A 71,763-nucleotide genomic window follows, 5' to 3' on the forward strand; every position below is an offset into this window, starting at 1 on the left:
CTACTCAGGTGACTGTCTCAGAGATCTAGGTAACCCTCTTTGTCGAACAGAAAACCCAGTCGCCCCGATCTTTCACTAAGTCTCTTGTTTAAAAAAAATAATATTTTTATTAAATTGTTGGTAATCAGGTAACAAAGAAAATAATAAATTTAACAGTTACATATCAAAAACAATCACACTTTTAAAGAGTCGATTGTGCCGTTCGAAATATAGAATTAGGGTAGAGTTAGGGTTACAATTGTCACCTATGATGGCTCAAACCCCAAAAGTTAAAAAAAAAAAGTCTAAAATTAGATCACAGTAAAATTCATTAACAAATAAGGAAATTTACTTTTTCATTTATTTGTTGAGGAAAATTACCCACTAGTGAGTGACAAAGGTTTGTAAATCTCTCTCTATATATATTTTAAAAAGTTCTCGCCACTCGCCATGCAGGTGGTCTTTATCCTTTAAGCCTGGATCTTCTACCAAAGGCTTGGGAGCTTGAGGGTCCTGCACAGGATCTTTGCTGTTCCTAGGACTGCGCTCTTTGGGACAGAGATCTTGGACGTTGTTCCTGCGATCTTTTGGAGCAACTCGCCCAGCCATGGGTCACTGTCCCAAGTGCTCTGACTACCAGGGATCACTGTTGCCCCACTGTTGCCTTCACCCTCCACCACGTTGTTTCATCCTGGATAGTGGTTCTGACACTCACTAGTTCTCAGTCACCTTCCTTAGCATACAATCTCAGGGTACTGGATTTGAGGTAAAAACTTCCATGCACGGTAAAAAGCTTTCTTATTTTGATGATAGTGGCTTCTACCTCTTTCTTTGGTCATCTTATTATCTAAGCAGGGTATCTGATAACCGGCAGGACGTAGGTGTTAATTGTATTCTTTCCATTCAGCTGACTCCTCAGGACTTGCCGGACCCTCTGCAGGTATGTTGCAGCTTTCCTAGCAGCCTTTTCATGATTTGCCTTTGTGATTGGATTTGCCTTCCAATAGCACAATGCCCTTTGTTGTGACTACTTTCCCTCTCATTGATACCATACAATTACACTCCGATATCATTGCTATAAGTGCTCGTGGTTGTGTATCACTTGTTTGATATCACATTCACTCCTTAATGTCATGAGGTTAGCTTCTAGAATGAAAATTTTCATCAAACAAATTGAATGACAAATAATGATTAAAAAACAAAACAAAACTGCATGACATCTGAAGCAAATATCACAAATTTTAAAAAATGAAGCAAATATGTTTCTGGATCCAGGAGCTAAATGCATGCATATTATGAATTTAGTTCCTGACAGCCCTGTTTGTTTTTCTGTTTGTTTTTGGATGCCTCATTTCATGAGCTGTCTAAAAGAATAGTGTACTTTGTAAACATATGTTATCAGCCAATTTGTAAATAACAGATTAGATCGTGTTACAGTATTAGCTAAGGTGAGAGCACAGATTGAGCTCAGATAAAAGCACTAGACATAAAGACATAAAGTGAGTAAAAAAACGTCCTAAATGCATTTAGAATTTATTTAGAACTACAAATTAAATTTCTTTTAGCGATTATTGTTTTTTTTAATGTCCCAATTCTAACCCTGCTCCTTTATCTGGGCTTGGACCGGCAAAAGTGACCCGAAATAGGCACTCTGGTGGAGTTACTTTGTGTATGTGTGTGTGTGTGTGTGTGTGTGTGTGTGTGTGTGTGTGTGTGTGTGTGTGTGTGTGTGTGTGTGTTTAAGTAGTTTTAAACCTTGTGAGCCACAAAACAACATAACAGTAAAAGAAGAATTGATTGCGTTACAGTCATTGCGGGAGCAGAGGTTTCACTCATGCACGATCATTTGCAGTTTGGACGCATAGGTGGGAACATTTCCTGCCCTGATAGCAGCTGGGGGAGGACTATCCTCTGCCCGTGAGCGCTTTGGCACGGGCGAGGTGCCCACGGCAGCACCCGCTGCTTGTTGAGAAGAGCAATACATACTTTCACGTCAAAAGTTGTCATAAATAAGTCTCCAATAACACCAGAAAAAGTCACCAGATTTGATTTCATTTTGTAATTTTGCAAACAGGTTTTAATCAGGTTCGTACAGTTTTTGGGTTCGGGGACCTTAGTTTTACTGCAACTTAGTGTAGTATGGTACTGTAACATGTAGCTGACTTCACTAATGAACTGAATGAATCAAAACATGTAATAATCACAACCTACAGTTTTGAGATTTTCTTTTTTTTATTATTTTCTTGTAATATTACATTTTTGCTTCATTTCTATTTTTTCCTAAAATTATTATAAATAACAGCACTAGTAATATACAACATGATTTAAAATAAATAGTTTAATATGTGATATCGCAAATGCAAACTCATGTGTTAATTATGTCTCAAAAGCCTTCAATTAAAGGTGTGATTATATAGTGTGAGTGTTGCTGGGCCCTGAGTTAATATGTTACCAAACAACAAAACACAAATATATTCTCCTTCCCCAGATCATCTGAGGTGTTCAACATGGGGCCTCACTCTTTTCCAGCAATAAGAAAACTAAAAAAACAAACCAATTAATGGCCATTTAATGATCTGAATAAAGTGAGATTATACCCACAGAGTCCAATTAACATGAAAAAAGGAAAACAGACAAGGGAATACATTCTGTGTATTTACAGGAACACATCAGAAGTTCACTTCATCCACTTTATGATGTTAGTTACACAGATATCTAAACAAATAACTATCAGATGAGTACCACAACTTTGGAACTTTTATAGCACTGGTAATATGTATAATAATACATAATACATAATAATTCACATAAACTTACCACAAAACATAAACCATGTTTGGCTCATTGTTTCTTTTCTGCAACAATGGTTCTTGGCAATAAATTTTATACAACTGGAAAGCCCATTTATTTGCTTTTTACCAATGAACAATAAAATGTGAAATTTTTCATCAAACAAATTGAATGACAAATAATGATTAAAAAAAAAAACCTGCATGACATCCTAAGAAAATATCACAAACTAATAAAATAAAGCAGATATGTTTCTGGATCCAGGAGCTAAATTCATGCATATTATGGGAGAAATTTTCAGATTTGGCACCCCTGTTTGGTTTTCTGTTTGTAAACACCAGTCAGCCAATTTGAGGTACTGAACGAAGACCATGAAGCACTGTCTGCCTCAACAAGGACAATCATCAACACATTGAAGTTTATCAAGTGTATGATCTACATTTCTCTCAAAGAAACCAGACAGACAGGTTTGTGACTCAGAAAAAGCAATCAAGGAAGTTGGTTTCTCATTTGATACTGTAGTCTGTATGTGAAGGTGTGCTGCAAAATGATTATGCTCTCCTGACAAGAGGCTTTACAGACGGCAACAACGGCAAAAGGTAATCAACTTAATGTAGAATTTCCATTACTCAGTGTCTTTTATATTGTATTATTATTCCTCATATCTTCAGACCAATTTTAAAAAAGTATCCTAGAATGTTTACCGACATATCTAATATCTAGCTATTTTGCATTTACTGCTATTCAATAAGCAGTATTGAATAGCATACTGCTATTCAATACTGCTAAAAACAAACAAATAATTAACTTTGCAAGCAAACAGCAATAAATTAAATATTTTGAATGTTTGCTATCTGTTATCGTATGACTGTCACGATCCTGGGTCCTAGGACCCAGTGTTTTGAGTTTTAGTTCATTTTGATGTTTATAGTATGTTTAGGTCATTAGGCCTCCTATGTTGATTTGCTTATTAGTTCCCCCTTGTGTTTCAACCCATGTTAAGTCTCCCCTGCCCTTCATGTCTCTCTGTGCCCCCTCTGTTCTGTTTATGGTGTGTCTTTGCATGTTTGAGTTTCTTGTTTTCTGTCACCCTGCATTGTGCATTATGTTCTCATGGTTGGTCTTTTGTTACTCCCTCTAGTCTAGTCTCTTGTGTTCAAAGCTGAGTATTTCCCTCTGTGTATTTTGGTTCTTAGACCTCTGCCTTGTGGTTTGTCTCTGTTTCTTAGTTGCTGTCTCCACTGTGTCTAGTTCGCGTCTCTGTGTGATACTTCCTGTTTTACTTTGAAGGTCCATGCCTCATGTGAGTGTTTCTAGTTTTGCGTCTCTGTCTCGTCCAGTCCTGATTTCTCCCAGCTGTGCCCTCCTTCTGTGTCTCATTCCCTCGTTATCTCTCTGTGTATTTAAGCCCTGTGTTTCTCTTTGTCAGTGTCGTAGTCTCCACCATAGCTGTGTGATTTTTCCCTGTGGCTCCTTGTGCTTTAGTTTTCCCAGTTTAGTCTATTTTGTATTGTTTTTTGTGTCCCACTCCACGCCAGCAATAAAGCTGTGTTTTTTGAGTTTACCTTTTGTCTCTGTGAGTTTGCGTTTGGGTCCTACTTTTGCCTGCACACAGCCGTACTGTGACAATGACAGCTGAGACAAGCTTACAACTCCTGCTACCCCGAATAGGGTATGTTGAGGAAGACGGATGGATTAATGGATGGATGACTGGAGATAATACACTTTTCAATTCAGGAACAAACATCAATAACATCAATAACAGATCTGAGACAGTCTCAGGGGTACACATGCGCATTAACTTATTAGTTTCCTTTTAAAATAAATTATAAGACAAAAATCTTATTAGTAAGGTTGAACTCTTGGGGTATAATGCTGCTAAGAACTGTGAAACATTTATCGAGTTCATGATCCAGAACAACTAATAAACATGGGCACATTTCAGCAAACCAAACGCCATCTTCACCTAAACTTAGACTAATCTCATTGTTACGTTTTTATGTCTGTGTCATTTCTCTAACTTAACGAAATTCTACTCACACTGTGCTGCTAAAGTCAAAAGTGAGTGTTTAAATTCTTTACCACTGCTGTACATATAAACTTTATTTTAATGCACTTAGTATGTATTGCACAACACAGTGTCTTTGTTTCAAAGTCTGACATAATTAGGGATGGGTATCGAAACCCGGTTCTTGTTGAGAACCGGTTCCCACTGTTTCAATTCCTTGAAATTGTTTGCCATTTTTGCAAATGATTCCCTTATCGATTCCAGTTACCGCGAATGATGTCACCACGTTGCGGAGCGTCATTTACCTGTCAGGAAACACGGCGCCTAAGCAGCTCAAACGCTCAAATGTTTTGTTATACTTTATGAGAACAGGGCAACTTGCAATACTTGCAAAGTAGATATTTCATTTAAGGGAGGAAACACTATGAATATGCAAAAGCATTTGCTCGCGATGACCTTAAATGAATGTCATGTTTTTAACCCTTTCAGGCTCAAATTAAGTTTTTTGTTGCTAATGCACAACCAAGTCCTGCAGTGGTACTTCTGAGTAAAACAAACTCATAAAATATGTATGTGGGGTAATCAGATTGTTAGTTTTTAACTGTTGCAAATCGGCAACGCCTGCCTCGAGACGGTTAATTCCGCCCCGGACTCGTGAATCACAACCCAGCAGCAGCGGTGACGTTGCACGTCCTCTCCCGTTAATGCAGCAGGTAAATAATCAACTAACAGTGCATATTATGTTAGCGCGATCTGCCTTATTACAAAACCTGCCATTACTGTGTGTTGCATTTAGGTGACCATGATGAGAGAGAGCCTCTCTCATCATGGTCAGAGTCTGGCTGGCTCAGATGCTGGCAGTTCTCGCTGCAGTCTACGGGTAGTGTCTCCTTTCAGGCCAGGATAGACGAATGTCACCGAGCAGTGACTAAGTTTGAGGTAAAAGGCTTGCACTGTTAGGAGTTGGGTTCTGGTTATGTGGTGTTTTTGTCTGTATGTGTTTTTTGGTGCCTCCCTTTTTGTATAGGTAGGCGGGGCAGTGAGTCACTGAACCTGGCACACCTGTTAATCATCAGATGCAGTAGCGGTTTTTGATACGGGCAACACAGGCGGTTGCCTCCCAGTCAACACACATATGTGGGGCCTAAATAGGGAGCAGCAGGTCTAATATTTGGGGCCCACTTGGGAAACCCAACTAGGGTCCAGCTAATTTTGTCCTCAGTTTCCATGGTGGCCCCAAATGTGTTTTCCTAGATGGGTTTATGCTGGGTCCGAGATAAGCCCCAAATCAGGCCCAGCCAACAAATGAGTATGGGGCCCAGATGGGTAGAAGCGGGTCTGATGGTTGGGGCCCACTTGGGCTACCCACCTGGCACCCAGCTACTTTTGTCCTCAGTTTCCATGATGTCCCCAAATGTGTTTTCCCAGATGGGTTAATGATGGGTCCCAAATCAGCCCCAGACAACAAATGAGTATGGGGCCCAGATGGATAGAAGCAGGTCTGATACTTGGGGCCCACTTGGGTTACCAACCTGGGACACAGCTATTTTTGTCTTCAGTTTCCATGGTGGCCCCAAGTGTTTTTGTCCAGATGGATAATGAAAGTAAGCTATAATTTAAATCACCTGTACAACAAAGCCAGTTTATCTTTTTTTCCCCTACAGTTTATAGGAAAAACAAATGCAGCAAACCACAGCTTCTCACTCATTCACCAATCCATTGGTCCTGAAAGAAATAAAATAAAATAAAAAATTAGTGCATTTTTACAAACAAAATCAGATTTGCGATAGTACTGGAGTTGTTTTGGAGGTTGTGCTGTTCAAGTTGTTTGACCTCCTACATTGAACTCTTTGAAGACCATGAGTATTCATGGAAACAGAAAAGCTATTTACAAAAGGATTTACCAAGTAGGCACTCAAAAATACATACATGAGGTGATCAGGGGAAGTGGAGACACATGAGGACACAGCTGACTAGAATGAAACATAATGACATTAAAGGGGAGGGGAGAGTAAGACTAAACACGTAGTACAAAGAAACACAAGACCTTTCAAAGTAAAATAGGAGCCATGGGGACACGAGCCAACAGGGAATACTTAACACAGGGATGACTACATAAATGGATCTACTAAAATGGCCTGTATTTATATAGCGCTTTACTAGTCCCTAAGGACCCCAAAGCGCTTTACATATCCAGTCATCCACCCATTCACACACACATTCACACACTGGTGATGGCAAGCTACATTGTAGCCACAGCCACCCTGGGGCGCACTGACAGAGGCGAGGCTGCCGGACACTGGCGCCACCGGGCCCTCTGAACAATGGAACAATGGAATTTTTGACCAGCTAGCAAAAATCTACTCTATGATATCAGATGGTAAGCACTTGTCTACATTTGTGATTTTATTCAATTTTACATATATGTTTAATGTCATATCAAAAAACACATGAGATCAGATGATTGTTTAATCATTTTTTTATATTTATGTTCATTTTTATAGAGCCACGTTTTCTGGATTTTAAAATTGAAGGTAGTGGATTTTGGGAGGATAAAGTCATTGTAACATGTGGCCATCCACCATTGGATCTCTTTGGTACTGACTGGAGAGCAGAGTGGAGACGTGATGGCAATGTCATAGTTGCAGATGGAGTACATACCATTTCAAAAAACAACAGTCACTCAGTCTTATCTGTGTCACAGTTCATTCGTGCTGACAGTGGTAAGAAGCAAACAACTGCATTCCATGGGGAAATTCACAAATCATATACATTTAAAATGCGAGTGTAGTCTCAGCATTTTTTAGTGATTCAGCAAGTGCAATTACAACATTCTGATTGGCTTAAGGGTAAAACTTGTTTGGTTCAGAAAAAAACATCACATGTATCTTTTATCATAACTCTTTTACGTGGCCTATCGACACAATTTAAAATCTGGTATATAGTTTGAAGTCCGCACTTCTGACCCAAGTTGAAATGGAGTCGCTGGGTCGCTGCAACCCCAGAGGGTTAAGGAAAACGTTGTTACTGCAATGGAGCAATCAATATTAGTGCAGAAGGACTGAAATCATTTGATTTAAATAGTTAAACCATTGCTGTTGCACAAGCCTTTCTCAAGAGAAAGAAATACCAAATTACAAGTGCCAGTGTAAATGTGTACTTGTGTGAACACAGATGTCAACTAATTCATATTAGAAATCCTATTTAAATTTGGAAATAAGTGGTTGCTGAGCTCTTAATAATATAACAGTAAAATAAAATGTTGCTAGACAGAGAATGGTATTCTTGAAACAAAATGGAGCAAAAACTCGTTATCAGCTACATTATTGCTTTTTTGTAGGAAACACTGAATCTGCATAGGAGAACCAGCCATATTACAACTGTATAATACAGAAATAAGTGACACTGTCAACCCATATATTATTATTTTTGTTTGGCAACACTATTTTATTTATGTATATAATAATTTACTTTCATTCCAGGAAATTATGAATGCAGGCTCATACGGGAAAAGGATGAATCATTTTATCGACAACGATCCAATGGAGCCTTCACACTCAAAGAGAAACCCTTGATCAGAGTGGACCCAATTCAAAAATTTTTGAATTGTAGTGGTCAAAATGTGCCACTAAGCTGCACTGTCAACAATGACTACAATATTAATTTCACAAACGTGAATATTAGCGGTAAATCTGAAACAAAGAATCAACAAAATGCAAATCAGCTATTGGGAAATAATTTCTCTGCTCATCTTGCAATACTTACGTTATTTACTAATATGAGACAAAACTTTTTAAAAACTAGTCTGATTAATATTACATCAGATCTGAATGTTTAGCTTGTATTGCTATTCATATTGACTTTGTTGTTTCTGCGATTTATCCAAAGGTAAAAAAAGCATTACCTATCAATATAAAACTGATAGCTGTACAGACAAAGAGCAGGATACAATTACCTGTCAATCAACTACCTATCCTGAATTCAAAGAAACAATAACACTCAGATTTTACAAAGGAAGTGAGTATTAACACATTATAAAGCAATTTATTAAATTCAGGTTAAAAATTATCTACATTTAATAAGGTCTTTTTTTTTGTTTTTGTTTTATTAGATCCTCAAATGTGTGATGATAAAGAATTTGGAAAGGCAGTTAGTGGTTCCAGAGCCAGAATACCCTGTGCAAACAATGAGGTAGGAGAAAAGAGTGCATTGTGCAACATCACAACATATACTGAAATACGAGACACCTGCATACTGCAACCCATTAAGGAGCTGCTTGACCAATCTGAGGTGACTTATATAAACTGCCATGTTCTTTTTAGTTCTTTGTATTGTGGAAAATGTACCTTAGAGATAAATCACAATATTACATATTTTAAAGAGTTTAGAAAGTTCACCTAAGTGAAGCCACAAAAATATTACACAAACCTCTCTTTAAGTTACTCTTTTAATTAAAGTTAATTTGCTATGTGTTTTACTTGACAACTGTGACTATAAATTTCAAAACTAGATTATATCAAATGATAAGATAGGCTCTTAAATGACTAATTTTTTCTACTCTACATTTCAATTTTGCTGATGATGGAAATGACCATGTAATGTAATGTAAAATATAAATGGTTCTCAACACAATCCTGTTGATTCTATTCTGGGCTATAATGGAAGATGAATCCACCTCTCAAATTATTACAGCTCCTTCAACCAGTTTCCAAATGGATGGTATCCTGTTAGACAGCAAAACGATCATGGTCTTAGGATTAAGTGGTGTTTTTATTTCTTGGTGAACATACTTGAGTTTTAGTTGACTTTAGTTTTCTAGTGTTAGTTTCAAGTTCCAGGGCTCTATGTACTACAAAGTAAGTTAAATATATACAGGGATTCTTTCCATTATTTGGATTCAATTGCCCTAACGTCAAACATCACAACTACTAAGTTAACTAAGTTTCAGCTATAAAATTAGAGATATAATTCTCCTCTTTCAAGGAACATTTGAATTCTCTCTCTAGCCCAAAATGGTTAAAGCATTACAGTGATGTGAACTGCACATGTTAACTAGTATCTAGTAGAAGCTGATTTTTCTGTCTGTGTTCAGACAACAGTACCTTCTGAATGCGTTGTGCTAACATGATACTTAAAATATCACCATAAAGCTTGTCTTCTCTTCCTTCCGAAAGCATCAGAGCTGGGGCAGGTGCTGTGCCAATGGTGAAAAAAAAGAGTTAAATAAATGTTTAAATTTGCATAACGCAGTTTTAGTTATTATTCTTTCAGCTGGAACCTTGATGTTGTTTAATAGTCTGAGAATAAGTAAAATACAAATACAAAATGTAGGAAATGTAATATTCCCTAATTTAAAGTAACCAATTTATATTGTCCACAAGTACAAATAGATGCCCCTAAATTGTACGTGCTTTGGAGTTTGTAAGTGCTTTTTGAGTTTTGGGAGCTGAAAGAGCCGGTTCTCTAAAAGGAGCCGGAAATCCCATCACTACAGAAAACCCTGGTTCACCCCAAAGTTACCCGGATAAGACAAAGTTCTGCTTCATAGTACAAACCTCAGAAAGTTAAAAAGAAAAAAAAAGATAAAAAAGGATAACCACTGCACCAAAAAACCCCGCACAACAGAAATTAAAGTAAGCTGCAATGAGTCAATGCTTATCAAGTCCTTTAACTTTGTGCAATACATGTTTTACAGTTTTATACCATTTGTGATGACAGACAAACTGTTAATACAATTTGTGATGACAGACAAACTGTTAATACAAAATAAACTTGTCACCCATTTAATAAAAATAAAACTTGTCAAATAAATAACCACAAAGTAAGCAGGTAGTTTAAGTTTATAAAGTATGCACAAAAAAACACTTTTTCAATAAATAACCACAAAGTAAGTAAGTAGTGTTTCTTTGTTTTGCCACTACAGCACTATTTACAATTTGTGATCAGAAGACATGGAAAGCACAAATGAAACACGGTATTAGCGATGGTAAATTCGATTCTTTTTACTGAATCGAGTTTTAATGAGTCACTTACCAAAGTGAATCGATTTTTTAGTCATTTGATTCACTGTGTCAGTTGACCAGAGAGTGCAAAAAATGTACATTTTCAATCAAACTTAATTTGTTTCCCTTTTCATGTAAATCCTACTGCTAAGATGAATGATTCTAAAAGAAAACAACTATTTTATAGAGCAAAAAAGAGCAAAAACATTTCTAAAATTAAGCAATTTCCTATCAAAGTTGCTTAATAAACATTTATTTTATTTTATTTTATTAGTATTTTCCTTAAATGTGTTAAATATATATTTTCTCATCTAAATGTCCACTGAGCTGTGAGCCAGGGGGCGGTAATGCGCCTTAACATTGGTTGCCAACCAAGAAGAAGAAGAAGCTGTGAGCCAGGAGGGAGGGGGTGAGCGAGTCCTAAGTGATTCGCTTAGGCAGAGCGATGCTACTGTGAACCGAGGAGCTATTTTCTTGATGTGAGCTTCTACTCAGGGTTTTTTCTTCCAGTTCAGAGCAGAAGTTTTTTTGTTACGATACTGGATGTTGTGTTTTTCTCCACAATTTTAATTATAAGCTAGATACATTGCTGCTAACAGCAACAGGGATGAGTCAGTGAGTCAGTTGGGCTTGTGAATCATGATTCATGAGTCAGTAAAGTGATTCTCGAGTATTGAACGATTCGTTCATGATTCGCGCATCACTACACGGTATTCACTGTTCGGTTTATAACTGCAGGCAGATTAAGGTTAAAAGACTGTAATAAACGTAAGCCAGATTCTGTGAGGATTTCTACAAACAAAAACCTTTGAGATAGGAATTAGTAAATAGGAAGCCCAAGTTTGTCATTCTAACTTAAACATTGAGTTAAATTGTGAAACTAAATACTTTTTCTCTTCAACTCTTGCAGGTCTTGACTGCCACTACACTGCCAGCATTTTTGCAACAGCTCAGCAATGTTACTAATGGGAATTCTGAGCAAGTGGTTAACTCACCTAAAAATATTGATGCTGTTGTTCAAATCCTCAGAAATGTAGCCAACAGAATAGAATTATTCAATATCTCAATCAATGAAAACTCAATGAAGGTACATGCTAGTTTACTGAAGTTTGAGTATTCTAAATAATACATGCTTTTTTTTAATTTTGTATTTGTTTATTCAATCTAATACTTTTTTTTTTTTACTGTAGGATATCCTGATAACTGCAGGTGTTCTCACCACAGATCAGGCAAGGGACTCATGGAACTTTCTGAACAAAAACAATGAAAGTATCTCGTATAGCATCTCTAACCCTGACGGTGTTAGTTCATCATTATTGCAGTCTCTTGAAATAATAACAAAACACCTTGCCAGTTTCAATAATTCTGGTATTGACACGCCTTTTATCATCTTGAACAGAACTATATACACAAACCCTATCATTGGTGATTTTAATTCTTCAGTGGTGATAGAAATACCACAGAATGAGGGTAAAAATAAGTCAATCACAGTGATAACATTTGCCTCGCTGAATAATGTACTCCCTGCAAGAGAAATAGACAATTCATCGATTAAGGTCATCGGTGGCAGGGTTGTACTTGTTCAGTCCAGTGGCCAAATCAATAATATCTCTTTGACATTTGATATTTTAAATGATACACTGAGAGATCCAAAATGTGTCTTCTGGAACTTCAATCTCCTTAATGGTCTCGGAGGATGGGACGATGAGGGCTGTGAAGTGGTAAATACAAATGAAACTGGAACTGTCACCTGCAACTGCAACCACCTGACCTCATTCTCTATCCTGATGTCACCAAACAGTCCAATTAGCCCAATTTTGGACTATATAACCTACATCGGAGTTGGCATTTCCATGGGTTCCTTGGTCATATGTCTCATCATTGAAGTTAACATTGCTGTGTCCCTCCTGATTGCAGATATTTGGTTTATAATTGGAGCAGCCATTTCAGATGCAAATCATAAAAACCACTCAGCATGCACTGCAACTACCTTTTTTATCCATTTGTTCTACCTAGCTCTGTTCTTCTGGATGTTTGCCTCAGCTTTGTTGCTGCTCTACCGTACAACTAATGTCTTTGGTGGGGGTTTGTCTAAAGCATCTATGCTGGCCATTGGATTTTCTCTAGGCTACGGAGCTCCTCTAATCATAGCAACAGTAACTATAGCTGCAACTGCACCAGACAACAAATATATCAGAGAAAATGTAATCTGCTGGCTCAACTGGGATGAGTCCAAAGCTCTACTGGCGTTTGTGATTCCTGCACTTTCAATAGTGCTGATAAATCTCATTATCCTGGTTGTGGTTTTGTACAAAATTATAAGGAGAAGGGTTGGAACAACTGCTGCACAAGCAGGTGAAAAGAGCGTTTTACTGGTTATTGTCAAGAGCTTGGCTGTGCTTACACCATTTTTTGGAATAACTTGGGGTTTGGGAGCTGGACTTCTGGTGCATCCAAGAGACATAGGAATCAATATTGCATTCGCACTCTTCAATTCGCTACAGGTACAAATAAACTTTTTACCTTTTTATACCATAATAGCAGAATCTTTAATCACTGAATCCTTGATAACGGACATTACTCTGTCTTTTAAAAAAGGGCTTCTTTATTTTGGTGTTTGGAACACTGCTGGATGGTAAGGTATGTACAGCTCAATTTTAAGTCAAGTTAATGAATAAGTGCTTATTGTTGAATTACTTTAAATTAATGTTAAATGATATAATTTGGTTTAACCAACAAAGTGCTTAATGTCTACAAACCTTTACTGACGAAGGAATATGAATTGTAATAATACTACACTAAAATCCTCTTGTCAAGTCAAACTTCTGCCTTTTAGTGCCATTTCATGGTTTCTCTGTAAATCCATATAAATGACTAATTCAGACTTGATGGTGAAAGTAGCAAACAGCAGGTGGGCCCACACTTCAATAAATAACAGTTATATGTATGTGTTCGTATCCCACACAAGCACACAAAAAAGCAAGATAAACATCACCATAGACTTACAAAAAGATTCCTTTTAGTGTTTGGCTGGGCATCATGAATTAATTTACTTTTACAGCTAACTTGTGCAACTTCCATTGTAGTGTAACATTTGAGATTTCACTTACCAGGTGCGGTCAGCAATATCATCATATGCACGACCGTCCAGAAGTGGGACAGGGGTAAGAACAGTTTTCGTGTTCCTTTTTTCTTTCCTTATTTTTGGATCTCAGCCAACTTGTTTTTTGTTTTGTTTTGTTTTTTCAAATATTGCATGATTTGTTTTTTGTATTGTATTTTAGAGCACAAGTGCTGGAAACTCATCGTCAAGTGGACTTCGATTTTTAAGGAACTGGAGACGTGGAAGAGGTAAATAACAATTAAAAAATTAACATAAAGATGCAGGAAAAGCTGTGTGTTGTTAGGTGTGCTTGTACCTTAATCAGGCAGTCCAACACAGAAAACAATTGGATGGGTTGCACATTAACACAAATTAATTTTTTTAATTTTATTTATTCATACAATTATTTTACTTCTTACTTCAGTGTCTACTGTGTATTATTTTTTGCCACAGATTAACTATACTGCTCTGTTTTTTTTAGATGGCTACAACATGACATCCAGTGCATCCAGTGATTTACATTCAGCTAGCAACACATAATGAATGCAGAAATCTGTGGTTATTCAGATAACCAACAAGAAGTCAGGCTTTTCTTTGTTCCTTTTTTCCATAGTATCAGTGAGTTAATCTGTTGTGTTTTTATTAATAGCTTATATAATATTTAATCCCAGAAGAATTTGGCTTGGTTTTTAAGGAAAACAAATAAAGAAAAATATGTGTGCTCACCAAAATATTTTTGAATGGCATAATAAATTTTGGAATTGTAATCAAACTTTAAAAAAAATTATGTCATCGTTTTCATCTTTGATTTTGATTTGCATGCATGATTATCAACACAGCACAGAGCATAGATTTGTAGTTATACTAATAGATTTTTATCAATCTATAGATGTTTTTAAAGAAAAGAGTTGAGTGTTCTTATATTCTAAAGAGTGAGTAGATTTGATGTCTGATGTAAACATAAGTAAAACATTGTACTCGCAATATACACAGAAATACAAACTACCTTTGTTTAAAAAAACGTTTTTGTGTTGGGGACATCTACTCAAAATCTTGCCGTTTCATTCTGTGTCAGTATGTATCATGGCACACAGTCCCACAAAGATCCACATGAAAACTGTTAATTGAGCTGTAACAATTTCATTCATTTGTAATTCAATAATTTCTGGTAATCTTTTATTTTGTGCATTTTGTGAAGTAGCCATGTGTTGTAAAGATGAAACAGATGTCAGGGAACTGTTGCACATTAGGTAGATCTTAATGCTGAAATTTCTCATACTCATGTTAATTTTACCCATATTTATTTTTTTCTTTGCAGAACAGATAACTGTTATTCTAATTAGCACCTTCATAATCTTTACTGGCTACTCAAAGATTAACTAAGTATGCTTTCTGTGCGCCTTTTGTGCATTTAATGTGGTATGTTTTTGGATAGCTTTGACATGCCTTAATTTTGATCCTGATTAATAATGTATACAACTAGCTTTCTATTACTTTCTATTACTAATTATGTCCTGAATTTGTTAAACTTTTATTCAGAATTTGGTGATTTAAATCTTTTAAAAATACCAATCTTGTGTCAAACTCCAGCTTCACACACCCTGTTAATCTGGCAGATTTGTTTGAAGTATCCTAAAATCCAAATTCCTAAAACAAATAAATAAATAAATAAATAAAATAAAATAATAAAAACCTGAATTGGAATGACACACAGACGAAGTTCCTAATAGTGGTGTGCGGATCGATATTGAAATATCGATTCTTCCGATACCAGTAATTTATGTTCTAGAATCGATTCTCATATTAAAATATCGATATTTTAGTACTTTGGGGTAAATTTGTAGTGTTTCATTAACAGGAACAGTGGAAATAAACTATATCATTCGGATCGTCTAAATTGGAAGGAACTACTTCCTCTTACGCCTTAGTCATTTGTGAAATACGGCTGGATAAATGTGTAGCAGCCTCTGGCATGCACACTCACAGCAATGGCTGAGCATAAACGGAGTCATGTGTGGATGTATTTTACCTCCACAAACAGCTAAGACGCGGTTTGCGATACATGTGGCAAGACAGTAAGGTGTTGTGACAGCACCATTAACCTCGTCAAACACCTGAGAGTAAATCATAGAATATGATGAGCTTATGTTGAGGCGAACTGAAGAGGAGTAGAGGGACAGACTCAAGCGCAGACCACAAACTCCTTTCGAACAAGAGTGAATTTATTTACAGTGATCTGCCACAGTGCAATATATATACAAAGGTGTTTGGGGGAAAGGGCCAGGGTTCCAGGGTCCAGGAGTGAAAGGGGCCGGAGTCCAGGGGAGGGGGTTTCCACACACAAACAGCTCCTCTTTTCTCCACCACTCTTCTTGCTCAGTCACAGTTGCACAGGGAACGGGTCCGGTGCCGATCTGCGATGCGTTTGTTGTTCTCTTTTGTGCGTAGTAGGGCCGCTTGAGTGGCCCGCCAAACTCGACAACACCTGTGTAAATTCATTTCTTTTGAATTAATCCCTTCTTCTGAAAAAGAACCTCTCCTGGTTTAAATGGCACTTTGGATTTCCTTACTTTCTGTTCCGCTCCCAACCCCAAATAGATGCTGACAAGCTGACACAGTAACATGGAAGAGGAAAAGAAGTTGGAAGGAAAAAAAAATAAACCTAATGCCTAACAATGAAAAATGTAAAATAAGATCAATAATAATAATAATGATAATAACGGTAAAAGATGAAGCAACAAGTTTTTAGTTTCTTGTTTATTCCAAATGATCATCCAGATGTATGTGACATGTGATGACAAACACCATGTTTGTCATCACATGCTTAAACTCATCATATATTTTTACATATGCTGAACAGGCAGTCAGACATGCTGTCACTGTGGGGTAGATAACTGCATGAACACCATACGGCAGGGGTCTCAAACTCCAGTCCTCGAGGGCCGCCGTCCTGCAACTTTTCCATGTGTCCCTGTTGCACAACCCGTTCTCACTCCCGACGCGTAACACACCTAGTAGGTCATTAGCAAGACTATAGAACTTGACTGCATGCTGAGTTGGAAATTCAGCCATTTGATTCATGTTACAGCAGCTCATGAGTGAATGAACATGGTGCAATAAAAGTATTTTTAGAAGTATATGTTTCCAAATACATGCATTTACTTACTCGATGTTACAATATTTCTGAGAGCTCGTTTTTAAGCCTCCCAGTTATCAGTTTTGTGATCACACTATTGCTTTAACATTATTGAGACTACACAACACATTCATCCCTGACCTCCTCATATCCAGCTGAACAGGATTACTATACTGTGTAGATTTACAAATTCTTTCGTGGAACATCGAAATCCATTGTGTTGTGTAGATTTTTAACATATCTCCTGGATCATTACTAACTGTATGTTTGGTTTTACTTGTAGAGTTGTTGTAAGACCAGACAAGGAGCTCGAAAAATTTTATGGTTCCCAAAACAAAACAAGCCAAAAAAAACAAACAATGAAAATAATGACAAACCTTTAAAAACAACTGTGTGGAAACGGTAAGAGTATGCAGATCATCCAGCAGAGGGCACCATTATATCAAAAAAAATCGTTCAAATGTGACTTAAAGATTTATTAACCTTCTCAGGCTCAAATTAAGTTTTTGTTGCTAATGTACAAAAGAATACCTCCAGTGGTACTTCTGAGGGGAAAAAAAAAAAAACCTCATAAAATATGTATGTGGGGTAATCAGGTTGTTTAGCTTTTACTTGTTGCAAATCTGCAACGCCTGCCTTGACAGGGTTAAATTAAACACATCTATTAAAGTATGGTTACTACTTTTCAAAGGTGGTGGCTGTAAATGCTGCACTTGAAGCACAGTCCTTACCAGTTAGGGCTTTTTAAAGAGCTCGAGGTGAAATATTGAGGACATTTTTTTCCCCCAAAAATGTTACATGTGTCATTTATAGAAGAGAAATAACAGCTTTTGAAAAATTAAAAATCGATCTGAATTCTGAGAAACCTAAAAAAATAAAAATAAAAATCCAGCTGTAAAATGAACAGTGCAACAGATTTCACAGAAGCTGGTGAAACAAACAAACTAAATTCATTGTGGTTGGAATCTGTTTTAATCAAGATTTGCATGGATTCATGCACATTCTCCACTTCCTGGTATCAAACAACAAACATTTTACAGTTGTTACACCCCAGCCCAGGGAAAACTGGCGTGCAACAGAAGAAAAATAAAAATAAGGAGAAATGCCCCCACACTCCCTGCTCTCAAGGAAGACGAACCAACAAAAACAGCTACCACGGATTTCACAACAGCCTGTCAATTTATCAAGTCCCAAAAGGTAGCAGGCGTCAGGGTGAGCATGGCCAAAACAACAAACAAAAACTCTAGAAATGAAATGCAGCTGGCTTACCTTCACAGAAAACCCCAAACGAAAATTACAGGTGTCTTACCTGCCTCCCTAACCAAAAACAGGAGAAAAGGTTCCCAAAGAAAAATGGCTTCTCACCCCTACAGCTACCAAGTAAGACAAAGTATCGACAACTATTTACATCTATATACAACAAACTATTTACAACACAGGGGGAGATCGCAATAATCCATCCATCCATTCGCTAGCGCTTATCCTTTTCAGGGTCGCGGGGGGTGCTGGAGCCAATCCCAGCTGTCATAGGGCGAGAGGCAGGGTACACCCTGGACAGGTCGCCAGTCTGTCGCAGGGCTAACACACAAGGACAGACAACCATTCATACTCACATTCACACCTAGTGGCAATTTGGATTATCCAATTAACCTATCCCCACAAACTGCAAGTCTTTGGACGGTGGGAGGAAACCGGAGTACCCGGAGGGAACCCACGCAGACACAGGGAGAACATGCAAACTCCACACAGAAAGACCCGGCCTGATGGTGGAATTGAACTCAGGACCTTCTTGCTGTGCGGCAACAGTGCTAACCACCGTGCTGCCCACAACAGCAACAATGACAAACTGAAATATAGGGCTTAAATACATAGAGGGAGCTATCAGGGAATGGACAACAGGAGGGAAACACAGCTGGGGCAAATCAGAACTGACGAGACAAGGAAGCGTAAACTGAACACACTGAGATAAGACAGACCTTCAAAGTAAAGCAGGAAACACATAACAGTCACGCCTAAACAAAACACTGACAACATTGGATTGTAACACAGTGCTCAGGATGACTTCATTTACATGCAACAATTTTGTTTTTTTCTTTTAAAGAAAAAAAAAAGGTTCAAATTCATATTTTGAATGATCACTTTCCCCCCTGTAAACCTCTCTGAAATAAAAAGCTTATATTTAGATATGATAAAAACAACTGAGTCACTGACTCAAAGCAAATAACTATAAAATATGATACAAAATAAGCAGCCCGAGCATCCTCAGGTCATGGTGTTGCTCACAGTCCCATCACAGAGGGAAGCACAGCAGCACCCGTGGATGGAAGGAGAGTGCATTCAGTCCACTCAGACGGACTATCTCATGTCCGAATCAGGGACTTTCCAGTTCAACTGGAAGCCTTTGTCGTAGACTTCGTAGAGCACCTTCATCACGTAATGATTCCCTCCTTCCTGATACAGCTCCAGGTACTTCCTGTAAAGCTTCAGGGCTGTGCATGAGTCCTCCGTGCTGTCGTGGGTTTCTCCCTGGATGTTGAGGCCTGTGGACATGAAAAAAAGGTCAGGAATGATTAAAATGAAAGTGTTCAGCTTCAGATTACAGTGTGGATATGAGGAATTGACACGTACGCTTTAGTGCATGAACTCAAAAAAGCCTCTAAATACTTTGTTGTTCAGATTTAATTCCAAGATGAGTTTGATGACAACTAAAACATCATGAACTATACTGACTTAATACTGAATACTTAACTTAATACTGACAGTAATATGAGCGGATTATCCAGTTTACATATTTAAATCCTAATCCCTCTCACTGTAATAATGTGATTTAATTCGATTACAGACTCATATTTGGATTAGATTTTTGTTTTTTTTATTTCTACTAACTTACCAAGAAAATACCAAGCAAGGAATTTCGTGTCGATAACTTGATCTTTGGGAACCTTAAGAAACAGAAAATAAAAAACATTAAAATCAAAGCACATCTATAAAAAAACATCTCTAAACTATATGAACTAATTTGAAATATATAACAGATGAAATAACGTACCACTAAATTAATGACACGAAAGTCATTCTGCAGGCCGTGGCCGACGAAGCGAACTCCTGCATTGATGAGGAAGCGTAGCTTCAGGTAGGTCGACTTCAGCGTGGTCACGTGCTTAGAGGATACTGTGGCATCCAGGTCTCCAGGTTCGATTCCAGAGTATTTTGTCAAATAGTCGACCACCTGGAAGAACAAATTGACAAGTTAGCGGGTGGATCCTTGAAACATTATATATTCATTCTTTCAGGTCATCGTGGTCTTTTCTCTCTGCAGCTTCTCACCTGCTCCTGAGTGGAGATGTAATCATCGATGAAGGGGACCCCCTCGTTGGGCCCCTGACCCCTCACACAGGTGATCCTGGCCACAGACATCTGACTGGGCGTGATGGTCGATTTGGTGCCGTCGCTATGCAGCACTGCTTCCTCCTGCAAACGCACACATTCAGGGGTCAAATTTGTTTTAAATACTTGAGTCAGATTAGCTGAACTACTGAAAATATGTACTAGGAATATTTAAAATTGTTTTTGATCCTATATTATAATAAATGATGGTATCATAGCCAGACTTACCTCACTGAGCTTTACAAACTCAGCGTCCAGCCCCACCAGGTCACCAGCCTGCGGCATCTCACTGACTGTGAGTGGGATGAAAGTGGCGTCTGTCTTGCTATGCTTCTCAGTCCGATATAAGTCGGATTTGACTTCAGACTGATTGTGCTGACACTCACTGCGGAGGTCGTATTTGGTGTGGTAGTTTCTCTTGGCGTAACACAGGATGGCTGGCACTTTCCAGCTCACATCAAACTGTGCAGCCTCAGTCTGAAAACAAAAGGAGAAACATTTTTAAATGACTGCACACATTAAAGTTAGCATGAATAAACAAGCAGGAATCTTATCTAGGATCCTTACCTGCTCAATCGGCTCAATGAGGAAGTCATTGAAGAGGTACCACTGCTGGCGAGAGACTCCCTGAAATAATAAAATCATTTTGAATGTTAAAAATGAAACTTTTTGTAGTCAGCAGATGTCAAACTTTTCTTATCTAAGCGTCGCTCACCTCTTTTCTTTGATGGTAGGTCTCACCCACTTTGATGTGTGCGACCATATTACCACCCGCGCCAGCGTCCAGGATGTGCGGCACCGTGGCCACCAAGTCATACAGAGAAGCTCCCTCCGCCTGTTCAGCAGCACTTAACTAGTAACAGAAAGTGCAAATAATTGTAAGATAAACTTTTTCATTTCACAAAAGTTGAGAAATTCATGTGTTACAGAAACAAAAACACTAAAACCAACCCATAGTTCAATATCTACAATGCTTCAGATTAGTGTAATAATGTTTTAAAAATATTGCTCCTGGAAATATGGATTTAATTTTGAAGTGAAATTTTAACTCAGTAATGAAAAGTTACTCAGTTATTTCTTCAAGTGCAAAGATCAGCTGAAAATCTAAAGTCCTCACCTCCTCGCCCTCAGGCCAGCTGCTGATCTCCAGTCTCTGACTTTTGCTGAGGGACATCTTGAGAGTGGCGGGGATCCACACGTGACGCTGATCCTGATCTGTCTTCTGCATGGATTTGTTGAAGGTGTACTATAAAAACAGAAACATGGGCAATCATGTAAATAATGAACAGATAAATCATTACTTTCTTTTAACTGTATTTAAACACAGTGAATCAGTGGCTTACCTCGGCCTGAACCTTCCAGAATTCGGCCTCTTTGCTGCTGTTCACCTCACAGTTTATCACCAAAACATCTGGGAGACGTCGAATGTTGCGTGTCTGCACCTACAGTGTAACACAAAGAAATGATTACCCTGCACAACAGGTAACAATCAACCATAAATGAATTGTCATTATGAGTGAATGAAAGCTGTAACTCACTGTGGGCTGATACTTGTCACAGTTTCCACACCATGTGTGAGATCTCTGCTGCAGGCAGATGCTTTTCTTCAGGATCTCAGCAAAGTCGTGCTCCTTTATTCTTTCTCCTGAAGTGTCAAAGTACAATGAATATCAGTGTATACATCAAATCAAGCAGATATTTCCCTCTGCTCATTCAAAAACTAAATTAATTCAAACCATTATGTAATCATTAATAGTTCAAGTTTCAAAGACAGAGTAATTCACAGTCACAGATATCCATGCTCTCAGTGCTCTCAGACTCACCTTGAGAGTCAGGGTAATGCATGTTGAACAGCAACACGAGGGAGGAGTAGACTGTTTCTATGCCACAGAGACACGGGCTGCGGTTCTCAACTTCAGAACAAAACAGCTCTCTAATGACAGAGTCGCCAGGGGAGCCCAGAGAACTGCAACACAAACACAAATCACAGTTTCAGAAACCAGAAGGAAAACTCTGCATTTATAAACAAACATAATGATAAGACTGGGACAGTGTCCAGTAAGAATGCAGGTCAACAACGATGTGTTTTACCTACTCCTGGTCGTCCTGTAGGCCCGTGGATCCTCCTGCTCCTGTGTCTCCTGGAAGAGCTGGTAGAGGATGAAGTGATTCCATCTCTGGATTAAGCGACCTAGCTTGACTGTTCCTGTCGTCTCCTCATAGTTTTTAACAAGTTTTTTCTAGTTTGATGTCTTTAGTGTGATGATGTTATTCTGATGTGAATAACTTTTTTATTTATGCTCTTTTATAAATTAATATTTTATGCGTATATACATGCCTTGTTAGTTTCTTACTTCATGATATACAAGAAAACATTGACAACTGTGATTAATAAAGAATTGTCTAGCAGACCAACCACTTATTAGATCAGAACTTTTAAACTTACTGACAACTGGGCTGAATTAACCACCCTGCTCGCATTTCTGTTGTTTTTAACAGAGGCAGCCCAGTTACTGTTTTTAAACTGTTCTTGTTTTTTTTCAATCCCTCCTTTACGTTCAGGCTGCCCAGACATCCACTGCATGTCTTCCTGTTGCAGGTGTTTGGAGCCTGACAGGAAGGGCATGGTTTGGTTTTTGGCTTTGTCATTTCTGCAAATGAAAATGGAACATGTAGGGATTATTTCAGGTCTGTTTTGGTGAAATGATTACAAAAATAATTTATGACCAAAGAAATAACTTATATTACGAGGCAGTATTACACCATATTTAGAAAAAAAATCAATTACGAGATTAAAGTCGTTAATATTGAGTTAATTACGTGAATAGGGTTAAAAAAAACTGAATTGATTACAGAAAAGATACATTGCTAAAATCGAGCAGCACTAACATTAGCTGGGTGGCCAAGCAAGTGTCTTACACATGAGAATACATCACCAAAAAAAATTAAATAAACTTTTGCAGAAGTAGTTCTCTTGGTACACAGACTGCTCTGTGAAAACATTTCAAGTTTAATATCAGTTTAACATGCAAATTACCCACAGTTTATTACAACTTACTTAGCTAGGATCTGCCTCGTGTCGAGTCGAAAGATTCGCTGCAGGACCGTGAGTTGAAAGATACATTTACTACGACTCCCAAGATGCATTGCAGTAAAAACCATCCAATCGCCTTGCTTAAGATCTGTTGACATGTCACTAAAGGCGCGCTGTAGATAAATATTGCAATTTGTAAAAAATAAAATAAAAAAATAAAATTTGCAATTTGTAATTACATAATTAAACACTGGGCCAGTTTATTTTCGTATTATCGCTGGTTATTATTTTAGAGTAAATAAAGGAATAACGGGTAGCACCAAGCTGTTGTTATCTTCATTTCTATAGCAACGGCGTTTGAGGATTATGGGTAGTGTGCAGTTACGGGATTAGTGCGCCGTCTGCATAAATTGGTCTGATTGGTTGGAGCCGAGCGCATCCAAAACTAACAGTGGTGGAGTGGTGGATGAATCTATAAATGTGTTTTACGTGTGAAATGAAAATAATAAACCTAACAAAGGATTATATACGTTAAATCTGCGCACTTTCAGCTCGTGAATCACTTTGGAAAACACTGTGTGATGGCCACAACATGAAGCGATTTTATTGTTGAATTATCCGTGATACTTTCATGTGTTTTTGTTGAGAAATGTTAACGATGTCATTAAAAGAAAGCATTCAATTGGGGGGGGGGGGGGGGGGGGGGAACCCTAAGCATTTATTAAACCTCATGTTTTCCTTTAAACGTTTTATTTTGCTTTATATTTTAGTGATACTCTGGTAGAGAGGCTCTTATACTGTTAATTCAGCATATACTAAAAAAAATAAAAGCCTTTAAAAGCCTATTTCTGGACAATTATTATTTTATAATTATATAATTATATAATCAACTATTTTGCAATACTTCCAATCAACACACATCAAAAGAAAAGCTTGTGATGGCATCACATGAGATAACTTAAAGCTCAAAGGCTGTTCCATTGACATGTAACCAATCACTTCAAAGCACAAAACCTCTAATGTCATAGTCTTTTTGTGTGTGTGTGTGTGTGTGTGTCCTGTCTGGCACTGTAGCAATCAGAATTATTGTCTGAAGGCCAAGAAAAATGCCCAACAGATTTACTTTCCCAAGTGGGCCTTTTGCTATACTGGTCCACTTGATTGTCATAGTTTATTTGATCTTTATTACTTATTTTTATTCTAAGTTATTGTAATCAGGCCAGACTCGTGGACGGGAAAGAAAAACAAAAAGAAAAGTTCAGAAGAAAGTTAACAGAAGGAGAGGGAAAGAAAAAGGAGAAAAGAGATAGAGAGAAAAGACAATGAAAATCTGCTTCATCACTTTTGTCTTTGTGTCCTTTTTTTTCTCTTTTTCTTTTCCTGGATCACCTGTTGAGAAAGAAAAAAGAAAAGAAGCAGAAGAAGACTAGAGCAATAGAATAAACAACATCACGATGATCTATGGGAATATAACAGTAAATACTAAATGTTAAACATTACTGTGCAGCACGTAAGATCGACAGCGCACAGTGTGCTTTAAGGTAGGAGCCAAAAAGGGTGTAGTTTGTGTGTATGAGCACCCGTGTGTACACCTGTGAGCATGAGCGCGCTTGTATTTAAAAGGTTCCATGTAATGATCTGTTAGAGGGTGTGGGGGGGCCACAGCCCCGTCCACCAGGGCATGAAGCAGGTATGGAGGAGATCAAAACTCCAGACATCCAGAGGCCCTCAGAACACAAGAGACCAAGGAAGACTAAAAGAGGGGCTGCAGCACCACTATCCCAGAAAGAGCTGAGGAGAGTCCCAGATGAGGGGTCACTCAGCAGCCGCGGAGCATAAGCTGTTGAGTGTTCATATAGATTTTAAATAACATAGCAGTTGATACTGACATATTTTTGTTACATTTGCAGTGTTGTGGTGTTATATTCTCATGATTCTGTTCATTTTATGAGTATATCCTTCTGCCTTGCTTCACATATTTAATGCTGCTTGGCTAGTTTTAGTCGTGCTAGCATCAGTACAGGTAGAAACAGAGAAACATCAGAGAATCTGCCATGCATCGCCCCATCTAAATACAAATGGAAAGTACGAAAATAAAAATATAGATAACTTTATTAAAGCAATCAATGTTCCCAGTGTTCCCATGGTGAAAACACATTTTTTCATATTATGTTCAAGTCAGTTGTTATCCAATTTTAAAACTATAAAATATAATAAAGTCTATTTTTAGTTTATTTTGTTAATAAATAGATTTTTTTTAGGATTTTCAGAAACACTAACGTTATACGTAGCAAAATATCTGTAGCCGTATGACAGCCATGTATAGTAGAAGTCCAAGATATTTCTACAACTCTAGCGTTAGGTTCTTCCAGTCAAACTTTTTCCCCTCACTGTAGATTTCTTGCAGTGTTTGTGTTTGTACAAAAGTGTTGCGTTTTTCAGCCCCCGCCCGCCCCCAAAATAATAATTAATAACAATAAAACCTTGCATACTTTGAGGATAAAAGTTATTTTATAAATGTAGAATGCAGAACTTTAATGAATAATAGTGAAGTTTGTTGAACTGAGTAAAAAGAAACCAACTGATAATTCAGAAGTCTTTTTGACAATCAAAAACAATAATTTTAAATTATAATATAATTAAAAAAATAATTAACACAAAGACGAAACTTAGCTTTAGCAAAGTTGCCATTTTTTTATTTAAAAAAAGTGAATTACTCTTGTTTAGAGGCTCTAGACGAACTTGGTCCTACACCCAGGCCATTTTACCCTTCTATATAGCTTCCGGAAAGTTTTCTCTGTCTTTGAGTTCTTTTGGACATGTTTTCTTTCAATTTAGAATAAGAAAAAATATTTCTTAATCGCGACATTTTTGCTCCTTCATACCAACTCGAGTGTTTTCCCCCCCTTCTTCTTCGGTGCTTAACGGCAACTGGCATCCTTTTCGGCGCATTACTGCACTATCACTTTGAGGTCACTCAATACTGTCGCCCTTCCTGTGCCACTGACATTATGTACTCGAGCCAGCCGCCGTAATTTCCACCACCTTTAGAGTTACCTCCCGTGTATGGCAATGGGAATGATTTATTCTTACAAACTTCTTACAGTATGTTTAAAAAGAACAAAGAAAACAAAATGAATGCATATGAAATATAAAATATTAAAACAAATATAATAAACGAGAGTATATATACTAAACCTGTAGGCATTAATTATTTCATGCGTGTAGTTATTCGTGACTGCGCTACACACTGAAAGCAAACTTCTGACAAGCGTCATAATTCGGTTACAAGAAACGTTAAAGTTTCATAACTGCATACCTGTGTCTAATAACAAATGCATAAATGTTGTTGTTTTTTCATAATCAGTCGCACGGAAGTAGCTGTCAACGTGCGTAATCTGGGCGCTGCAGCTTTATAAGCAACTTTCTGGCAGACAATCACTTTTTGGCACACCACCTGTTGAGGATCATGGCCTCAGATTTGGTGCTGATTCTCATTCCCACCGCTTCACACTCGGCTGCGAACCGTTCCAGTGCGAGCCAAAGGCCATCACTCGACGAAGCCAAAGAACCACATCAACTACGAAAAGCAGAGATGAGATTTTGAGACCACCCAAGTGAAAGTCTTCCGCCACTTGGCTACGCCCAGAAATTCTGTCCATAAAAATAATTACGAACAGAATAGGTGACAAACGGGCAGCCCTGCTTAATGATATACAGCAGGAGAATGCATGGAGCACCTGTAATAAATACTGTATCAATAACAAGGTTAATAAAGTGTATTTCTTAACCTTTCAGTTTGTGGGTAATGTCGCAGGTTTGTTGTACGGACCTGTTTACACTGTCTCTATAAGTTTTGTAAACCAAAAACAAACAAACAAAGGCGTCTGTTTAGTCTCTTGGCCACACAACAACAACTCACAGCAGAGCAGGAGTGGAGGGGGAGGGGCGCGGTTGGCCGGTTAGGCTGTGACTGGACAGCAGGCGGGAAAGTGATGTGACGGAAGTGAAAGGAGAGCAGAAGTAGCTGGCGGGAGAGATGATGTAGAGGTGAAATAAGATAACGGGAGGAGGGATTTCAAGTGATCATAAAATCCAGAATGGCCGTCGTTTGGTGAGTGGAACCAGATTCAGCAGCAACACCAATAAATAAGCACGTTGGGAGACCTTCTTAGGCCCTGGGACCATTTTTGGTCCCTTTAGTTTTTCGGTTACAAGCCATTTGCACTGTGTTCAATGGAATATAGCCAAATTCTCTAAAAAAAGTTTGGCATAATTTCATTTCAAAATTCAAGTCTGACTTCCTTAAAATTAGCTTCAGTGGCTAAGCTAACAATACACATCCCCTTAGAGCCCTAGGGACCATTTTTGGCCCATTGACTTCCATTATAAACGCTATTTTTCACTGCAGAATTATTACCGTTAACATCTGGGTGACGGCTTAGGTTTCGTTTTTGTTTTGTAGAAGAGGCCTTAGAGTTGTAATTTTTTTATTTGTCCACCGGGTGGCGCCCTTGCTCCACATTTGATCCCTGCTGGAAAACAGCGGGCTGCTTGCACAGACAGGCGGGTGTTGTGCCAAAAAGTGATTGTCTGCCAAAAACTGATTTCCGGTATTTGCCAAAAACTGATTGCTCGTATTTAAACTGCTATAAGTAACTTGTTGGGCTATAATATGTGAAACATATGTCAAATGCATCCCTCATGGATGACATAAAGTCATCTTGAGCCACAAACAACATTCGTGTAACAAGGTAGAAGCCGCAATCAGTTTTTGGCAGTGACTTTTATATAACCTTTATTTAAACAGTTAAAAAAAATCTCATTAACATTAAAAATGCCTTTTGTAAGAGTAAGTTGGCCAAGAGGACAGCAGAAATGGCAGCAAATATTACAATATTTCTGTAAAAATATTTTAAGTGGGGATAAAGGACCGGATTGGTTATAATGTAAGTACAATAGCAGAGAGTTGTAAAGATACTTGAAAAACAGATATTGTTTTAATTCTCTATATAACCCCTTTGTAAACCCTGTTCACCGAAGTCTATTTACGAACATACGTAAAGATATTACACATAAAAAATACACAGAAACATTGGAAATCACTTTTTGGCAGACAATCACTTTTTGGCACAACACGGGAAATGAAGCCTCATTTCCGGCGTGCAGCAGCGGCTTCGCCCAATTTAAAGTGGAAAAAAATATGAATATATAATCTTTTTATTGCACTTTTTGGGGCGGGACCATTTTTGGTCCCCAGGGCCGTAAAAGGATGCATTTTTAAGGGCCAGACAAGGGTTAATACAGGCATACAACGTGTTATGGAAAACATTAAACCCAGAAATCTAGGCGTAAATGGAAAATTGTAGTATTGAATTATAAGACTGATGAAAGAATATAATTGTCTTCCCTGCTATTCTCCTGTTCACACTCCAGTCCAGAAGGTGGGATAAATGCATCTGTAAGCTGATATGTCAAACGCCATCAACCCCCAAAGAAGAAGGGAGGAGGACAGCACTACTGTGGTAGTGGAGCAGTGTGTTTGCAGACATAGCTGCTGCTGAAGAAGCGGACTGAACCTAGAGAAGAGACAGAAGCTAAAGTATTGATCCCGTCAAGTTAGTGTGGATCTGATACCAATATTAACATCTGTGTCACTTCTATTGATGCTTGTATTGATCCGCCCAGTCTCAGTTGAAGCAGCAATGAGTTCAGTACAGTATCTGAGAGAGTTCATCAAGGAGAGACTAACTGCTGTTTATGAAGAAATCTTCTCAGAGGTTCAAAAAACCATCATCCAGTATGAGGAGGAGATCAACCGTCTACGCAGACAGGATATCAACCGGAAACCTGACAGAAACTCACACATCATAGGTATGGACATGTTTTTAACAATGTGCTGTTGAAGCTGAGATTCTTCAGTATGATTAGCTTTACTAGAATATGTTAAACTGGGTATCCTTTGCTCATCCCAATCGGTCGCAGCAGATGGCCCGGCCCCTCCCTGAGCCTGGTTCTGCCGGCGGTTTCTTCCTGTTAAAAGGGAGTTTTTCCTTCCTACTGTCGCCAAAGTGCTCACTCAAAGGGGGTCATATGATTTTTGGGTTTTTCTCTGTATTTGTTATTGTAGAATCCACTGTACAATATAAAGTGCCTTGAGGCGACTGTTGTTGTGATTTGGCGCTATATAAATAAATAAATTGAATTTATCAGTGCTGTAGTTCAATGTTCAGTGATGGACTATGTTGAACTGGTGCAGGTCGATGGTCACTGATAGGTTAGGTTTTAATACATTTTAATTCATTTATTTATTTCAATTTTTTCTCTAACAGATTCCAATGTTGAGTACATCAGGCATTAGTGTTTTAGATCATCTGTAAACACTGAGATTGTGCAGTAAAATATAGTTAGATGTCAGCGGAATACACATTTAACAAGTTGTTAACAGCCTTCTCTGAAGTTGAAGTGAAGTTTCATTTAAAAAAGGATTTTACACACTGTAACAGGGCAGCCCTTAGCGGCTGGAAACACAGTGAGACAGACCAAGGCAAGTGTAGTGGAACAAAGTATTTATTTGCTGTATGGCTCTCCTTACAACAATTAACTTGTCGAGCTTCTGCACAGCACAAAAAAAAAATCCACCCTCTAATGACAACTGGCAGCCTTAAATATGTTCAGCTGTCACAGACTTAACCATTATTCCACTCTCAGGTCAATTCTTAAATCCCAACCTTCCACCACAGTACACAATATATCAATAAGAATAAATAAATACATAAATACATTTTCACATTTACATATTAATAAATATTTCACACTTTAATGTTACCCCAAACCCAATATTATAAAAACCCAGAAACCCAAGCACAAAAAGATTCACCACACTCTCTTTACCAATGGTCTCTCCCGGAACCTTTAAATGGTGTCTGGACCCCAGGGGAAACATTTGCCCAAACACCTTGAAGAAGACACAGGCAAGAAAGGTGAGTAATCATTAACTTACAAACACTTATTTGCACCACTTTTATCCCTAGATTTCACACACACATTTGCCTTAGTTTTCCTTATTGGTAAACCTTAATCACAATCTCAATCACCATTCTTCTCTCCTGACAGACAACCACCACATTCCTTGACGAGGAACAGCTGTGCAGGATCTGAAACAAGGCCACCAACTGACCCTAAAATTCCCAATAAATAGTCAACAAATATTTAAACTTCTTGTGTGCAAATCCATGCTTAAAGTGCAATGCTCATAAATTGCTTGATAAGGTGCTTTTAATAACGTGAAAGGTGTGCTCTAAAGTGCTATACAGACAATACAATATAAATAAATACAGTAAGGGAGTCCTCTTCCTTACACACACTGATGTTTTCATGGTGGTCACATTGCATTTTAGTTTGGTGAACTTTGTGTCTTTGCTCACAGTGAGGATCCTTGCTGTGAGTGTGCACAACTATTTCCCTGAGCGTGCGTGTGCGTGGGGCTCGTAATGGGTCATATGATAGGCTGATCACCATTTCTTGGTTTTTGATTCATGCTTTTAAAAATATTAGTTTTTATATCACTGTTATGTTCCCCTGAGGGGTCTAGGTGGTGAGGGGGAAGTAACAAAAAGTGTCCGGGTGAGGAAAAAAGAGTTAAGGAGGCAAACGGGTTAAATTAAACAGTTTTATTAAAGTAGCTCAACTAAAAGAGCCGCTATCACCATTTAAGAAAACAAACAAAACTCAGGCGTTGGTCAATAAAGTAAAACATAAGCCAAAAAGAAAGAGCAGCTCACTAGCTGCAAACCACAATAACACAGCTCACTAGCGGCAAACACCACAAACTCTCAGCTCACTAGCTGTAACCACTCACATGGCACTCTGGCCCAGAGCTCACCTTCAGGAGGAGGCCCTGCTAGGGCCGTAACAATCACTAAATATAAAAAATATATAGTTTTTGTATCACACAATAGTGATTATTGTTCTTGTGTTTCTTTATTCCTCAAGACCTCCCAAAACAACATGACTGTAAGGAAGAGGAGGATCTGGATGAGCAGCAGGTCTGTAACCAGGAGAGGAACTCCAGTCTGGACCAAGAGGACCCAGAGACTCCGCAGATTAAAGAGGAAAAGGAGGAACTTGGCAGCAGTCAGAAGGGAGAGCAGCTTGGGCTGAAGCAGGAGGCTGAAGGCATTATTGTCTGGACTGATAAAAAGCAGCTCAGACTGCTGGAGACCATCTGGAAACCTGTGATAAAGTTACACAGAATAGGTATGTAAAACTATGTTGATTTAATAAAAGTGAATATAACTCACAGACAGCTCAGTGGACCAGTGGTTAGCACTGTTGCCTCACAGCAACAAGGTCCTGAGTTTGACTCTACCAAGTAGCCAAGCCTTTCTGTGTGGAGTTTGCATGTTCTCCCCTTGTTCACTATCCAGAGACATACGAACAGCCGGGTTAGGTTAGTTGGTGATTTTAAATTGCTCATAGGTGTGAATATGAGTGTGAATAGTTGTCTGTGTTTCTGTGTTGACCCTCCGACAGACTGATGAACTGTCAGAGAATTGAAGGTCAAAAAGTAATAAGCAACATGAATGAATCTCTTCAGCCTGATTTTCTGTTCTTTATTTAAACACATTTCCACCATTAACCTGTGCAAAACGGTGAAAATTAGTACGTAAAAATTCACCAGAATGAAAGACGTGAAACATCTGGGTTTCAAATTTCCACTCACTGGTCAGACCAAATCTACACAGAGACACAAAGTCAACAACACAAGTTTCATTTTGTTCTGTTATCAGTTTAAGTTAAAGAATTATGTTTCCTCTGCAGCATGGAAATGGTAAATTTGAACAGTTTACAGGTCTGGGTAATATGAATAAATATTTCTATTCTGTTTTGGAAAATATGGAATTCAGAGTTTCTAAAGTTAAATTTGTTAGACAAGAAGAGTGTTTTCATGGCATTTCAAGCACAGCCAAAACGGTTACTACTGTGTAAGAGAGCTCTTCCCCAGCATGCCTTCTTGTAACTGCGGCCAATTCAGACATCCACATTCATTTAACAAAAAACAACATCTATTTATTTTATATATCAAAGACATAAGAAGCTGAACTTTGAAATTTGCTAATAAGAGTGTCAGAACTAAACATTTGCATCAGTGCCCAAATAATTTGTCCCGTTTGTAGACTTTAATTTTAGTGGTATATGTGAGCAACAGGCTCACTATGTAGAGACCTGCTAATGGTTCAGACCAGTAAATATTTTCTCAAATGTTTGTTTTACTATCATCTTTTCCCCTTTGTGCATTCAGATGCCCTACAGCAGCATGCTTTTGAGGAAGAGGAGGTTCTTACAGACCAGCAGGTCTGTAACCAGGAGAGGAACTCCAGTCTGGACCAAGAGGACCCAGAGACTCCGCAGATTAAAGAGGAAAAGGAGGAACTTGGCAGCAGTCAGAAGGGAGAGCAGCTTGGGCTGAAGCAGGAGGCTGAAGGCATTATTGTCTGGACTGATAAAAAGCAGCTCAGACTGCTGGAGACCATCTGGAAACCTGTGATAAAGTTACACAGAATAGGTATGTAAAACTATGTTGATTTAATAAAAGTGAATATAACTCACAGACAGCTCAGTGGACCAGTGGTTAGCACTGTTGCCTCACAGCAACAAGGTCCTGAGTTTGACTCTACCAAGTAGCCAAGCCTTTCTGTGTGGAGTTTGCATGTTCTCCCCTTGTTCACTATCCAGAGACATACGAACAGCCGGGTTAGGTTAGTTGGTGATTTTAAATTGCTCATAGGTGTGAATATGAGCGTGAATAGTTGTCTGTGTTTCTGTGTTGACCCTCCGACAGACTGATGAACTGTCAGAGAATTGAAGGTCAAAAAGTAATAAGCAACATGAATGAATCTCTTCAGCCTGATTTTCTGTTCTTTATTTAAACACATTTCCACCATTAACCTGTGCAAAACGGTGAAAATTAGTACGTAAAAATTCACCAGAATGAAAGACGTGAAACATCTGGGTTTCAAATTTCCACTCACTGGTCAGACCAAATCTACACAGAGACACAAAGTCAACAACACAAGTTTCATTTTGTTCTGTTATCAGTTTAAGTTAAAGAATTATGTTTCCTCTGCAGCATGGAAATGGTAAATTTGAACAGTTTACAGGTCTGGGTAATATGAATAAATATTTCTATTCTGTTTTGGAAAATATGGAATTCAGAGTTTCTAAAGTTAAATTTGTTAGACAAGAAGAGTGTTTTCATGGCATTTCAAGCACAGCCAAAACGGTTACTACTGTGTAAGAGAGCTCTTCCCCAGCATGCCTTCTTGTAACTGCGGCCAATTCAGACATCCACATTCATTTAACAAAAAACAACATCTATTTATTTTATATATCAAAGACATAAGAAGCTGAACTTTGAAATTTGCTAATAAGAGTGTCAGAACTAAACATTTGCATCAGTGCCCAAATAATTTGTCCCGTTTGTAGACTTTAATTTTAGTGGTATATGTGAGCAACAGGCTCACTATGTAGAGACCTGCTAATGGTTCAGACCAGTAAATATTTTCTCAAATGTTTGTTTTACTATCATCTTTTCCCCTTTGTGCATTCAGATGCCCTACAGCAGCATGCTTTTGAGGAAGAGGAGGTTCTTACAGACCAGCAGGTCTGTAACCAGGAGAGGAACTCCAGTCTGAACCAGGAGAAACCAGAGAATCCACAGATTAAAGAGGAAAAGGAGGAACTTGGCAGCAGTCAGAAGGGAGAGCAGCTTGGGCTGAAGCAGGAGGCTGATACCTTCATGGTGACACCCGCTTATGAGGAAAGTGCCTACAGTAAACCAGAACCAAACAGTGAGCAGCTCCTTTCTCACAGCTCTCCTGAAGCAGAGACCCGAGATAATGAAAAAAGTCAGCATGTGGTCTCAGGAACTACTAGAAATACAGAGCTGAATGAGAGACGTCACAGTCAAAGAGTAGACAACCTTCCTGTGTCATCGAGTAAAAGTAGAACGGACACAAAGAACAAGTCTGTACAATGTGAAGTGTGTGGAAAAACTTTACAGGATGAATACAATATGATTACACATCTAAGAGTTCACACAGGTGAAAAGCCGTATTCCTGTAGCACCTGTGGGAAAAGATTTGCTGCCTCATCAACATTCAAAACACACATGAGAGTTCACACAGGTGAGAAGCCATATTCTTGTAGCACCTGTGAGAAAAGATTTGCTTCCTCATCAACATTCAAAAGACACAATAGAATTCACACAGGTGAGAAGCCGTATTCTTGTAGCACCTGTGAGAAAAGATTTGCTTCCTCATCAACATTCAAAAAACACATGAGAATTCACACAGGTGAAAAGCCGTATTCTTGTAGCACCTGTGAGAAAAGATTTGCTACCTCATCAACATTCAAAAGACACATGAGAATTCACACAGGTGAAAAGCCGTATTCTTGTGGCACCTGTGGGAAAACATTTGCTACTTCATTAGAAGTCAAAACACACACGAGAATTCACACAGGTGAGAAGCCGTATTCCTGTAGCACCTGTGGGAAAAGATTTGCTACCTCATCAACATTCAAAACACACATGAGAGTTCACACAGGTGAGAAGCCGTACCCTTGTAGTACCTGTGGGAAAAGATTTGCTACCTTATCAAAGGTCAAAACACACATGAGAATTCACACAGGTGAGAAGCCGTATTCCTGTAGCACCTGTGGGAAAAGATTTACTGACTTATCAACATTGAAAAAACACAAGAGAATTCACACAGGTGAGAAACCGTATTCTTGTAGCATCTGTGGGAAAAGTTTTGCTGACTTATCAACATTCAAAACACACATGAGAATTCACACAGGTGAGAAGCCATATTCTTGTAGCACCTGTGAGAAAAGATTTGCTTCCTCATCAACATTCAAAAGACACATGAGAGTTCACACAGGTGAAAAGCCGTATTCTTGTAGCACCTGTGAGAAAAGATTTTCTTCCTCATCAACATTCAAAAGACACATGAGAATTCACACAGGTGAAAAGCCGTATTCTTGTAGCACCTGTGAGAAAAGATTTGCTTCCTCAGCAACATTCAAAAGACACATGAGAATTCACACAGGTGAAAAGCCGCATTCTCCAACAAATTTGCTGCATGTTGGACAACAGTTATGTTACACATATTGTAACAAACTAACCATGATTTAATCAATTAAATGGTCCTTTAGCGTGACTGTTGTTAAAATTCACTGGATTAATGTCAGAGTTCAGTCTTGATCCTGTGTATCCAGGTAGTTGTTGTTCTGAAGTGGTGATCAAAAAGTTGTGGAAATGGATCCATATAGATGAAAAACATTATCATCAGTGGTGAATTCAACATTTCAGTAACAATTAAAATAAAAATTGACTGGATTAATCTCAGAGTTCAACATTGATTAAATGAAATTAAAGTTTTAAACTTTACAGGCTTTATTTTCTCATCCACTTAATGAAAAATACAACTTTTGGTTTAGTCCTAGCTGAAACCATATAATCCAAATTTGATGCTCTCATTGGTTGAGTCAGTTTAATTGAAGCTAATAGTTGACTGTTGATTAAAGATAGTTTCAGCTATTGTCTGTTATCTGTTTCAGTGGTATTGATTAACCTTGGAATGGTGATTGTTTGGTTTTAATTAACAAAGGACCATCAGCACTTATCCAAACTGCATTTGTGTGAATAAAATAAATGACAACCAACATTCAAAAACACAAAAATGAGCACTTTTATTGATTTCATCATGTTCCTGTTTCCATCAGTTTATTCAACAAACTAGTTATAACAAGTTTATGATCTTACAATAAAGACACTTAAGTCATTTTCCTCAGCCTGTGCTTTTCTGGGTCAACTTCCTGTTTCATGTTTGACCCACTCACCTGTGTCACAGCAATAGAACATGAAAATTTAAGCTTTTTAACTTTTTTAGTAACGAATTTAACTCATCGGGCGAGGAAATAAACCCTGTGTAGCCTTAATTCAGCTTTTAACATGTTTAGTGTTACTAACAAAGAAAAGATCCACAGACATGATTTGGGCCGAAACAAAAGAAAAAGTCTTTTATGGGGCAGGCTCGTTGGAGACCAGGCGGGGCTCATTTAACCCTTCTGATTCACACCTTGATACCAGCTTGAAACCTGTGACCCTAAAAAACAAAGACAAGCTCAACGACTCTCAGGACCACACTAACCATAAAATTAAACAACAGTTTGTCCCATTTTTGGAAAACATCTTTTGCTTCTGGAGTAAAATAAAACAAATACTATAAAGATTAGTTTCATGTGGTTTGAGCGACTTCCTGTATCTGTCCTTGTGACAGCAGAGTTAGAGAAAGTGTGCAGCAGATTAGTTTGAGTTTCAAACACAATTTGTCTAAATGTTGAAAAAGCCTGAATATTTAAATACTGTTTAAGTCTTCTTTGATCTTTTATTTCACAGTCTGACTTACACTGCAGCTGCCATCTTGTTGCCCTCCAGGAAAAATATAATACATAAATTTGTATTACATGAACATTGCCAAGTCATTTACTGGCTAATAACTTATATTTATCAATTACATTTAGTACATTTAGGACCTCTGAAGGGTAACATCCTCTAGTGTCTCAAAAATGTTTTTACTTGCTGGTTTGACACAACCTGAGCTGTGATCTGATGAATGTTAACATTCAGTTCAACCTTTGTCCCATTTATCTACATTATATTTCATCCATATGCACAATGAAACAAATTGAGGAGTGAGGACCGGCACCTGTTTGAAAGAGACAAATGCACACAAACACACACAACAACGAACGAGAAACAAACACAGAGAGAGGACAAAGTGGTTATACAGAACTTGAGGACATTATCTACATGTAATTATCTACATAATTATAAATTTGTTGTGTTTTCTTTAACAATGTCAGAAGGAGAGAGGCACTGAGGCACCGTCTTCCGCCCCCCGACGCTCCTGCTGCGCCTCCTCCTTCTGACAGGAACTGCCTACAGAACAAGCATGAATGATGCCTGAGTGGACACACGCAACTCACAAGTTCCTGGCTCTGTCAGCTCCTCTGCAGAGGGTTTCCCTAAGAAGGTGGACCTAGCAGGGTCACCGGGGGACGGGGAGCTGTGCCTCACGGCCCTCACTTCGTCGGAGAAACCCTCATGCAGAGTTCAGAAACTTGTGTGTTGAGTATGTCGCTGTGAGTCTCCACCATTTAACTAGTGGGTGAAGCCTGAACTGTCTAGAGACAGACCAGACCAGCTGCACAACACAGACACTTCAAACCTGAGGACAAATCTGAGAGAACAGAAAAAGGAAAGGAAACTTAGCTTAGAACCATGCAGCGCTACAGGAGACGGCAGCACTGCAGAGGTGAGGACCGGCACCTGTTTGAAAGAGACAAATGCACACAAACACACACAACAACGAACGAGAAACAAACACAGAGAGAGGACAAAGTGGTTATACAGAACTTGAGGACATTATCTACATGTAATTATCTACATAATTATAAATTTGTTGTGTTTTCTTTAACAATGTCAGAAGGAGAGAGGCACTGAGGCACCGTCTTCCGCCCCCCGACGCTCCTGCTGCGCCTCCTCCTTCTGACAGGAACTGCCTACAGAACAAGCATGAATGATGCCTGAGTGGACACACGCAACTCACAAGTTCCTGGCTCTGTCAGCTCCTCTGCAGAGGGTTTCCCTAAGAAGGTGGACCTAGCAGGGTCACCGGGGGACGGGGAGCTGTGCCTCACGGCCCTCACTTCGCCGGAGAAACCCTCATGCAGAGTTCAGAAACTTGTGTGTTGAGTATGTCGCTGTGAGCCTCCACCATTTAACTAGTGGGTGAAGCCTGAACTGTCTAGAGACAGACCAGACCAGCTGCACAACACAGACACTTCAAACCTGAGGACAAATCTGAGAGAACAGAAAAAGGAAAGGAAACTTAGCTTAGAACCATGCAGCGCTACAGGAGACGGCAGCACTGCAGAGGTGAGGACCGGCACCTGTTTGAAAGAGACAAATGCACACAAACACACACAACAACGAACGAGAAACAAACACTGAGAGAGGACAAAGTGGTTATACAGAACTTGAGGACATTATCTACATGTAATTATCTACATAATTATAAATTTGTTGTGTTTTCTTTAACAATGTCAGAAGGAGAGAGGCACTGAGGCACCGTCTTCCGCCCCCCGACGCTCCTGCTGCGCCTCCTCCTTCTGACAGGAACTGCCTACAGAACAAGCATGAATGATGCCTGAGTGGACACACGCAACTCACAAGTTCCTGGCTCTGTCAGCTCCTCTGCAGAGGGTTTCCCTAAGAAGGTGGACCTAGCAGGGTCACCGGGGGACGGGGAGCTGTGCCTCACGGCCCTCACTTCGTCGGAGAAACCCTCATGCAGAGTTCAGAAACTTGTGTGTTGAGTATGTCGCTGTGAGCCTCCACCATTTAACTAGTGGGTGAAGCCTGAACTGTCTAGAGACAGACCAGACCAGCTGCACAACACAGACACTTCAAACCTGAGGACAAATCTGAGAGAACAGAAAAAGGAAAGGAAACTTAGCTTAGAACCATGCAGCGCTACAGGAGACGGCAGCACTGCAGAGGTGAGGACCGGCACCTGTTTGAAAGAGACAAATGCACACAAACACACACAACAACGAACGAGAAACAAACACAGAGAGAGGACAAAGTGGTTATACAGAACTTGAGGACATTATCTACATGTAATTATCTACATAATTATAAATTTGTTGTGTTTTCTTTAACAATGTCAGAAGGAGAGAGGCACTGAGGCACCGTCTTCCGCCCCCCGACGCTCCTGCTGCGCCTCCTCCTTCTGACAGGAACTGCCTACAGAACAAGCATGAATGATGCCTGAGTGGACACACACAACTCACAAGTTCCTGGCTCTGTCAGCTCCTCTGCAGAGGGTTTCCCTAAGAAGGTGGACCTAGCAGGGTCACCGGGGGACGGGGAGCTGTGCCTCACGGCCCTCACTTCGCCGGAGAAACCCTCATGCAGAGTTCAGAAACTTGTGTGTTGAGTATGTCGCTGTGAGCCTCCACCATTTAACTAGTGGGTGAAGCCTGAACTGTCTAGAGACAGACCAGACCAGCTGCACAACACAGACACTTCAAACCTGAGGACAAATCTGAGAGAACAGAAAAAGGAAAGGAAACTTAGCTTAGAACCATGCAGCGCTACAGGAGACGGCAGCACTGCAGAGGTGAGGACCGGCACCTGTTTGAAAGAGACAAATGCACGCAAACACACACAACAACGAACGAGAAACAAACACAGAGAGAGGACAAAGTGGTTATACAGAACTTGAGGACATTATCTACATGTAATTATCTACATAATTATAAATTTGTTGTGTTTTCTTTAACAATGTCAGAAGGAGAGAGGCACTGAGGCACCGTCTTCCGCCCCCCGACGCTCGTGCTGCGCCTCCTCCTTCTGACAGGAACTGCCTACAGAACAAGCATGAATGATGCCTGAGTGGACACACGCAACTCACAAGTTCCTGGCTCTGTCAGCTCCTCTGCAGAGGGTTTCCCTAAGAAGGTGGACCTAGCAGGGTCACCGGGGGACGGGGAGCTGTGCCTCACGGCCCTCACTTCGCCGGAGAAACCCTCATGCAGAGTTCAGAAACTTGTGTGTTGAGTATGTCGCTGTGAGCCTCCACCATTTAACTAGTGGGTGAAGCCTGAACTGTCTAGAGACAGACCAGACCAGCTGCACAACACAGACACTTCAAACCTGAGGACAAATCTGAGAGAACAGAAAAAGGAAAGGAAACTTAGCTTAGAACCATGCAGCGCTACAGGAGACGGCAGCACTGCAGAGGTGAGGACCGGCACCTGTTTGAAAGAGACAAATGCACACAAACACACACAACAACGAACGAGAAACAAACACAGAGAGAGGACAAAGTGGTTATACAGAACTTGAGGACATTATCTACATGTAATTATCTACATAATTATAAATTTGTTGTGTTTTCTTTAACAATGTCAGAAGGAGAGAGGCACTGAGGCACCGTCTTCCGCCCCCCGACGCTCCTGCTGCGCCTCCTCCTTCTGACAGGAACTGCCTACAGAACAAGCATGAATGATGCCTGAGTGGACACACGCAACTCACAAGTTCCTGGCTCTGTCAGCTCCTCTGCAGAGGGTTTCCCTAAGAAGGTGGACCTAGCAGGGTCACCGGGGGACGGGGAGCTGTGCCTCACGGCCCTCACTTCGTCGGAGAAACCCTCATGCAGAGTTCAGAAACTTGTGTGTTGTGTATGTCGCTGTGAGCCTCCACCATTTAACTAGTGGGTGAAGCCTGAACTGTCTAGAGACAGACCAGACCAGCTGCACAACACAGACACTTCAAACCTGAGGACAAATCTGAGAGAACAGAAAAAGGAAAGGAAACTTAGCTTAGAACCATGCAGCGCTACAGGAGACGGCAGCACTGCAGAGGTGAGGACCGGCACCTGTTTGAAAGAGACAAATGCACACAAACACACACAACAACGAACGAGAAACAAACACAGAGAGAGGACAAAGTGGTTATACAGAACTTGAGGACATTATCTACATGTAATTATCTACATAATTATAAATTTGTTGTGTTTTCTTTAACAATGTCAGAAGGAGAGAGGCACTGAGGCACCGTCTTCCGCCCCCCGACGCTCCTGCTGCGCCTCCTCCTTCTGACAGGAACTGCCTACAGAACAAGCATGAATGATGCCTGAGTGGACACACGCAACTCACAAGTTCCTGGCTCTGTCAGCTCCTCTGCAGAGGGTTTCCCTAAGAAGGTGGACCTAGCAGGGTCACCGGGGGACGGGGAGCTGTGCCTCACGGCCCTCACTTCGTCGGAGAAACCCTCATGCAGAGTTCAGAAACTTGTGTGCTGAGTATGTCGCTGTGAGCCTCCACCATTTAACTAGTGGGTGAAGCCTGAACTGTCTAGAGACAGACCAGACCAGCTGCACAACACAGACACTTCAAACCTGAGGACAAATCTGAGAGAACAGAAAAAGGAAAGGAAACTTAGCTTAGAACCATGCAGCGCTACAGGAGACGGCAGCACTGCAGAGGTGAGGACCGGCACCTGTTTGAAAGAGACAAATGCACACAAACACACACAACAACGAACGAGAAACAAACACAGAGAGAGGACAAAGTGGTTATACAGAACTTGAGGACATTATCTACATGTAATTATCTACATAATTATAAATTTGTTGTGTTTTCTTTAACAATGTCAGAAGGAGAGAGGCACTGAGGCACCGTCTTCCGCCCCCCGACGCTCCTGCTGCGCCTCCTCCTTCTGACAGGAACTGCCTACAGAACAAGCATGAATGATGCCTGAGTGGACACACGCAACTCACAAGTTCCTGGCTCTGTCAGCTCCTCTGCAGAGGGTTTCCCTAAGAAGGTGGACCTAGCAGGGTCACCGGGGGACGGGGAGCTGTGCCTCACGGCCCTCACTTCGTCGGAGAAACCCTCATGCAGAGTTCAGAAACTTGTGTGTTGAGTATGTCGCTGTGAGCCTCCACCATTTAACTAGTGGGTGAAGCCTGAACTGTCTAGAGACAGACCAGACCAGCTGCACAACACAGACACTTCAAACCTGAGGACAAATCTGAGAGAACAGAAAAAGGAAAGGAAACTTAGCTTAGAACCATGCAGCGCTACAGGAGACGGCAGCACTGCAGAGGTGAGGACCGGCACCTGTTTGAAAGAGACAAATGCACACAAACACACACAACAACGAACGAGAAACAAACACTGAGAGAGGACAAAGTGGTTATACAGAACTTGAGGACATTATCTACATGTAATTATCTACATAATTATAAATTTGTTGTGTTTTCTTTAACAATGTCAGAAGGAGAGAGGCACTGAGGCACCGTCTTCCGCCCCCCGACGCTCCTGCTGCGCCTCCTCCTTCTGACAGGAACTGCCTACAGAACAAGCATGAATGATGCCTGAGTGGACACACGCAACTCACAAGTTCCTGGCTCTGTCAGCTCCTCTGCAGAGGGTTTCCCTAAGAAGGTGGACCTAGCAGGGTCACCGGGGGACGGGGAGCTGTGCCTCACGGCCCTCACTTCGTCGGAGAAACCCTCATGCAGAGTTCAGAAACTTGTGTGCTGAGTATGTCGCTGTGAGCCTCCACCATTTAACTAGTGGGTGAAGCCTGAACTGTCTAGAGACAGACCAGACCAGCTGCACAACACAGACACTTCAAACCTGAGGACAAATCTGAGAGAACAGAAAAAGGAAAGGAAACTTAGCTTAGAACCATGCAGCGCTACAGGAGACGGCAGCACTGCAGAGGTCAGGACCGGCACCTGTTTGAAAGAGACAAATGCACACAAACACACACAACAACGAACGAGAAACAAACACAGAGAGAGGACAAAGTGGTTATACAGAACTTGAGGACATTATCTACATGTAATTATCTACATAATTATAAATTTGTTGTGTTTTCTTTAACAATGTCAGAAGGAGAGAGGCACTGAGGCACCGTCTTCCGCCCCCCGACGCTCCTGCTGCGCCTCCTCCTTCTGACAGGAACTGCCTACAGAACAAGCATGAATGATGCCTGAGTGGACACACGCAACTCACAAGTTCCTGGCTCTGTCAGCTCCTCTGCAGAGGGTTTCCCTAAGAAGGTGGACCTAGCAGGGTCACCGGGGGACGGGGAGCTGTGCCTCACGGCCCTCACTTCGCCGGAGAAACCCTCATGCAGAGTTCAGAAACTTGTGTGTTGAGTATGTCGCTGTGAGCCTCCACCATTTAACTAGTGGGTGAAGCCTGAACTGTCTAGAGACAGACCAGACCAGCTGCACAACACAGACACTTCAAACCTGAGGACAAATCTGAGAGAACAGAAAAAGGAAAGGAAACTTAGCTTAGAACCATGCAGCGCTACAGGAGACGGCAGCACTGCAGAGGTGAGGACCGGCACCTGTTTGAAAGAGACAAATGCACACAAACACACACAACAACGAACGAGAAACAAACACAGAGAGAGGACAAAGTGGTTATACAGAACTTGAGGACATTATCTACATGTAATTATCTACATAATTATAAATTTGTTGTGTTTTCTTTAACAATGTCAGAAGGAGAGAGGCACTGAGGCACCGTCTTCCGCCCCCCAACGCTCCTGCTGCGCCTCCTCCTTCTGACAGGAACTGCCTACAGAACAAGCATGAATGATGCCTGAGTGGACACACGCAACTCACAAGTTCCTGGCTCTGTCAGCTCCTCTGCAGAGGGTTTCCCTAAGAAGGTGGACCTAGCAGGGTCACCGGGGGACGGGGAGCTGTGCCTCACGGCCCTCACTTCGTCGGAGAAACCCTCATGCAGAGTTCAGAAACTTGTGTGTTGAGTATGTCGCTGTGAGCCTCCACCATTTAACTAGTGGGTGAAGCCTGAACTGTCTAGAGACAGACCAGACCAGCTGCACAACACAGACACTTCAAACCTGAGGACAAATCTGAGAGAACAGAAAAAGGAAAGGAAACTTAGCTTAGAACCATGCAGCGCTACAGGAGACGGCAGCACTGCAGAGGTGAGGACCGGCACCTGTTTGAAAGAGACAAATGCACACAAACACACACAACAACGAACGAGAAACAAACACTGAGAGAGGACAAAGTGGTTATACAGAACTTGAGGACATTATCTACATGTAATTATCTACATAATTATAAATTTGTTGTGTTTTCTTTAACAATGTCAGAAGGAGAGAGGCACTGAGGCACCGTCTTCCGCCCCCCGACGCTCCTGCTGCGCCTCCTCCTTCTGACAGGAACTGCCTACAGAACAAGCATGAATGATGCCTGAGTGGACACACACAACTCACAAGTTCCTGGCTCTGTCAGCTCCTCTGCAGAGGGTTTCCCTAAGAAGGTGGACCTAGCAGGGTCACCGGGGGACGGGGAGCTGTGCCTCACGGCCCTCACTTCGCCGGAGAAACCCTCATGCAGAGTTCAGAAACTTGTGTGTTGAGTATGTCGCTGTGAGCCTCCACCATTTAACTAGTGGGTGAAGCCTGAACTGTCTAGAGACAGACCAGACCAGCTGCACAACACAGACACTTCAAACCTGAGGACAAATCTGAGAGAACAGAAAAAGGAAAGGAAACTTAGCTTAGAACCATGCAGCGCTACAGGAGACGGCAGCACTGCAGAGGTCAGGACCGGCACCTGTTTGAAAGAGACAAATGCACACAAACACACACAACAACGAACGAGAAACAAACACAGAGAGAGGACAAAGTGGTTATACAGAACTTGAGGACATTATCTACATGTAATTATCTACATAATTATAAATTTGTTGTGTTTTCTTTAACAATGTCAGAAGGAGAGAGGCACTGAGGCACCGTCTTCCGCCCCCCGACGCTCCTGCTGCGCCTCCTCCTTCTGACAGGAACTGCCTACAGAACAAGCATGAATGATGCCTGAGTGGACACACGCAACTCACAAGTTCCTGGCTCTGTCAGCTCCTCTGCAGAGGGTTTCCCTAAGAAGGTGGACCTAGCAGGGTCACCGGGGGACGGGGAGCTGTGCCTCACGGCCCTCACTTCGCCGGAGAAACCCTCATGCAGAGTTCAGAAACTTGTGTGTTGAGTATGTCGCTGTGAGCCTCCACCATTTAACTAGTGGGTGAAGCCTGAACTGTCTAGAGACAGACCAGACCAGCTGCACAACGCAGACACTTCAAACCTGAGGACAAATCTGAGAGAACAGAAAAAGGAAAGGAAACTTAGCTTAGAACCATGCAGCGCTACAGGAGACGGCAGCACTGCAGAGGTGAGGACCGGCACCTGTTTGAAAGAGACAAATGCACACAAACACACACAACAACGAACGAGAAACAAACACTGAGAGAGGACAAAGTGGTTATACAGAACTTGAGGACATTATCTACATGTAATTATCTACATAATTATAAATTTGTTGTGTTTTCTTTAACAATGTCAGAAGGAGAGAGGCACTGAGGCACCGTCTTCCGCCCCCCGACGCTCCTGCTGCGCCTCCTCCTTCTGACAGGAACTGCCTACAGAACAAGCATGAATGATGCCTGAGTGGACACACGCAACTCACAAGTTCCTGGCTCTGTCAGCTCCTCTGCAGAGGGTTTCCCTAAGAAGGTGGACCTAGCAGGGTCACCGGGGGACGGGGAGCTGTGCCTCACGGCCCTCACTTCGTCGGAGAAACCCTCATGCAGAGTTCAGAAACTTGTGTGCTGAGTATGTCGCTGTGAGCCTCCACCATTTAACTAGTGGGTGAAGCCTGAACTGTCTAGAGACAGACCAGACCAGCTGCACAACACAGACACTTCAAACCTGAGGACAAATCTGAGAGAACAGAAAAAGGAAAGGAAACTTAGCTTAGAACCATGCAGCGCTACAGGAGACGGCAGCACTGCAGAGGTGAGGACCGGCACCTGTTTGAAAGAGACAAATGCACACAAACACACACAACAACGAACGAGAAACAAACACAGAGAGAGGACAAAGTGGTTATACAGAACTTGAGGACATTATCTACATGTAATTATCTACATAATTATAAATTTGTTGTGTTTTCTTTAACAATGTCAGAAGGAGAGAGGCACTGAGGCACCGTCTTCCGCCCCCCCGACGCTCCTGCTGCGCCTCCTCCTTCTGACAGGAACTGCCTACAGAACAAGCATGAATGATGCCTGAGTGGACACACGCAACTCACAAGTTCCTGGCTCTGTCAGCTCCTCTGCAGAGGGTTTCCCTAAGAAGGTGGACCTAGCAGGGTCACCGGGGGACGGGGAGCTGTGCCTCACGGCCCTCACTTCGCCGGAGAAACCCTCATGCAGAGTTCAGAAACTTGTGTGTTGAGTATGTCGCTGTGAGCCTCCACCATTTAACTAGTGGGTGAAGCCTGAACTGTCTAGAGACAGACCAGACCAGCTGCACAACACAGACACTTCAAACCTGAGGACAAATCTGAGAGAACAGAAAAAGGAAAGGAAACTTAGCTTAGAACCATGCAGCGCTACAGGAGACGGCAGCACTGCAGAGGTGAGGACCGGCACCTGTTTGAAAGAGACAAATGCACACAAACACACACAACAACGAACGAGAAACAAACACAGAGAGAGGACAAAGTGGTTATACAGAACTTGAGGACATTATCTACATGTAATTATCTACATAATTATAAATTTGTTGTGTTTTCTTTAACAATGTCAGAAGGAGAGAGGCACTGAGGCACCGTCTTCCGCCCCCCGATGCTCCTGCTGCGCCTCCTCCTTCTGACAGGAACTGCCTACAGAACAAGCATGAATGATGCCTGAGTGGACACACGCAACTCACAAGTTCCTGGCTCTGTCAGCTCCTCTGCAGAGGGTTTCCCTAAGAAGGTGGACCTAGCAGGGTCACCGGGGGACGGGGAGCTGTGCCTCACGGCCCTCACTTCGCCGGAGAAACCCTCATGCAGAGTTCAGAAACTTGTGTGTTGAGTATGTCGCTGTGAGCCTCCACCATTTAACTAGTGGGTGAAGCCTGAACTGTCTAGAGACAGACCAGACCAGCTGCACAACACAGACACTTCAAACCTGAGGACAAATCTGAGAGAACAGAAAAAGGAAAGGAAACTTAGCTTAGAACCATGCAGCGCTACAGGAGACGGCAGCACTGCAGAGGTGAGGACCGGCACCTGTTTGAAAGAGACAAATGCACACAAACACACACAACAACGAACGAGAAACAAACACAGAGAGAGGAAAAAGTGGTTATACAGAACTTGAGGACATTATCTACATGTAATTATCTACATAATTATAAATTTGTTGTGTTTTCTTTAACAATGTCAGAAGGAGAGAGGCACTGAGGCACCGTCTTCCGCCCCCCGACGCTCCTGCTGCGCCTCCTCCTTCTGACAGGAACTGCCTACAGAACAAGCATGAATGATGCCTGAGTGGACACACGCAACTCACAAGTTCCTGGCTCTGTCAGCTCCTCTGCAGAGGGTTTCCCTAAGAAGGTGGACCTAGCAGGGTCACCGGGGGACGGGGAGCTGTGCCTCACGGCCCTCACTTCGTCGGAGAAACCCTCATGCAGAGTTCAGAAACTTGTGTGTTGAGTATGTCGCTGTGAGCCTCCACCATTTAACTAGTGGGTGAAGCCTGAACTGTCTAGAGACAGACCAGACCAGCTGCACAACGCAGACACTTCAAACCTGAGGACAAATCTGAGAGAACAGAAAAAGGAAAGGAAACTTAGCTTAGAACCATGCAGCGCTACAGGAGACGGCAGCACTGCAGAGGTGAGGACCGGCACCTGTTTGAAAGAGACAAATGCACACAAACACACACAACAACGAACGAGAAACAAACACTGAGAGAGGACAAAGTGGTTATACAGAACTTGAGGACATTATCTACATGTAATTATCTACATAATTATAAATTTGTTGTGTTTTCTTTAACAATGTCAGAAGGAGAGAGGCACTGAGGCACCGTCTTCCGCCCCCCGACGCTCCTGCTGCGCCTCCTCCTTCTGACAGGAACTGCCTACAGAACAAGCATGAATGATGCCTGAGTGGACACACGCAACTCACAAGTTCCTGGCTCTGTCAGCTCCTCTGCAGAGGGTTTCCCTAAGAAGGTGGACCTAGCAGGGTCACCGGGGGACGGGGAGCTGTGCCTCACGGCCCTCACTTCGTCGGAGAAACCCTCATGCAGAGTTCAGAAACTTGTGTGCTGAGTATGTCGCTGTGAGCCTCCACCATTTAACTAGTGGGTGAAGCCTGAACTGTCTAGAGACAGACCAGACCAGCTGCACAACACAGACACTTCAAACCTGAGGACAAATCTGAGAGAACAGAAAAAGGAAAGGAAACTTAGCTTAGAACCATGCAGCGCTACAGGAGACGGCAGCACTGCAGAGGTGAGGACCGGCACCTGTTTGAAAGAGACAAATGCACACAAACACACACAACAACGAACGAGAAACAAACACAGAGAGAGGACAAAGTGGTTATACAGAACTTGAGGACATTATCTACATGTAATTATCTACATAATTATAAATTTGTTGTGTTTTCTTTAACAATGTCAGAAGGAGAGAGGCACTGAGGCACCGTCTTCCGCCCCCCCGACGCTCCTGCTGCGCCTCCTCCTTCTGACAGGAACTGCCTACAGAACAAGCATGAATGATGCCTGAGTGGACACACGCAACTCACAAGTTCCTGGCTCTGTCAGCTCCTCTGCAGAGGGTTTCCCTAAGAAGGTGGACCTAGCAGGGTCACCGGGGGACGGGGAGCTGTGCCTCACGGCCCTCACTTCGCCGGAGAAACCCTCATGCAGAGTTCAGAAACTTGTGTGTTGAGTATGTCGCTGTGAGCCTCCACCATTTAACTAGTGGGTGAAGCCTGAACTGTCTAGAGACAGACCAGACCAGCTGCACAACACAGACACTTCAAACCTGAGGACAAATCTGAGAGAACAGAAAAAGGAAAGGAAACTTAGCTTAGAACCATGCAGCGCTACAGGAGACGGCAGCACTGCAGAGGTGAGGACCGGCACCTGTTTGAAAGAGACAAATGCACACAAACACACACAACAACGAACGAGAAACAAACACAGAGAGAGGACAAAGTGGTTATACAGAACTTGAGGACATTATCTACATGTAATTATCTACATAATTATAAATTTGTTGTGTTTTCTTTAACAATGTCAGAAGGAGAGAGGCACTGAGGCACCGTCTTCCGCCCCCCGATGCTCCTGCTGCGCCTCCTCCTTCTGACAGGAACTGCCTACAGAACAAGCATGAATGATGCCTGAGTGGACACACGCAACTCACAAGTTCCTGGCTCTGTCAGCTCCTCTGCAGAGGGTTTCCCTAAGAAGGTGGACCTAGCAGGGTCACCGGGGGACGGGGAGCTGTGCCTCACGGCCCTCACTTCGCCGGAGAAACCCTCATGCAGAGTTCAGAAACTTGTGTGTTGAGTATGTCGCTGTGAGCCTCCACCATTTAACTAGTGGGTGAAGCCTGAACTGTCTAGAGACAGACCAGACCAGCTGCACAACACAGACACTTCAAACCTGAGGACAAATCTGAGAGAACAGAAAAAGGAAAGGAAACTTAGCTTAGAACCATGCAGCGCTACAGGAGACGGCAGCACTGCAGAGGTGAGGACCGGCACCTGTTTGAAAGAGACAAATGCACACAAACACACACAACAACGAACGAGAAACAAACACAGAGAGAGGAAAAAGTGGTTATACAGAACTTGAGGACATTATCTACATGTAATTATCTACATAATTATAAATTTGTTGTGTTTTCTTTAACAATGTCAGAAGGAGAGAGGCACTGAGGCACCGTCTTCCGCCCCCCGACGCTCCTGCTGCGCCTCCTCCTTCTGACAGGAACTGCCTACAGAACAAGCATGAATGATGCCTGAGTGGACACACGCAACTCACAAGTTCCTGGCTCTGTCAGCTCCTCTGCAGAGGGTTTCCCTAAGAAGGTGGACCTAGCAGGGTCACCGGGGGACGGGGAGCTGTGCCTCACGGCCCTCACTTCGTCGGAGAAACCCTCATGCAGAGTTCAGAAACTTGTGTGTTGAGTATGTCGCTGTGAGCCTCCACCATTTAACTAGTGGGTGAAGCCTGAACTGTCTAGAGACAGACCAGACCAGCTGCACAACGCAGACACTTCAAACCTGAGGACAAATCTGAGAGAACAGAAAAAGGAAAGGAAACTTAGCTTAGAACCATGCAGCGCTACAGGAGACGGCAGCACTGCAGAGGTGAGGACCGGCACCTGTTTGAAAGAGACAAATGCACACAAACACACACAACAACGAACGAGAAACAAACACAGAGAGAGGACAAAGTGGTTATACAGAACTTGAGGACATTATCTACATGTAATTATCTACATAATTATAAATTTGTTGTGTTTTCTTTAACAATGTCAGAAGGAGAGAGGCACTGAGGCACCGTCTTCCGCCCCCCCGACGCTCCTGCTGCGCCTCCTCCTTCTGACAGGAACTGCCTACAGAACAAGCATGAATGATGCCTGAGTGGACACACGCAACTCACAAGTTCCTGGCTCTGTCAGCTCCTCTGCAGAGGGTTTCCCTAAGAAGGTGGACCTAGCAGGGTCACCGGGGGACGGGGAGCTGTGCCTCACGGCCCTCACTTCGCCGGAGAAACCCTCATGCAGAGTTCAGAAACTTGTGTGTTGAGTATGTCGCTGTGAGCCTCCACCATTTAACTAGTGGGTGAAGCCTGAACTGTCTAGAGACAGACCAGACCAGCTGCACAACGCAGACACTTCAAACCTGAGGACAAATCTGAGAGAACAGAAAAAGGAAAGGAAACTTAGCTTAGAACCATGCAGCGCTACAGGAGACGGCAGCACTGCAGAGGTGAGGACCGGCACCTGTTTGAAAGAGACAAATGCACACAAACACACACAACAACGAACGAGAAACAAACACAGAGAGAGGAAAAAGTGGTTATACAGAACTTGAGGACATTATCTACATGTAATTATCTACATAATTATAAATTTGTTGTGTTTTCTTTAACAATGTCAGAAGGAGAGAGGCACTGAGGCACCGTCTTCCGCCCCCCGACGCTCCTGCTGCGCCTCCTCCTTCTGACAGGAATTGCCTACAGAACAAGCATGAATGATGCCTGAGTGGACACACGCAACTCACAAGTTCCTGGCTCTGTCAGCTCCTCTGCAGAGGGTTTCCCTAAGAAGGTGGACCTAGCAGGGTCACCGGGGGACGGGGAGCTGTGCCTCACGGCCCTCACTTCGTCGGAGAAACCCTCATGCAGAGTTCAGAAACTTGTGTGTTGAGTATGTCGCTGTGAGCCTCCACCATTTAACTAGTGGGTGAAGCCTGAACTGTCTAGAGACAGACCAGACCAGCTGCACAACACAGACACTTCAAACCTGAGGACAAATCTGAGAGAACAGAAAAAGGAAAGGAAACTTAGCTTAGAACCATGCAGCGCTACAGGAGACGGCAGCACTGCAGAGGTGAGGACCGGCACCTGTTTGAAAGAGACAAATGCACACAAACACACACAACAACGAACGAGAAACAAACACAGAGAGAGGAAAAAGTGGTTATACAGAACTTGAGGACATTATCTACATGTAATTATCTACATAATTATAAATTTGTTGTGTTTTCTTTAACAATGTCAGAAGGAGAGAGGCACTGAGGCACCGTCTTCCGCCCCCCGACGCTCCTGCTGCGCCTCCTCCTTCTGACAGGAACTGCCTACAGAACAAGCATGAATGATGCCTGAGTGGACACACACAACTCACAAGTTCCTGGCTCTGTCAGCTCCTCTGCAGAGGGTTTCCCTAAGAAGGTGGACCTAGCAGGGTCACCGGGGGACGGGGAGCTGTGCCTCACGGCCCTCACTTCGCCGGAGAAACCCTCATGCAGAGTTCAGAAACTTGTGTGTTGAGTATGTCGCTGTGAGCCTCCACCATTTAACTAGTGGGTGAAGCCTGAACTGTCTAGAGACAGACCAGACCAGCTGCACAACACAGACACTTCAAACCTGAGGACAAATCTGAGAGAACAGAAAAAGGAAAGGAAACTTAGCTTAGAACCATGCAGCGCTACAGGAGACGGCAGCACTGCAGAGGTGAGGACCGGCACCTGTTTGAAAGAGACAAATGCACACAAACACACACAACAACGAACGAGAAACAAACACTGAGAGAGGACAAAGTGGTTATACAGAACTTGAGGACATTATCTACATGTAATTATCTACATAATTATAAATTTGTTGTGTTTTCTTTAACAATGTCAGAAGGAGAGAGGCACTGAGGCACCGTCTTCCGCCCCCCGACGCTCCTGCTGCGCCTCCTCATTCTGATAGGAACTGCCTACAGAACAAGCATGAATGATGCCTGAGTGGACACACGCAACTCACAAGTTCCTGGCTCTGTCAGCTCCTCTGCAGAGGGTTTCCCTAAGAAGGTGGACCTAGCAGGGTCACCGGGGGACGGGGAGCTGTGCCTCACGGCCCTCACTTCGTCGGAGAAACCCTCATGCAGAGTTCAGAAACTTGTGTGTTGAGTATGTCGCTGTGAGCCTCCACCATTTAACTAGTGGGTGAAGCCTGAACTGTCTAGAGACAGACCAGACCAGCTGCACAACACAGACACTTCAAACCTGAGGACAAATCTGAGAGAACAGAAAAAGGAAAGGAAACTTAGCTTAGAACCATGCAGCGCTACAGGAGACGGCAGCACTGCAGAGGTCAGGACCGGCACCTGTTTGAAAGAGACAAATGCACACAAACACACACAACAACGAACGAGAAACAAACACAGAGAGAGGACAAAGTGGTTATACAGAACTTGAGGACATTATCTACATGTAATTATCTACATAATTATAAATTTGTTGTGTTTTCTTTAACAATGTCAGAAGGAGAGAGGCACTGAGGCACCGTCTTCCGCCCCCCGACGCTCCTGCTGCGCCTCCTCCTTCTGACAGGAACTGCCTACAGAACAAGCATGAATGATGCCTGAGTGGACACACGCAACTCACAAGTTCCTGGCTCTGTCAGCTCCTCTGCAGAGGGTTTCCCTAAGAAGGTGGACCTAGCAGGGTCACCGGGGGACGGGGAGCTGTGCCTCACGGCCCTCACTTCGCCGGAGAAACCCTCATGCAGAGTTCAGAAACTTGTGTGTTGAGTATGTCGCTGTGAGCCTCCACCATTTAACTAGTGGGTGAAGCCTGAACTGTCTAGAGACAGACCAGACCAGCTGCACAACGCAGACACTTCAAACCTGAGGACAAATCTGAGAGAACAGAAAAAGGAAAGGAAACTTAGCTTAGAACCATGCAGCGCTACAGGAGACGGCAGCACTGCAGAGGTGAGGACCGGCACCTGTTTGAAAGAGACAAATGCACACAAACACACACAACAACGAACGAGAAACAAACACTGAGAGAGGACAAAGTGGTTATACAGAACTTGAGGACATTATCTACATGTAATTATCTACATAATTATAAATTTGTTGTGTTTTCTTTAACAATGTCAGAAGGAGAGAGGCACTGAGGCACCGTCTTCCGCCCCCCGACGCTCCTGCTGCGCCTCCTCCTTCTGACAGGAACTGCCTACAGAACAAGCATGAATGATGCCTGAGTGGACACACGCAACTCACAAGTTCCTGGCTCTGTCAGCTCCTCTGCAGAGGGTTTCCCTAAGAAGGTGGACCTAGCAGGGTCACCGGGGGACGGGGAGCTGTGCCTCACGGCCCTCACTTCGTCGGAGAAACCCTCATGCAGAGTTCAGAAACTTGTGTGCTGAGTATGTCGCTGTGAGCCTCCACCATTTAACTAGTGGGTGAAGCCTGAACTGTCTAGAGACAGACCAGACCAGCTGCACAACACAGACACTTCAAACCTGAGGACAAATCTGAGAGAACAGAAAAAGGAAAGGAAACTTAGCTTAGAACCATGCAGCGCTACAGGAGACGGCAGCACTGCAGAGGTGAGGACCGGCACCTGTTTGAAAGAGACAAATGCACACAAACACACACAACAACGAACGAGAAACAAACACAGAGAGAGGACAAAGTGGTTATACAGAACTTGAGGACATTATCTACATGTAATTATCTACATAATTATAAATTTGTTGTGTTTTCTTTAACAATGTCAGAAGGAGAGAGGCACTGAGGCACCGTCTTCCGCCCCCCGACGCTCCTGCTGCGCCTCCTCCTTCTGACAGGAACTGCCTACAGAACAAGCATGAATGATGCCTGAGTGGACACACGCAACTCACAAGTTCCTGGCTCTGTCAGCTCCTCTGCAGAGGGTTTCCCTAAGAAGGTGGACCTAGCAGGGTCACCGGGGGACGGGGAGCTGTGCCTCACGGCACTCACTTCGCCGGAGAAACCCTCATGCAGAGTTCAGAAACTTGTGTGTTGAGTATGTCGCTGTGAGCCTCCACCATTTAACTAGTGGGTGAAGCCTGAACTGTCTAGAGACAGACCAGACCAGCTGCACAACACAGACACTTCAAACCTGAGGACAAATCTGAGAGAACAGAAAAAGGAAAGGAAACTTAGCTTAGAACCATGCAGCGCTACAGGAGACGGCAGCACTGCAGAGGTGAGGACCGGCACCTGTTTGAAAGAGACAAATGCACACAAACACACACAACAACGAACGAGAAACAAACACAGAGAGAGGACAAAGTGGTTATACAGAACTTGAGGACATTATCTACATGTAATTATCTACATAATTATAAATTTGTTGTGTTTTCTTTAACAATGTCAGAAGGAGAGAGGCACTGAGGCACCGTCTTCCGCCCCCCGACGCTCGTGCTGCGCCTCCTCCTTCTGACAGGAACTGCCTACAGAACAAGCATGAATGATGCCTGAGTGGACACACGCAACTCACAAGTTCCTGGCTCTGTCAGCTCCTCTGCAGAGGGTTTCCCTAAGAAGGTGGACCTAGCAGGGTCACCGGGGGACGGGGAGCTGTGCCTCACGGCCCTCACTTCGCCGGAGAAACCCTCATGCAGAGTTCAGAAACTTGTGTGTTGAGTATGTCGCTGTGAGCCTCCACCATTTAACTAGTGGGTGAAGCCTGAACTGTCTAGAGACAGACCAGACCAGCTGCACAACACAGACACTTCAAACCTGAGGACAAATCTGAGAGAACAGAAAAAGGAAAGGAAACTTAGCTTAGAACCATGCAGCGCTACAGGAGACGGCAGCACTGCAGAGGTGAGGACCGGCACCTGTTTGAAAGAGACAAATGCACACAAACACACACAACAACGAACGAGAAACAAACACAGAGAGAGGACAAAGTGGTTATACAGAACTTGAGGACATTATCTACATGTAATTATCTACATAATTATAAATTTGTTGTGTTTTCTTTAACAATGTCAGAAGGAGAGAGGCACTGAGGCACCGTCTTCCGCCCCCCAACGCTCCTGCTGCGCCTCCTCCTTCTGACAGGAACTGCCTACAGAACAAGCATGAATGATGCCTGAGTGGACACACGCAACTCACAAGTTCCTGGCTCTGTCAGCTCCTCTGCAGAGGGTTTCCCTAAGAAGGTGGACCTAGCAGGGTCACCGGGGGACGGGGAGCTGTGCCTCACGGCCCTCACTTCGTCGGAGAAACCCTCATGCAGAGTTCAGAAACTTGTGTGCTGAGTATGTCGCTGTGAGCCTCCACCATTTAACTAGTGGGTGAAGCCTGAACTGTCTAGAGACAGACCAGACCAGCTGCACAACACAGACACTTCAAACCTGAGGACAAATCTGAGAGAACAGAAAAAGGAAAGGAAACTTAGCTTAGAACCATGCAGCGCTACAGGAGACGGCAGCACTGCAGAGGTGAGGACCGGCACCTGTTTGAAAGAGACAAATGCACACAAACACACACAACAACGAACGAGAAACAAACACAGAGAGAGGACAAAGTGGTTATACAGAACTTGAGGACATTATCTACATGTAATTATCTACATAATTATAAATTTGTTGTGTTTTCTTTAACAATGTCAGAAGGAGAGAGGCACTGAGGCACCGTCTTCCGCCCCCCGACGCTCCTGCTGCGCCTCCTCCTTCTGACAGGAACTGCCTACAGAACAAGCATGAATGATGCCTGAGTGGACACACGCAACTCACAAGTTCCTGGCTCTGTCAGCTCCTCTGCAGAGGGTTTCCCTAAGAAGGTGGACCTAGCAGGGTCACCGGGGGACGGGGAGCTGTGCCTCACGGCCCTCACTTCGTCGGAGAAACCCTCATGCAGAGTTCAGAAACTTGTGTGTTGAGTATGTCGCTGTGAGCCTCCACCATTTAACTAGTGGGTGAAGCCTGAACTGTCTAGAGACAGACCAGACCAGCTGCACAACACAGACACTTCAAACCTGAGGACAAATCTGAGAGAACAGAAAAAGGAAAGGAAACTTAGCTTAGAACCATGCAGCGCTACAGGAGACGGCAGCACTGCAGAGGTGAGGACCGGCACCTGTTTGAAAGAGACAAATGCACACAAACACACACAACAACGAACGAGAAACAAACACAGAGAGAGGACAAAGTGGTTATACAGAACTTGAGGACATTATCTACATGTAATTATCTACATAATTATAAATTTGTTGTGTTTTCTTTAACAATGTCAGAAGGAGAGAGGCACTGAGGCACCGTCTTCCGCCCCCCGACGCTCCTGCTGCGCCTCCTCCTTCTGACAGGAACTGCCTACAGAACAAGCATGAATGATGCCTGAGTGGACACACGCAACTCACAAGTTCCTGGCTCTGTCAGCTCCTCTGCAGAGGGTTTCCCTAAGAAGGTGGACCTAGCAGGGTCACCGGGGGACGGGGAGCTGTGCCTCACGGCCCTCACTTCGCCGGAGAAACCCTCATGCAGAGTTCAGAAACTTGTGTGTTGAGTATGTCGCTGTGAGCCTCCACCATTTAACTAGTGGGTGAAGCCTGAACTGTCTAGAGACAGACCAGACCAGCTGCACAACACAGACACTTCAAACCTGAGGACAAATCTGAGAGAACAGAAAAAGGAAAGGAAACTTAGCTTAGAACCATGCAGCGCTACAGGAGACGGCAGCACTGCAGAGGTGAGGACCGGCACCTGTTTGAAAGAGACAAATGCACACAAACACACACAACAACGAACGAGAAACAAACACAGAGAGAGGACAAAGTGGTTATACAGAACTTGAGGACATTATCTACATGTAATTATCTACATAATTATAAATTTGTTGTGTTTTCTTTAACAATGTCAGAAGGAGAGAGGCACTGAGGCACCGTCTTCCGCCCCCCGATGCTCCTGCTGCGCCTCCTCCTTCTGACAGGAACTGCCTACAGAACAAGCATGAATGATGCCTGAGTGGACACACGCAACTCACAAGTTCCTGGCTCTGTCAGCTCCTCTGCAGAGGGTTTCCCTAAGAAGGTGGACCTAGCAGGGTCACCGGGGGACGGGGAGCTGTGCCTCACGGCCCTCACTTCGCCGGAGAAACCCTCATGCAGAGTTCAGAAACTTGTGTGTTGAGTATGTCGCTGTGAGCCTCCACCATTTAACTAGTGGGTGAAGCCTGAACTGTCTAGAGACAGACCAGACCAGCTGCACAACGCAGACACTTCAAACCTGAGGACAAATCTGAGAGAACAGAAAAAGGAAAGGAAACTTAGCTTAGAACCATGCAGCGCTACAGGAGACGGCAGCACTGCAGAGGTGAGGACCGGCACCTGTTTGAAAGAGACAAATGCACACAAACACACACAACAACGAACGAGAAACAAACACAGAGAGAGGAAAAAGTGGTTATAAAGAACTTGAGGACATTATCTACATGTAATTATCTACATAATTATAAATTTGTTGTGTTTTCTTTAACAATGTCAGAAGGAGAGAGGCACTGAGGCACCGTCTTCCGCCCCCCGACGCTCCTGCTGCGCCTCCTCCTTCTGACAGGAACTGCCTACAGAACAAGCATGAATGATGCCTGAGTGGACACACGCAACTCACAAGTTCCTGGCTCTGTCAGCTCCTCTGCAGAGGGTTTCCCTAAGAAGGTGGACCTAGCAGGGTCACCGGGGGACGGGGAGCTGTGCCTCACGGCCCTCACTTCGCCGGAGAAACCCTCATGCAGAGTTCAGAAACTTGTGTGTTGAGTATGTCGCTGTGAGCCTCCACCATTTAACTAGTGGGTGAAGCCTGAACTGTCTAGAGACAGACCAGACCAGCTGCACAACACAGACACTTCAAACCTGAGGACAAATCTGAGAGAACAGAAAAAGGAAAGGAAACTTAGCTTAGAACCATGCAGCGCTACAGGAGACGGCAGCACTGCAGAGGTGAGGACCGGCACCTGTTTGAAAGAGACAAATGCACACAAACACACACAACAACGAACGAGAAACAAACACAGAGAGAGGACAAAGTGGTTATACAGAACTTGAGGACATTATCTACATGTAATTATCTACATAATTATAAATTTGTTGTGTTTTCTTTAACAATGTCAGAAGGAGAGAGGCACTGAGGCACTGTCTTCCGCCCCCCGACGCTCCTGCTGCGCCTCCTCCTTCTGACAGGAACTGCCTACAGAACAAGCATGAATGATGCCTGAGTGGACACACGCAACTCACAAGTTCCTGGCTCTGTCAGCTCCTCTGCAGAGGGTTTCCCTAAGAAGGTGGACCTAGCAGGGTCACCGGGGGACGGGGAGCTGTGCCTCACGGCCCTCACTTCGCCGGAGAAACCCTCATGCAGAGTTCAGAAACTTGTGTGTTGAGTATGTCGCTGTGAGCCTCCACCATTTAACTAGTGGGTGAAGCCTGAACTGTCTAGAGACAGACCAGACCAGCTGCACAACACAGACACTTCAAACCTGAGGACAAATCTGAGAGAACAGAAAAAGGAAAGGAAACTTAGCTTAGAACCATGCAGCGCTACAGGAGACGGCAGCACTGCAGAGGTGAGGACCGGCACCTGTTTGAAAGAGACAAATGCACACAAACACACACAACAACGAACGAGAAACAAACACAGAGAGAGGACAAAGTGGTTATACAGAACTTGAGGACATTATCTACATGTAATTATCTACATAATTATAAATTTGTTGTGTTTTCTTTAACAATGTCAGAAGGAGAGAGGCACTGAGGCACCGTCTTCCGCCCCCCGACGCTCCTGCTGCGCCTCCTCCTTCTGACAGGAACTGCCTACAGAACAAGCATGAATGATGCCTGAGTGGACACACGCAACTCACAAGTTCCTGGCTCTGTCAGCTCCTCTGCAGAGGGTTTCCCTAAGAAGGTGGACCTAGCAGGGTCACCGGGGGACGGGGAGCTGTGCCTCACGGCCCTCACTTCGCCGGAGAAACCCTCATGCAGAGTTCAGAAACTTGTGTGTTGAGTATGTCGCTGTGAGCCTCCACCATTTAACTAGTGGGTGAAGCCTGAACTGTCTAGAGACAGACCAGACCAGCTGCACAACACAGACACTTCAAACCTGAGGACAAATCTGAGAGAACAGAAAAAGGAAAGGAAACTTAGCTTAGAACCATGCAGCGCTACAGGAGACGGCAGCACTGCAGAGGTGAGGACCGGCACCTGTTTGAAAGAGACAAATGCACACAAACACACACAACAACGAACGAGAAACAAACACAGAGAGAGGAAAAAGTGGTTATACAGAACTTGAGGACATTATCTACATGTAATTATCTACATAATTATAAATTTGTTGTGTTTTCTTTAACAATGTCAGAAGGAGAGAGGCACTGAGGCACCGTCTTCCGCCCCCCGACGCTCCTGCTGCGCCTCCTCCTTCTGACAGGAACTGCCTACAGAACAAGCATGAATGATGCCTGAGTGGACACACACAACTCACAAGTTCCTGGCTCTGTCAGCTCCTCTGCAGAGGGTTTCCCTAAGAAGGTGGACCTAGCAGGGTCACCGGGGGACAGGGAGCTGTGCCTCACGGCCCTCACTTCGTCGGAGAAACCCTCATGCAGAGTTCAGAAACTTGTGTGTTGAGTATGTCGCTGTGAGCCTCCACCATTTAACTAGTGGGTGAAGCCTGAACTGTCTAGAGACAGACCAGACCAGCTGCACAACGCAGACACTTCAAACCTGTGGACAAATCTGAGAGAACAGAAAAAGGAAAGGAAACTTAGCTTAGAACCATGCAGCGCTACAGGAGACGGCAGCACTGCAGAGGTGAGGACCGGCACCTGTTTGAAAGAGACAAATGCACACAAACACACACAACAACGAACGAGAAACAAACACAGAGAGAGGACAAAGTGGTTATACAGAACTTGAGGACATTATCTACATGTAATTATCTACATAATTATAAATTTGTTGTGTTTTCTTTAACAATGTCAGAAGGAGAGAGGCACTGAGGCACCGTCTTCCGCCCCCCGACGCTCCTGCTGCGCCTCCTCCTTCTGACAGGAACTGCCTACAGAACAAGCATGAATGATGCCTGAGTGGACACACGCAACTCACAAGTTCCTGGCTCTGTCAGCTCCTCTGCAGAGGGTTTCCCTAAGAAGGTGGACCTAGCAGGGTCACCGGGGGACGGGGAGCTGTGCCTCACGGCCCTCACTTCGCCGGAGAAACCCTCATGCAGAGTTCAGAAACTTGTGTGTTGAGTATGTCGCTGTGAGCCTCCACCATTTAACTAGTGGGTGAAGCCTGAACTGTCTAGAGACAGACCAGACCAGCTGCACAACACAGACACTTCAAACCTGAGGACAAATCTGAGAGAACAGAAAAAGGAAAGGAAACTTAGCTTAGAACCATGCAGCGCTACAGGAGACGGCAGCACTGCAGAGGTGAGGACCGGCACCTGTTTGAAAGAGACAAATGCACACAAACACACACAACAACGAACGAGAAACAAACACAGAGAGAGGACAAAGTGGTTATACAGAACTTGAGGACATTATCTACATGTAATTATCTACATAATTATAAATTTGTTGTGTTTTCTTTAACAATGTCAGAAGGAGAGAGGCACTGAGGCACCGTCTTCCGCCCCCCGACGCTCCTGCTGCGCCTCCTCCTTCTGACAGGAACTGCCTACAGAACAAGCATGAATGATGCCTGAGTGGACACACGCAACTCACAAGTTCCTGGCTCTGTCAGCTCCTCTGCAGAGGGTTTCCCTAAGAAGGTGGACCTAGCAGGGTCACCGGGGGACGGGGAGCTGTGCCTCACGGCCCTCACTTCGCCGGAGAAACCCTCATGCAGAGTTCAGAAACTTGTGTGTTGAGTATGTCGCTGTGAGCCTCCACCATTTAACTAGTGGGTGAAGCCTGAACTGTCTAGAGACAGACCAGACCAGCTGCACAACACAGACACTTCAAACCTGAGGACAAATCTGAGAGAACAGAAAAAGGAAAGGAAACTTAGCTTAGAACCATGCAGCGCTACAGGAGACGGCAGCACTGCAGAGGTGAGGACCGGCACCTGTTTGAAAGAGACAAATGCACACAAACACACACAACAACGAACGAGAAACAAACACAGAGAGAGGACAAAGTGGTTATACAGAACTTGAGGACATTATCTACATGTAATTATCTACATAATTATAAATTTGTTGTGTTTTCTTTAACAATGTCAGAAGGAGAGAGGCACTGAGGCACCGTCTTCCGCCCCCCGACGCTCCTGCTGCGCCTCCTCCTTCTGACAGGAACTGCCTACAGAACAAGCATGAATGATGCCTGAGTGGACACACGCAACTCACAAGTTCCTGGCTCTGCAGAGGGTTTCCCTAAGAAGGTGGACCTAGCAGGGTCACCGGGGGACGGGGAGCTGTGCCTCACGGCCCTCACTTCGCCGGAGAAACCCTCATGCAGAGTTCAGAAACTTGTGTGTTGAGTATGTCGCTGTGAGCCTCCACCATTTAACTAGTGGGTGAAGCCTGAACTGTCTAGAGACAGACCAGACCAGCTGCACAACGCAGACACTTCAAACCTGAGGACAAATCTGAGAGAACAGAAAAAGGAAAGGAAACTTAGCTTAGAACCATGCAGCGCTACAGGAGACGGCAGCACTGCAGAGGTGAGGACCGGCACCTGTTTGAAAGAGACAAATGCACACAAACACACACAACAACGAACGAGAAACAAACACAGAGAGAGGACAAAGTGGTTATACAGAACTTGAGGACATTATCTACATGTAATTATCTACATAATTATAAATTTGTTGTGTTTTCTTTAACAATGTCAGAAGGAGAGAGGCACTGAGGCACCGTCTTCCGCCCCCCGACGCTCCTGCTGCGCCTCCTCCTTCTGACAGGAACTGCCTACAGAACAAGCATGAATGATGCCTGAGTGGACACACGCAACTCACAAGTTCCTGGCTCTGTCAGCTCCTCTGCAGAGGGTTTCCCTAAGAAGGTGGACCTAGCAGGGTCACCGGGGGACGGGGAGCTGTGCCTCACGGCCCTCACTTCGTCGGAGAAACCCTCATGCAGAGTTCAGAAACTTGTGTGTTGAGTATGTCGCTGTGAGCCTCCACCATTTAACTAGTGGGTGAAGCCTGAACTGTCTAGAGACAGACCAGACCAGCTGCACAACGCAGACACTTCAAACCTGTGGACAAATCTGAGAGAACAGAAAAAGGAAAGGAAACTTAGCTTAGAACCATGCAGCGCTACAGGAGACGGCAGCACTGCAGAGGTGAGGACCGGCACCTGTTTGAAAGAGACAAATGCACACAAACACACACAACAACGAACGAGAAACAAACACAGAGAGAGGACAAAGTGGTTATACAGAACTTGAGGACATTATCTACATGTAATTATCTACATAATTATAAATTTGTTGTGTTTTCTTTAACAATGTCAGAAGGAGAGAGGCACTGAGGCACCGTCTTCCGCCCCCCGACGCTCCTGCTGCGCCTCCTCCTTCTGACAGGAACTGCCTACAGAACAAGCATGAATGATGCCTGAGTGGACACACGCAACTCACAAGTTCCTGGCTCTGTCAGCTCCTCTGCAGAGGGTTTCCCTAAGAAGGTGGACCTAGCAGGGTCACCGGGGGACGGGGAGCTGTGCCTCACGGCCCTCACTTCGCCGGAGAAACCCTCATGCAGAGTTCAGAAACTTGTGTGTTGAGTATGTCGCTGTGAGCCTCCACCATTTAACTAGTGGGTGAAGCCTGAACTGTCTAGAGACAGACCAGACCAGCTGCACAACACAGACACTTCAAACCTGAGGACAAATCTGAGAGAACAGAAAAAGGAAAGGAAACTTAGCTTAGAACCATGCAGCGCTACAGGAGACGGCAGCACTGCAGAGGTGAGGACCGGCACCTGTTTGAAAGAGACAAATGCACACAAACACACACAACAACGAACGAGAAACAAACACAGAGAGAGGACAAAGTGGTTATACAGAACTTGAGGACATTATCTACATGTAATTATCTACATAATTATAAATTTGTTGTGTTTTCTTTAACAATGTCAGAAGGAGAGAGGCACTGAGGCACCGTCTTCCGCCCCCCGACGCTCCTGCTGCGCCTCCTCCTTCTGACAGGAACTGCCTACAGAACAAGCATGAATGATGCCTGAGTGGACACACGCAACTCACAAGTTCCTGGCTCTGTCAGCTCCTCTGCAGAGGGTTTCCCTAAGAAGGTGGACCTAGCAGGGTCACCGGGGGACGGGGAGCTGTGCCTCACGGCCCTCACTTCGCCGGAGAAACCCTCATGCAGAGTTCAGAAACTTGTGTGTTGAGTATGTCGCTGTGAGCCTCCACCATTTAACTAGTGGGTGAAGCCTGAACTGTCTAGAGACAGACCAGACCAGCTGCACAACACAGACACTTCAAACCTGAGGACAAATCTGAGAGAACAGAAAAAGGAAAGGAAACTTAGCTTAGAACCATGCAGCGCTACAGGAGACGGCAGCACTGCAGAGGTGAGGACCGGCACCTGTTTGAAAGAGACAAATGCACACAAACACACACAACAACGAACGAGAAACAAACACAGAGAGAGGACAAAGTGGTTATACAGAACTTGAGGACATTATCTACATGTAATTATCTACATAATTATAAATTTGTTGTGTTTTCTTTAACAATGTCAGAAGGAGAGAGGCACTGAGGCACCGTCTTCCGCCCCCCGACGCTCCTGCTGCGCCTCCTCCTTCTGACAGGAACTGCCTACAGAACAAGCATGAATGATGCCTGAGTGGACACACGCAACTCACAAGTTCCTGGCTCTGTCAGCTCCTCTGCAGAGGGTTTCCCTAAGAAGGTGGACCTAGCAGGGTCACCGGGGGACGGGGAGCTGTGCCTCACGGCCCTCACTTCGCCGGAGAAACCCTCATGCAGAGTTCAGAAACTTGTGTGTTGAGTATGTCGCTGTGAGCCTCCACCATTTAACTAGTGGGTGAAGCCTGAACTGTCTAGAGACAGACCAGACCAGCTGCACAACGCAGACACTTCAAACCTGAGGACAAATCTGAGAGAACAGAAAAAGGAAAGGAAACTTAGCTTAGAACCATGCAGCGCTACAGGAGACGGCAGCACTGCAGAGGTGAGGACCGGCACCTGTTTGAAAGAGACAAATGCACACAAACACACACAACAACGAACGAGAAACAAACACAGAGAGAGGACAAAGTGGTTATACAGAACTTGAGGACATTATCTACATGTAATTATCTACATAATTATAAATTTGTTGTGTTTTCTTTAACAATGTCAGAAGGAGAGAGGCACTGAGGCACCGTCTTCCGCCCCCCGACGCTCCTGCTGCGCCTCCTCCTTCTGACAGGAACTGCCTACAGAACAAGCATGAATGATGCCTGAGTGGACACACGCAACTCACAAGTTCCTGGCTCTGTCAGCTCCTCTGCAGAGGGTTTCCCTAAGAAGGTGGACCTAGCAGGGTCACCGGGGGACGGGGAGCTGTGCCTCACGGCCCTCACTTCGCCGGAGAAACCCTCATGCAGAGTTCAGAAACTTGTGTGTTGAGTATGTCGCTGTGAGCCTCCACCATTTAACTAGTGGGTGAAGCCTGAACTGTCTAGAGACAGACCAGACCAGCTGCACAACACAGACACTTCAAACCTGAGGACAAATCTGAGAGAACAGAAAAAGGAAAGGAAACTTAGCTTAGAACCATGCAGCGCTACAGGAGACGGCAGCACTGCAGAGGTGAGGACCGGCACCTGTTTGAAAGAGACAAATGCACACAAACACACACAACAACGAACGAGAAACAAACACAGAGAGAGGACAAAGTGGTTATACAGAACTTGAGGACATTATCTACATGTAATTATCTACATAATTATAAATTTGTTGTGTTTTCTTTAACAATGTCAGAAGGAGAGAGGCACTGAGGCACCGTCTTCCGCCCCCCGATGCTCCTGCTGCGCCTCCTCCTTCTGACAGGAACTGCCTACAGAACAAGCATGAATGATGCCTGAGTGGACACACGCAACTCACAAGTTCCTGGCTCTGTCAGCTCCTCTGCAGAGGGTTTCCCTAAGAAGGTGGACCTAGCAGGGTCACCGGGGGACGGGGAGCTGTGCCTCACGGCCCTCACTTCGCCGGAGAAACCCTCATGCAGAGTTCAGAAACTTGTGTGTTGAGTATGTCGCTGTGAGCCTCCACCATTTAACTAGTGGGTGAAGCCTGAACTGTCTAGAGACAGACCAGACCAGCTGCACAACGCAGACACTTCAAACCTGAGGACAAATCTGAGAGAACAGAAAAAGGAAAGGAAACTTAGCTTAGAACCATGCAGCGCTACAGGAGACGGCAGCACTGCAGAGGTGAGGACCGGCACCTGTTTGAAAGAGACAAATGCACACAAACACACACAACAACGAACGAGAAACAAACACAGAGAGAGGAAAAAGTGGTTATAAAGAACTTGAGGACATTATCTACATGTAATTATCTACATAATTATAAATTTGTTGTGTTTTCTTTAACAATGTCAGAAGGAGAGAGGCACTGAGGCACCGTCTTCCGCCCCCCGACGCTCCTGCTGCGCCTCCTCCTTCTGACAGGAACTGCCTACAGAACAAGCATGAATGATGCCTGAGTGGACACACGCAACTCACAAGTTCCTGGCTCTGTCAGCTCCTCTGCAGAGGGTTTCCCTAAGAAGGTGGACCTAGCAGGGTCACCGGGGGACGGGGAGCTGTGCCTCACGGCCCTCACTTCGCCGGAGAAACCCTCATGCAGAGTTCAGAAACTTGTGTGTTGAGTATGTCGCTGTGAGCCTCCACCATTTAACTAGTGGGTGAAGCCTGAACTGTCTAGAGACAGACCAGACCAGCTGCACAACACAGACACTTCAAACCTGAGGACAAATCTGAGAGAACAGAAAAAGGAAAGGAAACTTAGCTTAGAACCATGCAGCGCTACAGGAGACGGCAGCACTGCAGAGGTGAGGACCGGCACCTGTTTGAAAGAGACAAATGCACACAAACACACACAACAACGAACGAGAAACAAACACAGAGAGAGGACAAAGTGGTTATACAGAACTTGAGGACATTATCTACATGTAATTATCTACATAATTATAAATTTGTTGTGTTTTCTTTAACAATGTCAGAAGGAGAGAGGCACTGAGGCACTGTCTTCCGCCCCCCGACGCTCCTGCTGCGCCTCCTCCTTCTGACAGGAACTGCCTACAGAACAAGCATGAATGATGCCTGAGTGGACACACGCAACTCACAAGTTCCTGGCTCTGTCAGCTCCTCTGCAGAGGGTTTCCCTAAGAAGGTGGACCTAGCAGGGTCACCGGGGGACGGGGAGCTGTGCCTCACGGCCCTCACTTCGCCGGAGAAACCCTCATGCAGAGTTCAGAAACTTGTGTGTTGAGTATGTCGCTGTGAGCCTCCACCATTTAACTAGTGGGTGAAGCCTGAACTGTCTAGAGACAGACCAGACCAGCTGCACAACACAGACACTTCAAACCTGAGGACAAATCTGAGAGAACAGAAAAAGGAAAGGAAACTTAGCTTAGAACCATGCAGCGCTACAGGAGACGGCAGCACTGCAGAGGTGAGGACCGGCACCTGTTTGAAAGAGACAAATGCACACAAACACACACAACAACGAACGAGAAACAAACACAGAGAGAGGACAAAGTGGTTATACAGAACTTGAGGACATTATCTACATGTAATTATCTACATAATTATAAATTTGTTGTGTTTTCTTTAACAATGTCAGAAGGAGAGAGGCACTGAGGCACCGTCTTCCGCCCCCCGACGCTCCTGCTGCGCCTCCTCCTTCTGACAGGAACTGCCTACAGAACAAGCATGAATGATGCCTGAGTGGACACACGCAACTCACAAGTTCCTGGCTCTGTCAGCTCCTCTGCAGAGGGTTTCCCTAAGAAGGTGGACCTAGCAGGGTCACCGGGGGACGGGGAGCTGTGCCTCACGGCCCTCACTTCGCCGGAGAAACCCTCATGCAGAGTTCAGAAACTTGTGTGTTGAGTATGTCGCTGTGAGCCTCCACCATTTAACTAGTGGGTGAAGCCTGAACTGTCTAGAGACAGACCAGACCAGCTGCACAACGCAGACACTTCAAACCTGAGGACAAATCTGAGAGAACAGAAAAAGGAAAGGAAACTTAGCTTAGAACCATGCAGCGCTACAGGAGACGGCAGCACTGCAGAGGTGAGGACCGGCACCTGTTTGAAAGAGACAAATGCACACAAACACACACAACAACGAACGAGAAACAAACACAGAGAGAGGACAAAGTGGTTATACAGAACTTGAGGACATTATCTACATGTAATTATCTACATAATTATAAATTTGTTGTGTTTTCTTTAACAATGTCAGAAGGAGAGAGGCACTGAGGCACCGTCTTCCGCCCCCCGACGCTCCTGCTGCGCCTCCTCCTTCTGACAGGAACTGCCTACAGAACAAGCATGAATGATGCCTGAGTGGACACACGCAACTCACAAGTTCCTGGCTCTGTCAGCTCCTCTGCAGAGGGTTTCCCTAAGAAGGTGGACCTAGCAGGGTCACCGGGGGACGGGGAGCTGTGCCTCACGGCCCTCACTTCGCCGGAGAAACCCTCATGCAGAGTTCAGAAACTTGTGTGTTGAGTATGTCGCTGTGAGCCTCCACCATTTAACTAGTGGGTGAAGCCTGAACTGTCTAGAGACAGACCAGACCAGCTGCACAACACAGACACTTCAAACCTGAGGACAAATCTGAGAGAACAGAAAAAGGAAAGGAAACTTAGCTTAGAACCATGCAGCGCTACAGGAGACGGCAGCACTGCAGAGGTGAGGACCGGCACCTGTTTGAAAGAGACAAATGCACACAAACACACACAACAACGAACGAGAAACAAACACAGAGAGAGGACAAAGTGGTTATACAGAACTTGAGGACATTATCTACATGTAATTATCTACATAATTATAAATTTGTTGTGTTTTCTTTAACAATGTCAGAAGGAGAGAGGCACTGAGGCACCGTCTTCCGCCCCCCGATGCTCCTGCTGCGCCTCCTCCTTCTGACAGGAACTGCCTACAGAACAAGCATGAATGATGCCTGAGTGGACACACGCAACTCACAAGTTCCTGGCTCTGTCAGCTCCTCTGCAGAGGGTTTCCCTAAGAAGGTGGACCTAGCAGGGTCACCGGGGGACGGGGAGCTGTGCCTCACGGCCCTCACTTCGCCGGAGAAACCCTCATGCAGAGTTCAGAAACTTGTGTGTTGAGTATGTCGCTGTGAGCCTCCACCATTTAACTAGTGGGTGAAGCCTGAACTGTCTAGAGACAGACCAGACCAGCTGCACAACGCAGACACTTCAAACCTGAGGACAAATCTGAGAGAACAGAAAAAGGAAAGGAAACTTAGCTTAGAACCATGCAGCGCTACAGGAGACGGCAGCACTGCAGAGGTGAGGACCGGCACCTGTTTGAAAGAGACAAATGCACACAAACACACACAACAACGAACGAGAAACAAACACAGAGAGAGGAAAAAGTGGTTATAAAGAACTTGAGGACATTATCTACATGTAATTATCTACATAATTATAAATTTGTTGTGTTTTCTTTAACAATGTCAGAAGGAGAGAGGCACTGAGGCACCGTCTTCCGCCCCCCGACGCTCCTGCTGCGCCTCCTCCTTCTGACAGGAACTGCCTACAGAACAAGCATGAATGATGCCTGAGTGGACACACGCAACTCACAAGTTCCTGGCTCTGTCAGCTCCTCTGCAGAGGGTTTCCCTAAGAAGGTGGACCTAGCAGGGTCACCGGGGGACGGGGAGCTGTGCCTCACGGCCCTCACTTCGCCGGAGAAACCCTCATGCAGAGTTCAGAAACTTGTGTGTTGAGTATGTCGCTGTGAGCCTCCACCATTTAACTAGTGGGTGAAGCCTGAACTGTCTAGAGACAGACCAGACCAGCTGCACAACACAGACACTTCAAACCTGAGGACAAATCTGAGAGAACAGAAAAAGGAAAGGAAACTTAGCTTAGAACCATGCAGCGCTACAGGAGACGGCAGCACTGCAGAGGTGAGGACCGGCACCTGTTTGAAAGAGACAAATGCACACAAACACACACAACAACGAACGAGAAACAAACACAGAGAGAGGACAAAGTGGTTATACAGAACTTGAGGACATTATCTACATGTAATTATCTACATAATTATAAATTTGTTGTGTTTTCTTTAACAATGTCAGAAGGAGAGAGGCACTGAGGCACTGTCTTCCGCCCCCCGACGCTCCTGCTGCGCCTCCTCCTTCTGACAGGAACTGCCTACAGAACAAGCATGAATGATGCCTGAGTGGACACACGCAACTCACAAGTTCCTGGCTCTGTCAGCTCCTCTGCAGAGGGTTTCCCTAAGAAGGTGGACCTAGCAGGGTCACCGGGGGACGGGGAGCTGTGCCTCACGGCCCTCACTTCGCCGGAGAAACCCTCATGCAGAGTTCAGAAACTTGTGTGTTGAGTATGTCGCTGTGAGCCTCCACCATTTAACTAGTGGGTGAAGCCTGAACTGTCTAGAGACAGACCAGACCAGCTGCACAACACAGACACTTCAAACCTGAGGACAAATCTGAGAGAACAGAAAAAGGAAAGGAAACTTAGCTTAGAACCATGCAGCGCTACAGGAGACGGCAGCACTGCAGAGGTGAGGACCGGCACCTGTTTGAAAGAGACAAATGCACACAAACACACACAACAACGAACGAGAAACAAACACAGAGAGAGGACAAAGTGGTTATACAGAACTTGAGGACATTATCTACATGTAATTATCTACATAATTATAAATTTGTTGTGTTTTCTTTAACAATGTCAGAAGGAGAGAGGCACTGAGGCACCGTCTTCCGCCCCCCGACGCTCCTGCTGCGCCTCCTCCTTCTGACAGGAACTGCCTACAGAACAAGCATGAATGATGCCTGAGTGGACACACGCAACTCACAAGTTCCTGGCTCTGTCAGCTCCTCTGCAGAGGGTTTCCCTAAGAAGGTGGACCTAGCAGGGTCACCGGGGGACGGGGAGCTGTGCCTCACGGCCCTCACTTCGCCGGAGAAACCCTCATGCAGAGTTCAGAAACTTGTGTGTTGAGTATGTCGCTGTGAGCCTCCACCATTTAACTAGTGGGTGAAGCCTGAACTGTCTAGAGACAGACCAGACCAGCTGCACAACACAGACACTTCAAACCTGAGGACAAATCTGAGAGAACAGAAAAAGGAAAGGAAACTTAGCTTAGAACCATGCAGCGCTACAGGAGACGGCAGCACTGCAGAGGTGAGGACCGGCACCTGTTTGAAAGAGACAAATGCACACAAACACACACAACAACGAACGAGAAACAAACACAGAGAGAGGACAAAGTGGTTATACAGAACTTGAGGACATTATCTACATGTAATTATCTACATAATTATAAATTTGTTGTGTTTTCTTTAACAATGTCAGAAGGAGAGAGGCACTGAGGCACCGTCTTCCGCCCCCCGACGCTCCTGCTGCGCCTCCTCCTTCTGACAGGAACTGCCTACAGAACAAGCATGAATGATGCCTGAGTGGACACACGCAACTCACAAGTTCCTGGCTCTGTCAGCTCCTCTGCAGAGGGTTTCCCTAAGAAGGTGGACCTAGCAGGGTCACCGGGGGACGGGGAGCTGTGCCTCACGGCCCTCACTTCGCCGGAGAAACCCTCATGCAGAGTTCAGAAACTTGTGTGTTGAGTATGTCGCTGTGAGCCTCCACCATTTAACTAGTGGGTGAAGCCTGAACTGTCTAGAGACAGACCAGACCAGCTGCACAACACAGACACTTCAAACCTGAGGACAAATCTGAGAGAACAGAAAAAGGAAAGGAAACTTAGCTTAGAACCATGCAGCGCTACAGGAGACGGCAGCACTGCAGAGGTGAGGACCGGCACCTGTTTGAAAGAGACAAATGCACACAAACACACACAACAACGAACGAGAAACAAACACAGAGAGAGGACAAAGTGGTTATACAGAACTTGAGGACATTATCTACATGTAATTATCTACATAATTATAAATTTGTTGTGTTTTCTTTAACAATGTCAGAAGGAGAGAGGCACTGAGGCACCGTCTTCCGCCCCCCGACGCTCCTGCTGCGCCTCCTCCTTCTGACAGGAACTGCCTACAGAACAAGCATGAATGATGCCTGAGTGGACACACGCAACTCACAAGTTCCTGGCTC

At 43.7% G+C, this 71,763-nt stretch overlaps 3 protein-coding genes across 7 annotated transcripts; 2 read left to right on the plus strand and 1 right to left on the minus strand.

Moving 5' to 3' along the window:
• The first annotated feature begins 6,755 nt into the window (after nt 1-6,755).
• Nucleotides 6,756-19,559, plus strand: LOC147300563 (adhesion G protein-coupled receptor F4-like). Its single transcript, XM_086285151.1, has 12 exons — nt 6,756-6,788; nt 7,031-7,157; nt 7,282-7,500; nt 8,260-8,463; nt 8,666-8,794; nt 8,889-9,067; nt 11,690-11,866; nt 11,970-13,283; nt 13,378-13,419; nt 13,893-13,943; nt 14,064-14,130; nt 14,364-19,559. The coding sequence occupies exons 1-12, from the start codon at nt 6,756-6,758 to the stop codon at nt 14,420-14,422; spliced, it is 2,601 nt and encodes an 866-aa protein (XP_086141277.1). The 3' UTR covers nt 14,423-19,559.
• Nucleotides 17,968-24,098, minus strand: LOC147300564 (PAN2-PAN3 deadenylation complex catalytic subunit PAN2-like). Of its 3 annotated transcripts, none has more exons than XM_086285142.1 (13): nt 23,464-24,098; nt 22,501-23,056; nt 22,229-22,371; nt 21,944-22,050; nt 21,749-21,847; nt 21,523-21,651; nt 21,121-21,258; nt 20,973-21,032; nt 20,634-20,882; nt 20,346-20,489; nt 20,068-20,247; nt 19,909-19,960; nt 17,968-19,558 (listed from the first exon to the last, which is right to left on the minus strand). In XM_086285142.1, the coding sequence occupies exons 2-13, from the start codon at nt 22,578-22,580 to the stop codon at nt 19,374-19,376; spliced, it is 1,566 nt and encodes a 521-aa protein (XP_086141268.1). In that variant the 5' UTR covers nt 22,581-23,056; nt 23,464-24,098; the 3' UTR covers nt 17,968-19,373. The 3 variants fall into 3 exon arrangements, with proteins under 3 accessions (XP_086141268.1, XP_086141270.1, XP_086141269.1); XM_086285144.1 differs by having other exon boundaries at nt 22,497-23,056; nt 23,464-24,096; XM_086285143.1 differs by having other exon boundaries at nt 22,501-24,098.
• A 3,314-nt stretch (nt 24,099-27,412) lies between these two features.
• Nucleotides 27,413-36,664, plus strand: LOC147300565 (uncharacterized). Of its 3 annotated transcripts, XM_086285129.1 has the most exons (5): nt 27,413-27,553; nt 28,876-29,313; nt 31,435-31,698; nt 32,744-33,007; nt 34,053-36,663. In XM_086285129.1, exons 2-5 carry the CDS (start codon nt 29,106-29,108, stop codon nt 35,636-35,638), a joined length of 2,322 nt encoding a protein of 773 aa, XP_086141255.1. In that variant the 5' UTR covers nt 27,413-27,553; nt 28,876-29,105; the 3' UTR covers nt 35,639-36,663. The 3 variants fall into 3 exon arrangements, with proteins under 3 accessions (XP_086141255.1, XP_086141257.1, XP_086141256.1); XM_086285131.1 differs by lacking the exon at nt 34,053-36,663 and having other exon boundaries at nt 32,744-33,015; XM_086285130.1 differs by lacking the exon at nt 27,413-27,553 and having other exon boundaries at nt 29,050-29,313; nt 34,053-36,664.
• The last annotated feature ends 35,099 nt before the right edge of the window (nt 36,665-71,763 follow it).

Source organism: Aulonocara sp. 'chitande type north' Nkhata Bay, unplaced genomic scaffold (genome assembly GCF_057382095.1).
Source record: "Aulonocara sp. 'chitande type north' Nkhata Bay isolate Kocher_YH1m ecotype deep benthic unplaced genomic scaffold, A_spYH_male_GT1.1 unmapped_scaffold_31, whole genome shotgun sequence".
In the NCBI taxonomy this organism is placed as follows: Eukaryota; Metazoa; Chordata; class Actinopteri; order Cichliformes; family Cichlidae; genus Aulonocara; species Aulonocara sp. 'chitande type north' Nkhata Bay.

What these genes read in the sequence shown, in the direction of transcription:
- LOC147300563 (XM_086285151.1), top strand. Translation starts at nt 6,756, where the DNA reads ATGAAACATAATGACATTAAAGGGGAGGGGAGA. An exon ending in GTTCATTCGTGCTGACAGTG is followed by an intron (nt 7,501 to 8,259) that starts GTAAGAAGCAAA and finishes CTTTCATTCCAG; the next exon opens with GAAATTATGAATGCAGGCTC. An exon ending in CACTCTTCAATTCGCTACAG is followed by an intron (nt 13,284 to 13,377) that starts GTACAAATAAAC and finishes CTTTTAAAAAAG; the next exon opens with GGCTTCTTTATTTTGGTGTT.
- LOC147300564 (XM_086285142.1), bottom strand. Translation starts at nt 22,580, where the DNA reads ATGGAATCACTTCATCCTCTACCAGCTCTTCCAGGAGACACAGGAGCA. An exon ending in TCTGGAAGGTTCAGGCCGAG is followed by an intron (nt 21,652 to 21,748) that starts GTAAGCCACTGA and finishes CTGTTTTTATAG; the next exon opens with TACACCTTCAACAAATCCAT. An exon ending in CCTTGCTTGGTATTTTCTTG is followed by an intron (nt 19,559 to 19,908) that starts GTAAGTTAGTAG and finishes TCATGTCCACAG; the next exon opens with GCCTCAACATCCAGGGAGAA.
- LOC147300565 (XM_086285129.1), top strand. Translation starts at nt 29,106, where the DNA reads ATGCTTGTATTGATCCGCCCAGTCTCAGTTGAAGCAGCAATGAGTTCA. An exon ending in CAGAAACTCACACATCATAG is followed by an intron (nt 29,314 to 31,434) that starts GTATGGACATGT and finishes TTATTCCTCAAG; the next exon opens with ACCTCCCAAAACAACATGAC. An exon ending in GATAAAGTTACACAGAATAG is followed by an intron (nt 33,008 to 34,052) that starts GTATGTAAAACT and finishes TTGTGCATTCAG; the next exon opens with ATGCCCTACAGCAGCATGCT.